The sequence below is a fragment of the Balaenoptera musculus genome, chromosome 3 (genome assembly GCF_009873245.2).
Source record: "Balaenoptera musculus isolate JJ_BM4_2016_0621 chromosome 3, mBalMus1.pri.v3, whole genome shotgun sequence".
Classification (NCBI taxonomy): Eukaryota; Metazoa; Chordata; class Mammalia; order Artiodactyla; family Balaenopteridae; genus Balaenoptera; species Balaenoptera musculus.
In genome coordinates this window covers 64,526,241-64,598,329 of record NC_045787.1, presented here as the reverse complement: position 1 = coordinate 64,598,329, position 72,089 = coordinate 64,526,241, and positions in this window count along the sequence as shown.

Sequence of the window (72,089 nt, the reverse complement as noted above, 5' to 3'; positions counted from 1 at the left end):
AAACATTTTTTAGGCCTACCATTGTTTATATTTTCCAATAGACTTTGGTTTGACTCTGCCCATACTTGTACTGTTATCTCTTATTTCTGCTAGCCTCAGCCTGCTTTCTACATAGAAATCACTCAAAAGATGCTGGGGCAAACCTGAAATGTATTTATATGATGAATACATTGAACATGTCTGTGTCTACACATGCAACATGAAGTGTGGTCCTGACTATTCATTCCCTGTGACAAATCACTGTATTATAATAAGCAACTAATAACTTCATTTTGCTTGATGCTTCATTATATTTGAACTTAAGTGTTACAGTAAAATTATTGCCTGAGAAAATTATCAGAACAATTGTCAAGAAGATAATAGGGTTTAGTAAGTGTCTCTTAAAGTTTATACACTAGATGCTGGAGGCTGGGGTGGAGAGGATAAAGGGTATGATGATTAAATACATTTAGGGAATTTTGTACACATTTTGTATATAGGCAAAAAGCATGAGAAGTCCAGCACCAAATAAACCTATCTGATTTTGTTTGATGTAACCCTTCTTAAATTTATTTGACAAAGGAATCGCACCGCTCCCCGCCTTTTTTTCACACAAAACTCCAAACATTCTGAAGAACTAGCATTTTGCCAAACGTACTTTGAGAAATGCTAATCTGGATAAGCCCTTCATCTTACAGATGATGAACTGAGTTTTTAGAGGTTAAATTGCACACCCAAGGCCCCACAGTTAATTAGTGGCATAGCTAGGCCTAAAATCTAGGGCTCATGATGTTCTAAGCTTCAGTATACTATACCCAACTTGTTCTCTTTATCTATAGTGCTCTAATTTAGCAGATACTTCTGCAACATTTACTTCTCTTTTTTTAAAGCTTTTTAAAATTTGAAGTATAATTGATATTAAGTAAATTTCACCCTTTTAGTGTCCAGTTTCAAAAAACCACCACCACAGTTCCATTTATTTCTTATAAAATTAAATTCAAAAGTTAAGAAAAAGTGTACTAGAATGCACTGAAATAATTTCAATTGGAAATATGTTCAAATGAGTTTAAAATCTGCTTAAGATGAAAATCCTAGTCAGTCTCAATCAATGCATCTGACTGTACAAACATCAAGAATGACAGTACGTACAAGAACTATATTGGGAAAAAGAAATGATAAGCCAAACAGTCAAAGACGAAACTATTGTGAGAGGAACATGCAACCTAGGAAGTTGCCAGCTGACTGCCTATGGGAAACATCGAACAAGGAGGAATCTTGAGACTTCAGAGAACTTCAGAGTTCAGAGAACTCTGAACTCAGAGCATGACCATTTCTCATTAAACATATAGTTCCTTCAATCCACTCCATAACTTTGCCCTTCAGTTTTTCCTTTCTCCACTCTACCCTTGTTCTTTTTGGTTTCCATTCCTGAACTGAACCTGAAAGTCCCCCTCTCTCTTTTTTTTTTTTTTTCTTCTGCCTCCCTGTGGTGTGCATTATTCAGTGGTGAGCTAGAATTGTCATGTTTTAGTTAAATACCAGTCATTGGAAGCCCCTTGGAATCACTCAGTTTTCAGAATGGAACTCCTCACTTCAGTTCCATATTGTAAGTACATTTGTGCTACTTGATTACAGTTTCCAAATGAATTCTGTCTTTAAAACACCATGCCCAGTTTTGTTTCTGAGACAGAATGGGCTGTGATCAAAACCAGCAAATCTCACTTGCATGAACTTTATTCCTTTTGTCCAGATTTGCTTTGCTCTTCTTGACCATTTCAAACAGAGTCATTGGGTGAGAGGGCGTACCGAACGTGGGACTTTCCTTTATAGATGCCACCCACTGAGTGGGAACACAGCCCGTTTGCCCTCACTCTAGCCTAGCCTGTTTGTTTCACAAAACAACCAGCTTTGACTGTGTGGGATGAAAACAGGAAGTAGATGCTCATCAGGAGGGGAGAGCACGCCCGCTGCGGAGGTGCATCTTGCCTAACTTCAACATGAAAAGGACTCGGTAAGAAAGAAAACACGAAGCCCTGGAAAACAACAACGATCGCCATGTGGAGGCAGAATGAAACTGGGTTGTGTATACGGACTCTCCATAGGGATCCCACTGCGGAGAGGAGGCTGCGGGGACTCTTCCGGCCCCTCAGATGGCTGAGTAGAGAAAGCGCAACCCTAGTGCAAACCTGCTGTTCCCCAGGTGCTGCTGAGCACTGACACCCGTCCTCCTGCTCCGGCTGGGGGGCCACATGGAAACCAAATGCAAAATGATGTCTAAGAGTGCAGCCACTGGCTCTTCATCTGCAGGAAAACACTATCCTAGAATGGCAAGTATGACAGAACTCTTTAAATCAGCAGGATGATCCCATCACCCAACAGGACACGCTACTCTAAGAAGCTCTTGCTATATGTCAGGCACTGTCAGCTGGTCTATTTGCTTTACCTCATATAGCAACTCTATGAAATAAAGACCATTTAAAATATCCCCATTTGATGATGTTGGAAACTGAGGTTCAAAGAGCTTATGTCATTTTCTTAAGCTCCAAATTTAATCAGTGGCAAAGATGAGCCTTGAATCTAAGTCTGGTTGACTCCAAATCAAGTGCCCTCAACTTCCTTGCTGTGCTGTAGGCTAATGAGGCGAAAGGAAACAACTTTTGCTCTGCATTTTTTCTTAAGTCATATAAACTCAAAGGGGAGCAGCTCTTTTGGCTACTTAAAAGGACAACTTGTTCTTATCTGTAGGATGGTAACTGTTTTAGTCTCAGCACAAGTCAATTCTCACTATTTTTACAGAATACACTGCTTCTCATATATGCATATATTTTACTCCTTAGATGGTAATGACTAATTTTTTTTTTTTTTTGTGGTTAGGCAGTTCACTAATCCACAAGCAAGAACAAACTTGAAAAGTTTATGTGGAAAATTTACCTCTCACCCCTTTCCCAAGAGTCAGGGAAGGGTGCTTTGAATTGCCCTGTTAGTTTCTTCAATTCATTGAATGAATCCCCCTATAAAAACATAACTTCAGTCAAAACTCATGAAGAAAGCATCAGTGTTGTATCAAATATACCACATTGGACAGGGAGATATCAGTTAGTCCAATGTCATGGAGGAAACCACTAGAGGATTTAGCACCCTTTCAATTTAGTTGACAGAAGTTTTCTGCGTTCTTAATCTTCTCACAGGTATCATGGGCTATTGGCATATTTGTTTTGAACATTTCACGTAGGAAGCAAAATTCTAATTTCTCTGATGACCCGGTGCTATTTTGTAAGGCAGATATTAGCACATCACTGAGTAATAAGTAACACAAAAGTCATGACAACTACAGGAACATCAGGTCTTTTCCTGCCTCACGTGCTTGCCAGGCAGCTGCAAGAATGTCTGTAAAAGATATTCCGAAGGTAATAGAAGACAGAATCTTCGCTCAGATATATTTTTTTGGAATTTACATATGCTATTATTTACCATATCCTATTGGATATGGTGAACTAGACATGACAGTCATATTTGGAATGAACAAAAACCTTTACTTATGTGCCATACATATGGAAATCAGATGAAATTCCAAGAAGTCCTAAGAAGAGGGCGTTGACTCATTTTACTTTTTTTTCTCGCAGTATTATGTGGGAACACCCACACCACATGGAAAGCAAATTCACAATTGCAAGCATTCAAACATATTCATTGATACGGAAGGCTTGTACTGTTGCTGTTTGTGTTAAGTCTTAGCACCCAAATTGACCTGTGGGTCTTGATGCATATGGTGGCTGGGCTAAAAATCTGGGTTTGTTAGTGGCTGCCAGAGTAGTCCTTGATACTATTGTTATAAAAGGAATAGGAAAAATTAGACCAACTTATCTATTATCAATAGATTTTTATGTGAATCAAATGAGATAATTTACATAAAGTGCATTGAAAACTATAGGACATTTTATAAAGAAGAGTCAACGTATATGAATCTTAGAAGTAAAATGTGAAGTGAAAAAAGCAAATGATAGAGGATTTTATGCAGTATCATAACATTTTAATATGGCTCAAAACCAAGCAAAACTAAACAATCTATTGTTCAGCCTACCTATATAGGTGATAAAACTATACAAAAAAAGGAAGGGAATCATGAGCACAGAATTCACTTAGCTGTTACTTCTTCCCAGGGGAATGAGATGAGGTAGGTTAGTAACACATAGGTAGACTTACATTCTAGTTTCTGAATGAGTATTAGCTTTGTGGACATTCATTATATTATGCTTTAAATTTTAAATGCAATTTTTAATTTAAAAAATTTAAATAAATATTACCTATATTTTTTAGCTATCAAAATATATTAAAAAGATAAATTTATTCCAGCTGGTGCTGCATAATAACAAGGGAATTCAGATCCAAATTTTATCCCTGAATCATTAATAATATTTTTAGATTCATATATTTTTAAAATTGCTTCCTCCTCACCTTCCCTTCTTTCTTCCTTTTCTCTTTTCTACTTGTTCTCTCATCCATAGACTTATATTGAATACGTAGAAGCACCAAAAGCAGTAGAGCAGAGATATATAAACTAGCATCATAATTGTGGAGACTTGGAGCCAATTTCTACTACTTGCTGTGGTGACGTTAAGTAAGGTCACTGAGCATCTTTGTGCCTTAGCTTCCTCAGCCTTAAAATGGGGATAAATCCAAAGAAATAGCCTTATTTCCCAGGGCTACTGTGGAGATGAAATGAGTTAATGTCTGTGAAGTGCTACATTGTGTTGTTAAATTAGCTAAACCCTGGAGCTATAACAATGAGAAAGATGTGTTTCCAGTCTGGTCAGCTTACTTGGTCAGTCCTTCAGAAACAGAAATTGGATGCTAAATGCTCCATACCATTACATAAATAACTGAGCTTGAGCAGACAAACAAAAATTCTTCTGTAAACACATTCTGAGAAAGAATAAATGACTTGGGCCTGTTACCATGATTGGATTAGACTCCTGAGGATGAAAGGACTATGCTCCTCCCCCCAGCCCCTAAAACAATCCTATGCATTCACTCTTCTGTGGAGAGACAACTGGAAGACCTCACAGATGGAAATGGTGGTCCCGGGAGATAGAACTGTCAGACTGCTCATTCACTACCTTGATGAACTGTTGACAAAATATTAGACCAATGAAAGTTCATCGACAGAGACAAAGAGGAGCTGAACATATGCAGTGGTTTTCTTGTTATTCCAAGAACTGTTACAAACTGTGACCCTTAAGACTAGATGGTAGACTCTGTAGACTCAAGAAAAACTCAGGAATAAATCTTAAGATTTCAGTCAAAATAATCGCAACCATGGGAGGAGAATTTTGTTTGCAGGAATTAATTATTCACATATTTTTCAGAGTCTCATAAGGAACATTTGTATTTTCTGTTCACTTTGGTAAAAATACTTTTTGGTTTTTTTGTGGGGTTTTTTTGGAGACAACCTATGATTATTTACTGACCCATTAACTCTGGGGATTTTATGAAATACTATGATTTTTGGGGATTAATTTAAAAAATTGTGGTTTAGTATGAGAGTGAGTTTATGTATTTTGTTAAAGACATCCAAATTATGATGAAGCTATTACAAGATGAGAAAACAGCTAGCAAAGAACTATGACAACTGCAATAACCAGAAGTTATAAGAACAAATATGCAAATGTGGTTTGGGGTAAAAACCAAATGAAAAGGTTATTGTGAATGTCAAGCTAGAAGCAGGAGAGAGAAAATTAGGAAAGGGATGAGAACAGAACAAGGAAGATAAAATGGAAGGCAAAAGTACAGATTAACAAAAAGAAACTAAAGAGTTCATGTATCTATTCCATTTCAGTCCCTGTTTAGAAAGGAAATCTGATGAAAGGGCAACAGAGGAGAGTGGGAAAAGATAGTCTTTGCATTGACTTAAGCACAGCTTTAGTCTTTCACATTCTCCCTCCCTGTATAATTGAGGCCATTTTCCTGGCGTGCTCCCGTAAGAAAAGGAAGGAGGGTAGAATCTGATGATTCATTCCAATCCTGAATGATTTTCTGTTACATTTTTGTTCTGCATCATTGCCTGATCAGGAGAGCACTGGGTTAATGTCCCCCATATGTCACACACACACATCTACATTGGGTCTTGCTTCTGAAGACCATGTACAATTTTCCAACATTATAAAAGTGATGTCTACTCCAACCCTGTCACCCTTGGGTAACTCTGCCATCTCATCACTCAGCTGAGCAGAGAGCTAGGTCTTTCTTGTTTTACCAGCCTGAAATTAAGGAGGCAGGGATCCTAGAGATTTTTTGACTAAGCTTTCTTTCAAAGATTCTACCAAGTGTATTGGAATCTTTCTATTGCTTTCTTAACAAGGAACAAATAATAGCCCTCCCGGACGCTGAGGGTTTGTAGTGCTCGGAGGCTAGCCTTCTGTCTCCATTTACCACTACTTGTTACTGCTGCACCCCAAAGATACTGCTGACAGGCTTCAGCTGTGCCGCAGAAGGCATCTTTGTGGAGTCATGCATATGGGACAGCTCTATAGTACATTTCACACCTTGCTTCCTGTGAGAGTGAACATGCTAAGTGTCAACTGTGAATGGTAAAATACGACTATAGTATTAAAAGAAACTTTCTCAGAATTGAAGAGATGTCACAGGTCCTCCTTTCTAGGACAATACTAATGACAAAAAAGAAAGACAGAAAATAAGATTGAAAGGGAGGAAAAAAAAACCCCAAGCTCTGAGTATTTAAAATATCTTTTTCATTTGGAAAGAAACCATTGTAACTAACAAGGAGCGGATTGTTCTGCAGCTCCTTATTGCCTTCAGTATTTGGAGACAGTCATCACTAAATTGTCTGTTTTCTACAGCCTAATTTCAAATGCAGTGTAAAAAGAAAAAGTGAATGTCTCATTTGGGCTCTTTAAAATGTATTACGAGAGAGCATTTGTGTATATGAGGCATCTAATAACGCAGTCACCCTACAAAGCCAAGCTAATACTAAAAAAAGTTTTACATTACAAGTGGAAAAAATGATTTTCAAAAGTCAAGGGAAGGAATACAGCTAATCTTCATTGTGTACACTAAAAATAGAAGCTAGTATAATGATACATGTTTATCCCCTTTTAATAGCAGTTAAAGCTAAACCTTTGTTAAGAGGCCAGTTGGGTAGCACAACACCCACTTAATACCCTAGAGGTTCAAACTTTCAAGTCCCTTGACCGATTACTGTGTTCACCTTGGCTTAAATTATTAATGTATTTAAAGGCAATTTTGAAACAGCTGCAACATTCCATTCTTGCATTATTAACACAGAACATACCACCATTTTTTTTTTTTTAATTTGGCCCTACCGTGTGGTGTGCGGGATCCTAGTTCCCTGACCAGGGATCGAACCTCAGCCCCAGCAGTAGAGCACCAGGTCCTAACCACTGGACCACCAGGTAATTCCCCATACCACCATTTTTATTTTAGAATGATAAACTACTTAAAACATGTTGGCAGCTATGGAAAATAATAAAGCAAAACACAAAGTAGCCACCATCCAGAGTTAGTGAATTTTAACAATTTGCTATATTTGCTTTAGTTTTATTTTTGTTTCAGAGATAAAGTATCACTTATTTATTTGTTTCCTGGAGGTTTCTCCAAGATCCTATATTGATTCCTTCCTTCCCAGCAGTAACTACTGTCCTGAATTTGGAGTTTATCAGACCAACATATATTTCATATATTATTACTATTTAGTTATCTGTTCATAAATATGATACCATTTAATTTTGCTTGTTTTTAAGCTTTATATAAGCTATGTGTAAATTATATTTCACCTATTATTCTGTAACTTGCTTTCTTTCAACTCAAAAGAGTTGAAAGATGCATGAAGCTCTCATTCCTTTCTTTTAAATTTGTTGTGTATCTTTTGTTTACATGGATTCATTTATCTTTTCCTAAATGTTAATGAACATTTAGGTTATTTCCTTTTTTTTCTTTTTTGGCAACAAGTAACAGCAATCTTGTGTGTGTATTCCCATGTATAGGTGAAAAATTTCTCTGGAGTAAGTAGATGCGGAACTGTTGTGTCATGGAGTACCCCTGTCCTCACAATTACGAGATATGTTGTGTCATGGAGTACCCCTGTCCTCACAATTACCAATTGATCCAGTCAATGGATCAATTTATACTCCCAGTGTTCTACACCCCTGCAAAACTGGATATTGTCAGATTTCAATTTCTCAGCTTTCTATTTTTTAAGCTTTTTACTTTAAACTTTTATGCAAAAATGTAAACATATTTAAAAAGTAGAAAGATAATATAATGAACTTTGATGTTCATTTCATACAGCTTCAACAATGGTCAACTGATGGTTAGTCTTGTTTCAGGCACGCACCCACCCCCTATACACCTACCCCATTTCCACCATTGGGTATTTTGGAGCAAATCACTGACAGAATATTATTTCATATGTAACTATTTCAGCCTGTCTCTAAAATAGGAGGATTCTTTAAAAATAACTACAAAATCATTATCATACCTAAAAAATTAATGAAAACTTTTAATATTATATATCCAATTCTTGTTCAAGTTTTCCCAATTGTATTGTATATCTTTAGTTTGTCTATTTGAATCAGGATCCAAATAAGATCTAAATACTACAATTGATTGATGTGTGATCTCTTAATTTATATGTCCCCCTCTCCTATTTATTTATTTACTTTCACAATTTGTTTTTTTTAAGAAACAGTGTTATCTGTCTTATAGAGTTTCCTATAGTTTGGATTTTGCTGAATGTATCCTTGGGTGTCCTTTAACAATTTCTTCTTTGCAGTCTATATCCTTTAAATTGGCAGTCAGGTCTCGAATCTTGATCAGCTTAATTGTTTTTGGTAATAATACTTCGTGTGTGCTGGTTTATACCTTTCAGGTTCGATTTGGAGGCAATAATATTTCATATGTGGCAGTGTGTACTGTATAAACTATCTTTTCCTATTTTCTGTAGTCCTGATGCTCTGTTATTTGTGGCCTTGCTGACTGGGGAGAGCCTGCCCCTCCCAGCATTAGCCAATCCTTAGAGATAGCAAAGGACTTTCATATGTACACCAGCCAGTTCAGAGCCCAGACTCCGAACCACCTCCTCTATCGGGCCCTTACATTCCAGGAGGCAAGATCCCTGTTTACCAGGGCCAGGTACCGGACAACTAAAGATGACCCCTAGAGACCAGAGCCTGCCAACATTATTCAAACTAGCCAATCCTAAACTGTTTCTCTTGCTTTTCTTTGCTTTCCCACCAGAAAACACAATGAAGTCCGTGGGCCATGCTTTCCCCTTGTCCCTTCTGCCTCCTGACCAAATCTGGTGCTCCCCAACATGACCCCAAGTGCATGGCATGCCCCCTCCTCTTGGGACATGTAAGTATCAATAATAAAATTCTTCTTTCAATGCCTTAAGCCTCTCCATGTCCTCACTCAGTCACCTCTATGTGTAAAAATCCCACAGGTACATTTTGAGACATGTACTTCTATTAGAAAGCAAGCCATGTCATTGATTGATTGATTGATTGATTGATTGATTGCTTTCGGTGATGTTAATAATCATTGCCTAGATTAATTATTTCCGCAAGGGTTACAAAGTGGTGTTATTCTAATTCTGTCATTCCTTCTTCATTTATTAGCTGAAAACTTTTTATAAAAATTAATTCTCATCACCTATTTGGATCACTTGAGTTATTGTTTTTATTGGAAAGTCAGGATAAATGCTTGATTCTTTACCTTTATATACTAGTTGGCAAAATGACTTGGTTCTGTAGCATCCCCTAAAAATGATGAGTGAGGTGTGTTATGGTGGTTATTGTTGTGTAGTATCACTGTGATCTCAAGGACATATACATATTTACTTCAATCATTTTTACTGTCATTCTTATTGATACTCAGATTATCTTTGGTCTGTGGCAACCTCTTTAAGTTGGCTCCTAAATCCTTCTGTCATGATTTTAGTAGTTTTGAGAGCTTCCTTGCTGTGGAGATGACAAGATATTTTAGACCATCTTATAAATGTATTACCTCAAACCTAGAATCAGCTATTTCTCTAAGGAGCCCTGGTTCATTTTAGTAGGAAATTATATTTGGAGACCATAACCTAGAAACTAGGGATGCACATGTATCAATTTATGTATTGTTTTTTCATTCTTGTTTCAATACGTTATCATCTTAACTTCTATAGCTTAAAGTCCTGAAATTTTTAGGACAAGTCCTTCTACCTTTTTCTTTTTTGAAAATTTTCTTCAATAGATTTGGCCTTTATAAACTTATATGTAAATTTTAGAATCATCTTATTAAGTTTCACCAAAAAATATTAAATTTGGGGAGGAATTTTATTGACTTTATAAATGAATTTTGGGATAAATGATGTTTTTATATTATTGCATCTTATTTATGAATATGGCATGTTGTTCCTTATAATTAGATATTTTATACCTTTCATAGATACTTTGTCATCTTCTATATGAAGTTCTTGCTTATATTTTCTTATATTTACCTTATAGTATTTGTGTCCATTGTGAATTTTGTTCTATTACATACATATAATATGTGCACTTTTCTGTACAAATAATATACTTTGTTAAATGGGATTTAAAGGAAAGAAAAATCTGGCAATCAACTTGAGAGTGTATGAATATAAGTAAAAATTGGTCAAATAAGTATTTCTCAAAGGGACAAAGCTGAAAAAAAATTGATATTGGACTGCCCAGTCCATGGGAAACAAACTGAGGGGTTGTAGTACAGGGTCAAATAAGATGACACACTGATGATAAATGAATGAAACAGGGTGGTTGTAAAAAGCATGGTCTATCTTTACTCTGCCTACCTTTGATAGAGCTAGGGTATAGAGAAATGTTTCTCCACTAGAAGAGAAAAAGAACAATGCAGAGTGATAAATGTTATGCAAGTCATGGGAGGTGGCAGGGCTGTGGACAGTGGGAGGGCAGGGAGATCCAGCTACCTCTCTGCTGCAGTCAATTATTGCTCTGCAGGAATGTGAGCCTAGTGTAGCCTGATCGTCTGAATTTCCGAAGGAAACCAGAAATTCAGATTTTTGTGAATTCTCCTGAATTGTAAGTTTTGACAACTAATTCAAATGTCTTAAGAACACTGACTGTATAAAGTACAAATACAGGCTCTTAATGGTTGAGAGCCACCCCATTCTGACCCCTGGATTAGAGATTTTCTAAAAAAATATAAGCTTTAAAATTTAATATGTGGATGGTTGGGGTAAGTCAGTTAGTGGAGAAGAGGGAAGTAAAGTCCACTTGTAGGGCACTGAAAGATTACCTTGGGGTGGAGGGATTTCTTCAAACCACAAATTCCCCTTTCCTACCCCACTAGCAATTCTGATACTCTCCAGTAGGCGGCACCTATCCTCCTATTTTAGGATCTCTCCCACTGCTTATGATGGGAATGTGCTGCTCTCCTTAAATTATGTTGGGATATGAAAAAGCTGGAGCAGGTGATCATATAAGCACAGACTTTGAAATCTGGAAGAAATCTTGGAAGGAACTGGTCCTACCCGAGGCTATGTAGGTGAGAAAGTTAAGTCTTAACAGAAATTGAGTGACTTGTTCAAGGGCACAAGGGAGTTAGTGGCATCTGCTGGTTTTTTGTTTTTTTTTTGTTTTTTTTTTTTTGGCCATGCCACACGGCTTGTGGGATCTTAGTTCCTCGACCAGGGATTGAACCCGGGCCCTTGGCAGTGAGAATGCAGAGTCCTAACCACTGGACTACCAGGGAATTCCTGGCATCTGCTGATTTTTTAAGTTTCTTATCAAGTCAGGTTTTGTGCTGCTGCATACAGCCAGCCGAGCTAGTCATGAGACGGCAAGAACATCTCAAGACCCAAGGAAATGCTAGGCTTTTCTCTATGCATAATGAGGGTTAAATTAGATTTAATTATTTATAATTACTCAACTAGAGATTGAACATACTATATTCTCTTCACCATGCTTGAATAAGAATCTGAAAGTTCAGTGAAGTCAGTAATTGAATAAGAATGCAGGGTCTTGAATGTGTAGTAATTACACAGTGGTTTCTTGCCATAGTTTCCAACACTGCTGATGGAGTTTGCATGGAGATAATTCCCTCATCATTGTAACTCTAGGTAAAATTATCATTTTTTAACTATAATCTTACAAAAACTGCTATATGTGTGTCTTGTGTGTGTGTGTGTGTGTATATATATACATATATATACACACACACACACACACATATATATATATAACACAAATGTTGAAGTTTTTAAACAATCAGCATAAGGAATAGTAGAGTGTAAGCTTCTTTATGACCAAAAAATAATTAAATGCCATCTGATTTCTTGCTTTAATTTCAGACAAATACTAACAGTAGTATATGTTATCATTTATTAAGTCCTACTATGTGTCAGAATTGACGCTAAATCCTTTGCAAATTCTCTCACTTGATCTTTTTAACAAGCCTATGAGGCAGCTAGTTTTACAGATGAAGAACCTGAGTCTTAAGTGATTAAGTATGAGCTTAGACTTGACCCAAGCCCTCTGACTTCAGAGCCTGTATTATTAATCTCCTCACTGCACTGCCTACCTAAGCAGATGCTTCAAATGACATTAGCATCATCTAAAATTCTAACAGAGTTCACTCATCATAGTCTTCTCTGGGGTTAAAGAGAGTTTACGAGCACTGTTTGTTCTTCCCATTTCCTTTGCAAGTTCTGAGACTTGATTTCCTCAGAGCAACATCTGACTGGTGGCATTGCTCAAACTTCTGGCTTGTATTTCTCTTAGCACGTACTCCATCAAGTGTAGTTTGAAGCGAGACCCCTAACAAGGAAAGTGAAAACACCCAAGAAAGTAATGTTGTCAAAATGAGTAAATCCTATAACAGACTTGTTGTGAGCATTAGTGAGGAGATTATCTGACAACGGGCCACAAATTTAGATCCCAATTAGACACATGATGTGCAATGGTTGCCTATAAAATGTGAACATGTTGTTGATATTTTAAAATTCTGAATTTAAGCCTGTTGCTTAATGAGAAAGAGCTGTTGTATGATGTCAAGCAGAGTCATATAGCACTTATGAGGAATCATATCTTCACTTGATTTTCTCTATGGAAGTAAAATTAATCTGTGAGCAATTAGGTATTGGGATGAAAACTGTTTCCTGTTTTCTCAGATAATAGAAATTTAAGTAAGGGCAATTGGCAGTGGTTTACTCTCCTAGGCAGTAGAACAGATTGCTAGACGGGGAACCAGGAAACTCCTTGACATGCAAACTCTTCTAAACCTCGGCCGGTCACTAGTATTTGCTCCCTCCACCTTGAAGAGTCCGCATCCACTTTAGTGGCTTATCCACGGAAAGAACAGCGTCATAAGTTTTTGGCCCCATAGTTTTTTGGGAGTTTTGTTTTATTTCTTTTAGAAAGTTCATTTGCATTCTCTAGGTTGTGGTACACACTTTCCAGTTTTCTACATTCCCCATCATTCCCTATTATATTAATCCTAGCTGCTTCACTCATTCACTCTTTCCCTGTCCATTGAGACATTTAAATTTGCAACCCTATTTTATGACCTAATGGAGAGTGACACATATGTAAAGAAATGGAATAATGGGATTGTGTTTCATCATTCTACAATTTATTTAGGGTTGGAGACACACCATTGTATTTTCAGAACACTAGAGTTATTATGAGTTTTCTGACTTCACAGTCAGTCCAATCCCAGAGAGAAACCCAAAAGGATGGATACTTTTACAAAAGAACGATTAGATATCTTTTTGTATGTTTTACATACATATCAATGCTGGGCAAAATGCAGTGGAATGATAGCCACTGAGCAAAGTCTTTAGCACTAAAGGGCGCACATGGCAGGATTCTTGTTAAAAGACCAAAAAGCTGGTATAAAGCGACACAAACACTATTACTAATTCCATGTTCTCCTCATATCCCCAGTGCATTGTGCTGTATAATCCATCTCTCTCACCATAATGCAGAAAACTGGTACTAGCACGGTTATCTGTGACTCTTGGCACTTAGTATTACAATGGATTAGTATCACATTTAATATTTATGGAGTAAAGGTATCATTCTTAAGTGGTTAAATTTGTCCACATGGCATAAAACAATGCTAGATAATGACTAAAAGAGGAATTTTGTAAATTTTTTTTATTCTTTAGTTTCTGCCTGAATAGGAAATTTTTAACTTGATAAAGTTTCAAAATATTATCGGTGCAAAATGTACTGAATAGGCAACGTATTGGGGGAATTCAGAAGAAAGTTCATCCATACACTTGGAATCCAGAATTCTAAGTTATTGTGGCTGTGACTGGCAAGCCTTACAGGTTTTCTCAGCCAATCCCACTGTTTTATAGGTGTGAAGACGGGGTTCTAGAGAGGCTGCACTACTTAGCCTGTGTCAAATAATTCTTAGAGGCAAAAGCTTGATGAGAATGCCAGTGTCCAGTTCTTTCCACAACATTAAATTTTTTTTTCTTTCTAAATTTTATGGACTTGTTGAAGTCAAAGGAATCACTATATTCACATCACCTTTTAATCCCATATCCAGACTATAATCTATGAACACGTTTACTTAAATAAGATCACAGTTTGCTATTAAACTCCAGGTCTCTCTTCTGCACCGCTCTTCCTTGCCAGCAAGTCTGTCATAGATAGGATTTCTCTCAAGGGTTCCCCAAAGAGGTGATTTGGGGAGCCAACTGACAGAGGGCCAGAGCCCTGAGGTCATCAACTCCCATTCATATATAGTTACATATATGTTTTTATTAAAATGACGGTTTGAGGCCCAGCCCAAGTATCGGCTTTTCACTGACCTCATTTAGAGTGAGGAGAAAATGAATTATTGCTAAGATTCAGAAGTTGTCACATTTCATGTCCTGTAATGGTGCTCTGGTGACAACAATTGATTGCCTCATGGGTCTATACCCTAGGAAGCCCTCTTTAAAATGTGCCCCATAGAGATATTCTAGACCAGATGGTAATTGATCAGACTTGATCAGATTGTTTTTGTTTTAGGAATTTGAGAGAGTTATGCTTAACAGGTCTGGAGTTATGCTGTTCTTAATGTATAGAGAAAATGGTTTCTTATAAACTCCTTTATCTTCTTTCCTTGACGTGCTTACAGAGTGCTTCTGCATTAGATTCTTTGCTTTCTCAACCATAACCCAGGAATCATTTGGTGCTGTAAGGGTTGAATCTGCATCCCTCCACAGCTCCCTCAGAGCCCCAAAAGGTTTGTTTCCGGGGATCATTCTGGTGAGGCTTGCACCCAAGCAGCTTGCAAAGGCACCAGGTTGGTCTTGACTACATTTACCTTGTATTCCTCTTTGCCTGCCTCCACTTGACCTTCATAGATTGTATCCACACCAAACAGATTAAGAAGTAGTGCTGGCCCACAGCAGGCATGCAGGACCCAAAATCATGTGCCACAGCACTATTTGTCAGGGGAAACTTCACACTTTACTTTGGAGATTCATGTGCACAAACCCTTCTCAAATGCCCTCTCTGTTGGTAACACGACCATCCTGTATTTGGATGTGTTTACTCTTATCTTGGATCGCCAAGCATTTCTGAGCATAATAATCAGTTCCCCCCTCTCATCTTCTCCTATATTGTACTCGCAGGTAGGTTTTATGCTTGACAGATTGTACAAACATCATCTGGCTGAACAGATACTCATGTTAGCAGCTTGGCACAGATCTGCAGGTTTAGCAGCACTTTGGGGGGTAAAGTGTTACTAGATGGGTTTTGTTTTTGTTTTTGTTTTTTTGAGTAGTGGAGTTTTAAAGTAGCAGGAAATTTTAACCAAAATCTTGCTACAGCAGCTTACAAGTCCCATTGCCTGTACCCCAGTGTCCTGGTGACATTCAGAGACTCTTCTCTTTAATTACAAGCAGATAGAAAGACTGGAATATCATGGTTGATAAAGTAAGTAATGTGGCAAATAATTCAGAGAATTATAGCTCATTTTCTAAGACAGGACAGAGACAGGAAATCACCCTGAGAGAGAGAGAGAAAGAGAGAGAGAGCCCTCTTTTTTTTTTTTTTTTTTTGCCTTGGAATGTTCACCATCGATCTATTTCTTTTTTAGTGTATTGGAGTGACCTTGCCCTAATGCTTTCTCTTTTTGATCACTCTTCAGCAATAAACCAGAAATAGGAAATCACTACTAGGTTCCAGTGGGAGCTGGATGTCAAATCCACAAAGCTGAACTTCAAAGTATTTTAACAGATTAAAAAATAGACCACAGAGACCACATGGGCCACAGAAAGGAAAGAAGCTTGTTTACGAGGACAATGCAATTTATAGTCAAGTGAATGACGTATCTGGGATAGAATTGTGCCGGAAACAGCCAGGGACACTTCTGGCAGTAAGACTAGGACAGGTTGACTGATTAAGCTAAACACAGTTTAAAAAGCCTCACTATCAATAGCTTTCCAAGCCATGCATTATACATATGTATATATGTATATATAAATGATCGTGTGTGGATGAGTATGTACATGGGTGTGGTGTGTGTATGTGACTCTATATGTATATGTGTGCATATGCACATGGGTGAGAGGTAATGAGTGTGTTTGTTTGGGCATGTGATGTACATGTCAGCAAAGCCTGGTAATGAGTGTGTTTGTTTGGGCATGTGATGTACATGTCAGCAAAGCCTATCTCACTACTGGCTGTACATATTGTTGGAGCTCTTTTCTGTTGCTTATCACTGTAATCTTTAAATAAAGTATTTCCTTTTGTTGCTTTCATGTGTGCTCCAAACTTGCATATTCCCAACACACTGATTTCCTCCTCTACCACCTACCCTGTGCCTTCCTCTGCACAAAGAGCATTCACTTGTCATCCTCATAGCCACTATCATTTATGGATTTTTTACCATAGATCGGGTGTTCTCCTGAAAGCTGGACACCATTACTTCATGTAATCATTACAACACTGATTGTAGGTATTATTATCTCAGTTCTTAAAGTTAAGGAAACTGACTCTTACAGAGGTGAAGTAGTTTGGTCAAAGTCACACGGCAAGGACTTGAAACCAAACAAGTCTTATTTGAAAATAAAGTTGTCTATTGTTAACCAAAAAATAAAAATTAGACATTTTTAGAATATTTAACAATTATTCTGACCAAAAATGGTGAAATAAAGAGCCATGAAAAAATCTACCTTCCTTACTATGAAGTAAAATGAATATAATTAATTGGTCATGTACAGATTTTAAATAAAATTTAAGTCTGGTAAAGTTTTAAAATTTTTGAAAGAAACAGCTAAACAAAGGGGCACAACAAATGAAGTTAAACTTCAAAAAGTGACAGACGGGGAAGGAAGCAAAGAATCCTGTCCTGATGTGACCTTCCATGGCCCTGCGTCCTGCCCTGCCTGCCAAAGCACTAATGGACATCATCAGAAAATATGGAAAATACTAATATCCTAAATACACACAGGGGCAAATAGGGCTATCATGTCTCTTTCCTGACTAAGAGGGGGTTGGAAGAGCTGCTGGGGAGAGAGGGGAAACAGGAAAAGTGAACACCTGGGGCTGGCTCTGGAGGAACAGCTGGTCCTGGGGCCCCAGGCTGAGCTAGGGATGTCCCCCAAGGCGGCCGCAGGAATGGGACACACCCCTACTGCCTCTTCCTGGGTGCAGTAAATCCTGGTATGGGACATTTCACAAATAACGACCACTTATGACCCATGTGCTTGACTGGGAACAGGCAGGCAGGGCGCTGAATGTGTGAATAGGAAGAGGTAGAAGGCTTCAAGGCCTACCCCACCTTTTAAAAAAACTGAAGCCAGGAATAAGAGTGCTGGGCAGCCTTCTTTGATTTTACTTTCAGAACTGTCTCTGATATCCATAAAGCTTTTAAGGGATTACTAAGTAAATTTCCCAAAGACCCGTGGAGAAGCGTTACTGAGAGTACTTAGCAGAAAGCTCCAAATCTGCAAGCCAGCCCCAAGAAGCTAGCTACTTGACACCTGCAGAGAAGCAGTCACTTCAAAGGACAAACGGGAGGGTCTCTCCCAAGGATCAGGATGTAATCCTCTGCTTGGGCAGAAAGCTCCAGCGTTTTGTGGGCAGCTTCCAAAATTCCCAGGAGGACAGATCTCACTAAGTCAGCTGGCTCGCCCGTTAATTACTGCAAGAGCCTTTTAAACCTCAGATGAACAGAACGGGTTGCGTGGAGTTTTTCACCCTTGCTAAAGGCTGAAAGCTTAGCACTTTGTCTCCATAACGGCGTCTCCTCGGTGAGGCAGGACGCGCCTAGGTATTCAGGTGCTATATGTTCCCAAACTCACACCTAGTCAGTATAGCAGATTTTAAATAATGATTAGATTTTATACCCATGGTACTAATACTGGAAAAAGCCTAATCATTCTAGAACCTCGCCTAGAAGGCCTGACACAGAAGGAGAAAGGAAGAGGTACAAGTTCCCACCTTCCTCAAAACTGAATGCTGTGGCTTCCATTTACTAACACAGATTCCTAAAAATGGCCAGAGAACACAGGGCAATCTAGTTTCAGGGCCAAAAAGCTAGACTCTGCCTCTGACATTTCTTTTCCATATTTTCAAAACATTCCTTTCTTGGGACTCTGCAGGTTACTGGTAAGCAATACAGTTGCACAAAGCAGAGCTTCTCTGTTTAAATAAACCTGAAGTACCCCGATATCACTCACGTCAATACATCAGGAACGGGGGGAGCCTGAATACATCTTTGTCTTATAATATGCTACTGCCTTTACTTTTTGAAATCTGACTAGCATGTTTCTAATTTTGTCAGCAAATTTCCTCTTTTGCCTTCAGATGGCACTTTTCCCCTCATTCTTCTTCCTGGGAAATCTCAGAACTCAAAGGAAATTTTGTCCTTTTTCAGAAGGCGGGGCCCTCAGAGGTGAAGAAAGACCTGCCCAGGGTCATACAGATGCTAAAGGACAGAAATGAGATCTCCCAGACTCCACCCTTGTTCTACGTCATGATGCTGTCACTCCTCACAGGGCTTGGATGGATACGGCTGGTCTGGACAGACAGTTTCTCGCAGTCTAAGACTTCCTTCCGCCCTCCCTTCCTTTTCCTTCCTTTCTTCCCTCCCTGTCTTCCTCCCTTCCCCCTTCCCTCCTTCTCTCCCTCTCCCCTCCCCCTTCCTTCCTTCCCTCCCTCCCTCTCTTCCTCCCTTTCTTTTATTTCCTATTTGATAAAATTGTCTTGACATGTTTTAAGCATCATTCTTCTTGACAGTGTTTTTCTTCTTCTTTGTCAAAAATGGCATATACACATATGCACATATATATGTAGACTTTATGTGTACTTTTTTTTTTTTTTTACAGTTACTTAGTCAGAATGAGATTCCAACTAGAAGTCGTTGCTAAATGTCATCTTTAGATTTCCACAGAAACTAGAAAATCAAATTTGGTTTGTGTCTTTGCACAGCACATATTCCCTATCGTGGGCCCTAACATACTGTTTGGCTGCCTCGCTGGAAACAGGAGTGATCACATTATGTTCTCTTCTTCATCCCATGAAAATTCCCATTTGATCATATAGGATATTTACAGCAAGGCTGGTAAAGAGAGCATTCAGATCCTACTGTCCAAAGTTTTAGTACAGGAAGTTAAAGGGCTCTCCTAAATGCCAGAGGCAAGGAAACCCCTGTTTCTCTTGAGAGAAAAAAAAAAAATTTCCTCCCCCAAATAATCTCTGATATCAGAAAGTTTCCTCCGATAGTCCCTTCTAGTGTCCAGTCACAGGTGACGTCCTTCTCCCTTCTGCTGGCCAGGGGAAAGGAGGTCATTGTGTTGCTACAGTATTCTCATGTTTCAGAAGTGATAAAGAAATGTCCTATCCTCATGATGGGCCAGCTTCTTTATTGCGAAGTTCCGTAATGTGTGGTTGGGCAGGAAAAGCAAAAATGCTTATAATTTTTATGACGTTATATATAAAACAGCTCCTTAAATACAGAAAAACGGATGATTCCCAAAGGTTTGCTTACATTTGCTTCTGGTCAACATCATTCTTCAAACTTCAGCATTATAGGATTTACAAACCAAACCAAACCAAACATCGCACCTCAGAAGAGAATTCACCTGTGTGTGTGGAACAGGTTTGAGTAGATTTGTTGTAGCGGTGGACTTGTCCCCAAAACGACTTGCTAAGCTCTGTGGAGGAGTGGCAATTCTCACCCCTGGCTCCACATTAAAAATCTCCTGGCCTGGGGCACAGTTCATAAGTACCATTTCTGTGCTCTATCCTCAGAGGGTTTTTATTTCCTCTCTGTACAGGGCCTAGATATTTTTAAAAAATCTCTCTGGGTGATTCATGTGCAGTCAGAAATGAGAACCATTAAGAGACCAGCCTAAGTGGATCCAGTTCTCTGCAAAAATGATTAATTAATCAAGGGCTATAGAATCAGGAGACTTCATTGTACCTGATTCAATCAACTGCCCATCAGGTGTGCATGGCTTTCTCAGGAGCTCACAGAAAAAAGGCTGTGATCAAGGTTTTCTGAAAAAGACTCCAAGTAAATGTACAGATTTCTCAGCACATAAAACATTAATACCAGTGTTCAATCTCACTAACTTGCAATAGAAACTGCTGTTATTGATTTGTGGTACTTACAGGGGCAGAAATAGATTGTAATTTGAATCAAATTGCTCAGAAAATTCCCTTTGTAAGTCCATATACTAGAAAAATCATCTTAGAGAATAAGGAGCATGTTATTCTCCGCAGTGGGCCAGAGCCCACCTGCTCAGGCCCACATAGGAGGCAAGTCAGGGGCCCCACTGACACCTTCCTCTGAGAGAAACCCCCTTTCCAGGCAGGGAAGCGCTCCTCCTCCATCCTGGGGCGGTGCGTGGACACCCTGGTCCACTCAGCCCTGTGGAGCAAGGAGGCAGAGGTGAGAGAGGGGTGAACTGTCAGGCCTGTTAGAGGCCTAGAGGCAGGGGCAGGGGGAATGGGAAAGAAGGGGTCTCTGGAGGAAAGGGCAAAGGGGCTTTTGTACCTATATAAGAAGGGCTTTCAATCCTGGCCTCCCACTGGAATTACTTGCAAAGCTTTAAAAATATTCCAGTGCCCAGGTTCCATCCTGGAACAAATAAGTCAGAATCTTTGTGGTTAGGGCTTGTGTCCTCAGATATTTTCTAAAAACTCAGAGATTCTAATATGCAGAGAGAGCTGGAAACCATTACTGTACTATCAACTTCTGAAAGGCTAGTAGAATAAATTGGCTATTTATGCAGTAGGATTTCTTAGGTGCTGAAAAAATCCTCTTTCCCCTGAGCTTCTCCCCAAACAACACATTAATGCCTAAGATTCAACACTTAGAGATGAATTCCTTTGACTTAATAAGAGGTTTTGTCCTCTGTTATAAAGCACACACTCCAGAAAGGAGTGTATGGAGCCTTTTTCATCATTTAAACCATTATTTATGGGTGTTAACAGAGGAAGAGAAGCCCAGAAAGTCAGAGGAAATCTTAGGGCACCAAGAAGGACAGCACTAGGATGAGAGCAGGAAAGAGGGAATGAAGACTAAGTTAGCCGTCTCTTCAATTTAGCCTAGAGCTGGTTCCAGTGGATGACCACTGCAGACTGCTGACTTCAAGGGACTTGTAGGTTGGCAGTCCCACTTCTGACACTGGGAAGACTCAAGATTCAGTGGTCACAAGATTCAGTGTAGCAACAAGGCCACATGCAACCACTCTTCCGATCCTTCAATCTTTAAGAATCAAAGAACAGATCAAGGCTAATGTCATGAATTGATAGATAAGGAAACTGAGACTAGGAGTGACAGAGTTGGGATGATGAGTCAGGTCCCCTGATCTAATTCACACTCTCTACTCTACCAGAAGTTTCTCTTTCAAAAGAAGACCAACCTCTTCCTTCTTTGGATTTACTTTGTTCTACGGGAGTGAATGAATCTCTTCCTCACTAGAGGCACTTACTGGCAATTATGTCTTTTTGTTCCCTGAATGCAGAGGGTTCCCCAATTATAGACAATTGTGTTTCAAAAGCTTAGCTATAAAAAAAAAAGCTTAGCTATAAGGTGGTTATTTGTAATTCAGAATACACTTTCCTATAGAAACAGTATTATCAATATATATGGCAGTTAGTTTCCCAGATCAATCCATGAACAACTTCAATCATAAATATTGCTGAAATGATGTGATCATCTATAACCATCATGGAAGTAGGAGTTTATCAAGTCAGGAAATCTTAACTTGCAAATTCAGCTCCTCTGTCTCTGCCCCCAGAATTAGATGTTCTTTCCTCAGATGTCTCCCCCCCCCTACCATTGCAATATTTTAGGGCAAGGATATCCATGCATAACTTGGTAAGTCACTAAATTTAAGTTTATTCTCAAGAGTTTGGGGTGGGGAGTGAGAGATCCTTTCCCCCAGGAAGTAATTTGTAATATTTTACAAATGCATATATTTATAAATGAGGGACATAGACAAAATCCACATATTCATTTCCTAGCAGAATTGTTTTCATCTAGAAAAAAAAAATTAGACTCTTATACTTAACATTCAGAGAAGATATCTACTGCGTCAGGTCTAATCGTATTTAATAATATCAACTTATCCAATTTGTATCTTAAAACCATGGTGTAGGGCATGCTATTTTTGAGGATGCTTGGCACTTCAGTAACAAACTCAAGTGACAGAATGACTTTGGCCAAGCTGAAGATGTGTGATAGATATATTAGTGGAAAGAAATGTGTTCCTAAAAATGACTTTGAAAGATGGTATAGGAGTTTTGGCAGGATGCGTCTTCTGCAGCTGAAGACTTATCTTTATGCCTTATAAAGTGACAAAGTTGTGTCAGGCTCCACAAAGGAATGGGGCTGTTGGCCATACAGGGCAAAAGTAAGTAGCCCTACATGACTTAAGACAAAAGAACCATGAATGCAGCCATCCATGAGGCAGAGAACTTGCCTTTCAAGCCACAGAGAGGATTTTGTCAGACAAAATGAAAGAGAAACAACAGCTGAAGCAACAAGAAAAGGAAGAAAAATAAGGGGTGGGAGGTCATCAGAGCAAACCTTTAACACTTGCATCTTCTGACTGCTGGGTTGTGGCTTTCCTTTAAATTCTGAATGAACAAGAAGAAGAGAGCAATTTTTTAGCTTCCATTTTCTACCAAAAAAATGTTTCTTTTCTCCAGCCACCTATGCCAGCTGATGACACAAGAGTTGTTTGAAATGTTAATCAGTACCTAAATTCCTATATAGATCCTCTGTTACCCTTTAACTCCGAGGTTATGTCCATCCATCCACCCATCCACACATGCAATGAATCTGTAATGAGCACTTAGTGCCAGGCAATGATAAAGCAGTGAATAAGAAAAAGTCATTCCCCTTATTTTATAGGAGAAACAGCCATAAGTGAGTAAGCAAAGAATTATATAATATAATTTCAGGAATAAGGGATCATTAGAAAAATAAAGCAGTGTAAGGAAATACAATGAAGTAAGGTTCAGAGCTCTTTTAGATAGGACAGCCCTGTTGAGGAGATGATTTTTGAGTAGAGCCTTGAGTGAAGAGAAGGAGTCAGCTATCGGAAAATATGAGAAAAAGGTGTTCCAGGGGGAGAGGTCTACTAGAGCAAAGGCCCTGGGGCAAGAACAAGCTTGGCATATTAGGAGAAAAGCCAGACAACTAATGAGAGTCAAGTGGAGTAAGAATGGTAATGAGATCATGGAGAATCTTGTGGACCTTGGCAAAGAGTGTTGCAAGGGAAACTATTTGGAGATTTGGAGCTAAGGGGCTGACATAAAGCAATTTTGTTTTAAAAGCCATCCTGTAAAATCTGCTTCTGATGGAGGAATAAGGATTGAATTTACCCTTCTGCCTGAAACAATTAGAAAACCAGACAAAATATAGGAAACAACAACTTTCAAAATATTGGGCATCATGTGGAGAAGGATCTCTCAGAGATGGAAAACAAATCAGTTGACTTCTACAATTGCCTGGAGAAAGTTTCCAGGCCACAGGAAAGGAGGGGGAAGCTAGGCAGGGCTCAGCGAGTTCATGAGTTGAGGAGGCAGCTGTGAGTCTGGGAAGCCAAGGTACCTTGAGATTGCAGAAGACCAGAGAGGAGATAGCTGCCCAGGAGATAGATGTCCAGGGATCTGCAAAGGAGCATTCAGCCGAGTACTGATTGGGGCATGTGTATGAAGAAACTACCTGAACCTGTTGGGGGTGGCGGGGAACCTCCTGAAAGAATGAGAGAAAACAGTACCCAGAACTCACACAGGGCCAGGAATAGTGCCTGTTTCCAACAATTACAGATGAGAACCTCTTAACTGAGGGTATCAGTTAGTACCGAGAAGAGTCTTACTACAATCATGGGGAAAAATTAACCCTACATTAAATGCTGCTGTGGTTCTACTAATAAAGCTTAAAAACAAGACCCAATAGGAACGAATGAGATCTTAGAGCCAGAACAAAGCTCAAGAATGTTTATAGGTATACAAAAATATCCAGCACCCAACTAAGTACAATTCACAGTGTCCGAAATCTAAAGGTATGCAAAAAAAAGGAAAAATAATGAGATAAACCAATCATTTGCAACTGACTTTTAGATGACAAAGATGATGGAATTAGATTAGGACATTTAAATATTTATTATTATAATTGCATTCCATCCACTGAAGAATATAAAAACAACCCAAATTTAACTTAGAGTGATAAAAACTATGTCTGATTAAAAAAATTCACTGTGTGAGATTAACAGAAGATCAAAAATTGCAGTAGAAAAGATTACAAAGCTTGAAGACAGAGAAGTAAAATGAAAAAACACAGAGGAAAATGTGTAAACAACAAAAAAGAACAACGTATCAGTGATCCGTGGGATGGCTTCAAATGACCAGATATATATATATAGATATATATATATATAATTAGACTTCCCAAAGGAGAGGAAAGAAAGGGGCGAGATATAAACCTATTTGAAGCAATAATTGAGCAAAATTGTTAAAACTGATGAAACTATAAGCTCACAGATCCAAGATGCTCAATAAACCTCAAGCACAAGAAACAGGAAAGCTATACCAAGATGCATCATCATCAAACTGATAAGGAGAAAAGTTTTGTAAAAAGTTCTGTAAAAACTACAAAAATGTTTTTATGCTTCTCTTTATAAATCTGATCAAAACTTCAGTGATTCTGGTATTATCAGGAACTATGGTTTTAGAATTTTTTGTCAAAAATAAAAACAAATAAGTTTTGCTTTAGATGCAGAAGATAGCTTCCTTTTTTCCATCAATACAGAACATATGAACAACAAAAATTATAATCGCTAGAAAAATGTCTTTCCAGTACTGTTTAGTATCTCTCATTTTATACTGGGATTTATGTATTAATTAAGGATATCTTTAAACACAACAAAATTCTCAACAAAATTGAGTAGGAGAAAGTGGTGAGTATTATGCAGTTAATGCCCAAGATACTAGACCAGCCAAACCAAGTGACCATAATTTATTCAGTAGATAAAACTCTGCATGAATATTAAAGTGCTAGGTTGTTTCATTTTGATTAGTACTTCTAAGCAGCTCTTCACTAATATATACTGACACTAACACATTTCATCATGAATCTGTATAATGGCTGTAAAATGGTTAACAAACGATTTAGAAAAAAACTACTATGTAAAAATGAATAAGGCACAAGAGTTGAGTAATTGTAATTCTGAAAAGGAATTAAGCCCTGATTTTTAAAATGGTATTTCTGGAGGCTGAGTTCTTTTCTTTCAAATAAAAATTTTAAAAATCCAAGCCCATTCAAACCCGATTCCTGTCAATTAAACAATTGAGTCAGATTTACTGTGTGGTAAGATCAACTGACAGATTGTGCAGAAATCCTTGTTTGAACTGGATGAAAAAAATTATTTGTCAGAAACAAAAGTTGTTTCTGCTTTTGTATGTAAGTAGATCCGTTCTCCTGCTGGCATACCGAAAGGATTTGCCATTTTTTCAAAGGGATAGAATGCAAATAAATGGAACATAAATACTGATGAACCCTACCCCTCCAAGATATTATTTTTTAAAGGACAGTAATCAGATCATTGGTCTGAAGTAAGAAAGCAAATGTCTTCACATATGAAGAAACCTGATGCCTGATGTGTGAGAAAATTGGACATGATTTTTATTTCAAGTAAGGCTAAACACAGAACAGTATGAAAAGTAAGACTGCTATTTCAGCCTTAAAGGCAAAGAAAGCATCTGTTTTACAGATAGTTGGTACAGCTAAGAAGGATTTTTATAACAGTATGATGTTTTAATAAGAACTAGGCATCAAATCTTTCTAGTCTCCTCTGTAAGCAAAAGAGACAATGATGTAGCCTGGATCTGCAGGTTTTTATTTCATTTTTGAAAAATTTACAAATCCTAGTAAGTCATTACATCTTGAGAAGTGGGACCTCATGATTTTTCCATTTATATTCTCAGGGAAGATCTTTTCTAAAGCAACTGAACCATTAAAAGATGAGGGAAGTAGTCATGTAAGGAGTAGCTAGAACAACGGTGACGGGTGTCCCGAGAGAGGGCATGCTTCAGGGAACATGGGAGCCCAGAGGTGAGGTGATGATCTCGCATGCCTCAAAGACTCTAGACTGACTCTAACTTAGCCATTTCCCTCTCTTTTGGTTCTCTCTCACTTCTAGATTTTTTTCTTGATAAACCAAAAAGTTTCAAAAAAATGTGAGGAGTGACCTGCTGCCAGAATGTCATTTAAGAGCATCCTACTTGGAACACTCTCTTTAATGTATAAAAACAAAAATTGAAGCAAAAACAGAAAAAGAAAAAAAAAAACCTTCAAAGAATGAAATCATTTTCATGATGAAAAAGTTCCCAAGGACTGCTTAGACCTATTTATTCTCATTAGTCAATTTATGGGACAGTTTTATAATCAATAAATATTTTTAATAAATGATGCAATGAGTACAAAGAGGGATAAGACATGATACTGGGAGAAAAAAAAAACTTAACTCAAGCATAGCAAACAAATATTTTTAGGCAGAAAGCAAACTTCATGCTCCATGGAGGTCTATGCAAATACAATGCCAAAGTTATGCACAAATACTCTGGGTCTCCTATTTGATTCTCTTCACTTTATATCTTAGGAAAATTCCCTGGGAACTATTGGCTAAATAACTACTGAGGGAACAGAATCCACCTTAAGTCAAAAAAGAATGCAATTTAGTTCAATCTAGCTCCTTTTGTGATCTTTAAAAGTGTTCAGAGGTTAGCTGAAATGGCTCCTAGAACTAGGAATGAAAGCTTTACCTAAATGTCAAAGGAATATTATAGAAAGACATTATAGAGACATATTCTCTTCAGGGATATGGATGATGAGAAATTTCTTAAAAACAAAACAAGAATTTTAGATAGGATGAATAAGCTTGACAAGGGAGTGGTGTTGTTTTCAGAAAGCTAAGTCTGAGTTCGCTAATATATTTTTATGATAAATGGCTTCTTTTTTCTTCTACTTAAATATTAACGTTATTAATAATAACACCAATATTTGTTGTCTTAAGAACAAGTGAATTATTTATTCTGGTTTTGTTACTTTGAAAGGTCTTGAAACACCTTATTAATGCTTCTGTTAAAAAAAAAAATCTCCCAGAGTAAGACATGGTCACTTTAAATTTCCAGTTAGTGTTTTCTGGTGAAAAAAATGCAAAAATTAAAAAAGAGATTTCTTTTCCTTGTACACATGATCGCAGGTCATATACATCTTATCCTTCTTGCTCTTCTCAAAGGATACAGCTGATATGATTATTGTCTGATGCAGAGACATCTCAGCTGCCTGTTTAGAGACACTAAAGCAAAAATGAATCTTCCCAGGTTATTAACCATATACTTCTAAAAAATTAAAACTAAAACCAACCATCAGAAAAAAAAGAGGGAGCTGCAGAATAAATATGCCTCCTGTGGATGGTTCATCCCCTTTCCCTTTGCTCCCCAGGATGTGTCTGGATTTACGGGGAACGGAGGATGCCCTGTTCATCCACATGTGTTTCTCTGCGTCATGGGATGCTCAGCACTTCCTGGAGAAGCCCCAGTGCGATGATCTGACTTTCCACATGAGTGATGATGCTACAAGCCCTGTCTTGCCCAGCAACAACCATTCCTCTCCCCAGTCACATGATCCATAGAAAACATCTGAACATTTATTTTGGCTCACGTTTGTTAAAACACAGAATGTATTGATAGTCTACTTCTCTTGCTCACAAGCAAGCTTTTTAATTTTTTGTGTTCCAGTATGAAACTGTTCCTTCTTATTGGTGCTGGCATATGGCACGTGTTAACAGTTAACACACTCTCCTCCACAAAGGGGAGAATAAGGGCTAAATTGTTAAGCTGTAGAGAGCCAATGTTTCTCAACAGAGAAAAAGGTCTCTTCCCAGTGTTACGACACACAGCTCAGAAGATGCTGCCTTTGGCAATCTGCCTTTATATGGACCAACATAAGGGTAGGATCAGCCAGAAGTATGATCAAATAGCTTTCTCATGATTAGACAGATAGGCAACTGAAGTGAGATGATCAACTTGGTAATGGATATACAGGAGGCCGATGTTCTTGAATTTAGAATTCAAGGTGAGGACCTTGAAAGAGAGCCTTGAAGAGAGCGGTCCCCTTCCCTCCTGGAATGGGGAAGATTTACTTTCATTAATGTGGCCTATTTGAGGGATGACCATGCTATTTTATGTCCCAACTGGGACACTTCTGAAGTGAAAGGAGGTGCTGATGTTAGTTACACTGGGATAACGGAAGTAATCAGGACCGTCCCTGGCCAAACAGGATGTATGCTCCCTCTACTTAGTTACAAGTACCTCAGCTCTTACGGCAATCCATCCATCCATCTGTAGACCATTTTCTACTGTTTACAAAAGTCTTACATCTGTTTTCATTCTTTTGTTCTTCAGTAAACCAAGTCTATTTTTGAGGTTCTTTCCACAGTGCAAAGGAGTTAACTTCATGCTGTACAAATTTAAGGTTTATTTTTTAGATTTTTTGGGGCTGGAGAAAGAGGGACCTGTCCTCCCTAGGATGACATACAGAGCCTAGCGCAGGAGTTGTGGGTGTGCGGTCTTCTAATATCCTTCACTTTGTTCTCTGTTGAGAATTTTAAAAAGAAAAAGAAAAAATTCCTTCCACTTTGAGCCATTTAGCAACTTTGGCCAGATGAGGAATACACACTTGGGTGGTGTGGATGGAGAAGAGTGTGACTCTGATTGTTTCAAAGTGAGTAAAATAGCAAAGCTTATCCCCACCGGACTGGCCAACCAGGCTGACTGTGTTGACACTGCAGGCTGTGTGCTGATGAGATCCACTAGGCAAATATTGCTCTGGGAAAAGTGTTCCCGGACTGAGCATGTGGGGAGTTCCATGTGAGCCTGAATGAGGATATATTCCTAGAAATCTATTTCAGACCTGGAAAAGACTTTAGAAGTCATCAGTCCATACAGAAGATGGCGGAAGAGTAAGACGCGGAGATCACCTTCCTTCCCACAGATACATTAGAAATACATCTACACGTGGAACTGCTCCTACAGAACACCCACTGAACGCTGGCAGAAGACATCAGACCTCCCAAAAGGCAAGAAAATCCCCACATACTGGGTAGGGCAAAAGAAAAAAGAAATAACAGAGACAAAAGAATAGGGACGGGACCTGTACCAGTGGGAGGGAGCTGTGAAGCAGGAAAGGTTTCCACACACTAGGAAGCCCCTTCGCGGGCGGAGACTGCGGGTGGCGGAGGGAGGAAGCTTCAGAGCCACGGAGGAGAGCGCAGCCACAGGGGTGCGGAGGGCAAAGTGGAGAGATCCCCGCACAGAGGATCGGCGCCGAGCAGCACCCACCAGCCCAAGAGGCTTGTCTGCTCACCCGTCAGGGCGGGCGGGGCTGGGAGCTGAAGCTCGGGCTTCAGGTCAGATCGCAGGGAGAGGACTGGGGTTGGCGGCGTGAACACAGCCTGAAGGGGTAAGTGCGCCACAGCTAGCCGGGAGGGAGTCCGGGAAAAAGTCTGCAGCTGCCGAACAGGCAAGAGACGTTTTCTTGCCTCTTTGTTTCCTGGTGCGCGAGGAGAGGGGATTCAGAGCGCCGCCTAAACAAGCTCCAGAGACAGGCGCGAGCCGCGGCTATCAGCGCGGACCCCAGAGACGGGCATGAGACGCGAAGGCTGCTGCTGCCGCCACCAAGAAGCCTGTGTGCGAGCACAGGTCACTATCCACCACCCCTCCCAGGAGCCGGTGCAGCCCGCCACAGCCAGGCTCCCCTGATCCGGGGACAACTTCGCCGGGAGAACGCATGGCGCGCCTCAGGCTGGTGCAACGTCACGCCGGCCTCTGCCGCTGCAGGCTCGCCCCGCCTCCGTACCCCTCCCTCCCCCCGGCCTGAGTGAGCCAGAGCCCCCGAAGCAGCTGCTCCTTTAGCCCCGTCCTGTCTGGGTGGGGAACAGACGCCCTCAGGCGACCTACACGCAGAGGCGGGTCCAAATCCAAAGCTGAACCCCGGAAGCTGTACGAACAAAGAAGAGAAAGGGAAATTTCTCCCAGCAGCCTCAGAAGCAGCGGATTAAAGCTCCACAAACAACTTGATGTGCCTGCATCTGTTGAATACCTGAATAGACAACGAATCATCCCAAATTGAGGAGGTGGACTTTGGGAACAGGATATATTAATTTTTCCCCTTTTCCTTTTTTTGTGAGTGTATATGTGTATGCTTCTGGGTGAGATTTTGTCTGTATAGCTTTGCTTTCACCATTTGTCCTAGGGTTCGGTCCGTCCGTTTTTTTTTGTTTTTTTTTTTACTTAAAAAATTTTTTTTTCCTAATAAATGTTTTCTTAATAATTTTTCCTTGTATTTTATTTTAAAAAATTTAAAACGTTTTTTTCTTAATAATTTTTTTCTTAATTTTTATTTTAAAAAATTAAAAATTATTTCCTAATACATTTTTTCTTAATAATTTTTTTCTTATTTTTTATTATAATAGCTTTACTTTACTTTATTTTACCCTCTTTCTTTCTCTCTTTCTATTTTTTCTCACTTTTATTCTGAGCCGTGTGGATGAAAGGCTCTTGGTGCTCCAGCCAGGCATCAGGGCTGTGCGTCTGAGGTGGGAGAGCCAACGTCAGGACACTGGTCCACAAGAGACCTCCCAGCTCCACGTAATACCAAATGGTGAAAATCTCTTTGAGATCTCCATCTCAACATCAAGACCCAGCTTCACTCAAGGACCAGCAAGCTACAGTGCTGGACACCCTATGCCAAACAACTAGCAAGACAGGAACACAGCCCCATCCATTAGCAGAGAGGCTGCCTAAAATCATAATAAGGCCACAGACACCCCAAAATACACCACCAGACGTGGACCTGCCCACCAGAAAGACAAGATCCAGCCTCATCCACCAGAACACAGGCACTAGTCCCCTCCACCAGGAAGCCTACACAACCCACTGAACCAACCTTAGCCACTGGGGACAGATACCAAAAACAATGGGAACTATGAACCTGCAGCCTGTGAAAAGGAGACCCCACACACAGTAAGATAAGCAAAATGAGAAGACAGAAAAACACACAGCAGATGAAGGAACAAGGTAAAAACACACCAGACCTAACAAATGAAGAGGAAATACGCAGTCTACCTGAAAAAGAATTCAGAATAATGATAGTAAAGATGATCCAAAATCTTGGAAATAGAATAGACAAAATGCAAGAAACATTTAACAAGGACCTAGAAGAACTAAAGAGGAACCAAGCAATAATGAGAAACACAATAAATGAAATTAAAAATACTCTAGACGGGATCAATAGCAGAATAACTGAGGCAGAAGAACGGGTAAGTGACCTGGAAGATAAAATAGTGGAAATAACTACTGCAGAGCAGAATAAAGAAAAAAGAATGAAAAGAACTGAGGACAGTCTCAGAGACCTCTGGGACAACATTAAATGCACCAACATTCGAATTATAGGGGTCCCAGAAGAAGAAGAGAAAAAGAAAGGGACTGAGAAAATATTTGAAGAGATTATAGTTGAAAACTTCCCTAATATGGGAAAGGAAATAGTTAATCAAGTCCTGGAAGCACAGAGAGTCTCATACAGGATAAATCCAAGGAGAAACAGGCCAAGACACATATTAATCAAATTATCAAAAATTAAATATAAAGAAAACATATTAAAAGCAGCAAGGGAAAAATAACAAATAACACACAAGGGAATCCCCATAAGGTTAACAGATGATCTTTCAGCAGAAACTCTGCAAGCCAGAAGGGAGTGGCAGGACATATTTAAAGTGATGAAGGAGAAAAACCTACAACCAAGATTACTCTACCCAGCAAGGATCTCATTCAGATTTGATGGAGAAATTAAAATCTTTACAGACAAGCAAAAGCTGAGAGAGTTCAGCACCACCAAACCAGCTTTACAACAAATTCTAAAGGAACTTCTCTAGGCAAGAAACACAAGAGAAGGAAAACACCTACAATAACAAACCCAAAACATTTCAGAAAATGGGAATAGGAACATACATATTGATAATTACCTTAAATGTAAATGGATTAAATGCTCCCACCAAAAGACACAGACTGGCTGAATGGATACAAAAACAAGACCCGTATATATGCTGTCTACAAGAGACCCACTTCAGACCTAGAGACACATACAGACTGAAAGTGAGGGGATAGAAAAAGATATTTCATGCAAATGGAAATCAAAAGAAAGCTGGAGTAGCAATTCTCATATCAGACAACATAGACTTTAAAATAGAGACTATTACAAGAGACAAAGAAGGACACTATATAATGATCAAGGGATCAATCCAAGAGGAAGGTATAACAATTGTAAATATTTATGTACCCAACATAGGAGCACCTCAATACATAAGGCAAATACTAACAGCCATAAAAGGGGAAATTGACAGTAAAACAATCATAGTAGGGGACTTTAACACCCCACTTTCACCAATGGACAGATCATCCAAAATGAAAATAAATAAGGAAACACAAGCTTTAAATGATACATTAAACAAGATGGACTTAATTGATATTTATAGGACATTCCACCCAAAAACAACAGAATACACATTTTTCTCAAGTGCTCATGGAACATTCTCCAGGATAGATCATATCTTGGGTCACAAATCAAGCCTTGGTAAATTTAAGAAAGTTGACATCGTATCAAGTATCTTTTCCGACCACAACGCTATGAGACTAGATATCAATTACAGGAAAAGATCTGTAAAAAATACAAACACATGGAGGCTACACAATACACTACTTAATAACGAAGTGATCACTGAAGAAATCAAAGGGGAAATCAAAAAATACCTAGAAACAAATGACAATGGAGACACGACGACCCAAAACCTATGGGACGCAGCAAAAGCAGTGCTAAGAGGGAAGTTTATAGCAAGGCAAGCCTACATCAAGAAACAGGAAACATCTCGAATAAACAACCTAACCTTGCACCTGAAGCAATTAGAGAAAGAAGAACAAAAAAACCCCAAAGCTAGCAGAAGGAAAGAAATCATAAAGATCAGATCAGGTATAAATGAAAAAGAAATGAAGGAAACAATAGCAAAAATCAATGAAACTAAAAGCTGGTTCTTTGAGAAGATAAACAAAATTGATAAACCATTAGCCAGACTCATCAAGAGAAAAAGGGAGAAGACTCAAATCAATAGAATTAGAAATGAAAAAGGAGAAGTAACCACTGACACTGCAAAAATACAAACGATCACGAGAGATTACTACAAGCAACTCTATGCCAATAAAATGGACAACCTGGAAGAAATGGGCAAATTCTTAGAAATGCACAAACTGCCGAGACTGAACCAGGAAGAAATAGAAAATATGAACAGACCAATCACAAGCACTGAAATTGAAAGTGTGATTAAAAACCTTCCAACAAACAAAAGCCCAGGACCAGATGGCTTCACAGGTGAATTCTATCAAACATTTAGAGAAGAGCTAACACCTATCCTTCTCAAATTCTTCCAAAATATTGCAGAGGGAGGAACACTCCCCAACTCATTCTATGAGGCCACCATCACCCTGATACCAAAACCAGACAAAGATGTCACAAAGAAAGAAAACTACAGGCCGATATCACTGATGAACATAGATGCAAAAATCCTCAACAAAATACTAGCAAACAGAATCCAACAGCACATTAAAAGGATCATACACCATGATCAAGTGGGGTTTATTCCAGGAATGCAAGGATTCTTCAATATATGCAAATCAATCAACGTGATACATCATATTAACAAACTGAAGGAGAAAAACCATATGATCATCTCAATAGATGCAGAGAAAGCTTTCGACAAAATTCAACACCCATTTATGATAAAAACCCTCCAGAAAGTAAGCATAGAGGGAAATTTCCTCAACATAATAAAGGCCATATATGACAAACTGACAGCCAACATCGTCCTCAATGGTGAAAAACTGAAACCATTTCCTCTAAGATCAGGAACAAGACAAGGTTGCCCACTCTCACCACTATTATTCAACATAGTTTTGGAACTTTTAGCCACAGCAATCAGAGAAGAAAAAGAAATAAAAGGAATCCAAATCGGAAAAGAAGAAATAAAGCTGTCACTGTTTGCAGATGACATGATACTATACATAGAGAATCCTAAAGATGCTACCAGAAAACTACTAGAACTAATCAATGAATTTGGTAAAGTAGCAGGATACAAAATTATGCACAGAAATCTCTTGCATTCCTATACACTAATGATGAAAAATCTGAAGGTGAAATTAAGAAAACACTCCCATTTACCATTGCAACAAAAAGAATAAAATACCTAGGAATAAACCTACCTAAGGAGACAAAAGACCTGTATGCAGAAAATTATAAGACACTGATGAAAGAAATTAAAGATGATACAAATAGATGGAAAGATATATTCTTCCTGGATTGGAAGAATCAACATTGTGAAAATGACTCTACTACCCAAAGCAATCTACAGATTCAATGCAATCCCTATCAAACTACCACTGGCATTTTTCACAGAACTAGAACAAAAAATTTCACAATTTGTATGGAAACACAAAAGACCCCGAATAGCCAAAGCAATCTTGAGAACGAAAAATGGAGCTGGAGGAATCAGGCTCCCTGACTTCAGACTGTATTACAAAGCTACAGTAATCAAGATAGTTTGGTACTGGCACAAAAACAGAAACATAGATCAATGGAACAGGATAGAAAGCCCAGAGATAAACCCACGCACATATGGTCACCTTGTCTTTGATAAAGGGGGCAAGCATATACAGTGGAGAAAAGACAGCCTCTTCAATAAGTGGTGTTGGGAAAACTGGACAGGTACATGTAAAACTATGAAATTAGAACACTCCCTAACACCATACACAAAAATAAACTCAAAATGGATTAAAGACCTAAATGTAAGGCCAGACACTATCAAGCTCTTAGAGGAAAACATAGGCAGAACACTCTATGACATAAATCACAGCAAGATCCTTTTTGACCCACCTCCTAGAGAAATGGAAATAAAAACACAAATAAACAAATGGGACCTAATGAAACTTAAAAGCTTTTGCAAAGCAAAGGAAACCATAAACAAGACCAAAAGACAACCCTCAGAATGGGACAAAATATTTGCAAATGAAGCAACTGACAAAGGATTAATCTCCAAGATTTACAAGCAGCTCATGCAGCTCAATAACAAAAAACCAAACAACCCAATCCAAAAATGGGTAGAAGACCTAAATAGACATTTCCCCAAAGAAGATATACAGATGGCCAACAGACACATGAAAGAATGCTCAACATCATTAATCATTAGAGAAATGCAAATCAAAACTACAATGAGATATCATCTTACACTGGTCAGAATGGCCATCATCAAAAAATCTAGAAACAATAAATGCTGGAGAGGGTGTGGAGAAAAGGGAACACTCTTGCACTGTTGGTGGGAATGTAAATTGATACAGCCACTATGGAGAACAGTATGGAGGTTCCTTAAAAAACTAAAAATAGAACTACCATACAACCCAGCAATCCCACTACTGGGCATATACCCTGAGAAAACCAGAATTCAAGAGTCATGTACCAAAATGTTTATTGCAGCTCTATTTACAATAGCCAGGACATGGAAGCAACCTAAGTGTCCATCATCAGATGAATGGATAAAGAAGATGTGGCATATATATACAATGGAATATTACTCAGCCATAAAAAGAAACGAAATGGAGGTATTTGTAGTGAGGCTGATGGAGTTAGAGTCTGTCATACAGAGTGAAGTAAGTCAGAAAGAGAAAAACAAATACAGTATGCTAACACATATATATGGAATCTAAGGAAAAAAAAAAAAAAGGTCATGAAGAACCTAGTGGCAAGACGGAAATAAAGACACAGACCTACTAGAGAATGGACTTGAGGATATGGGGAGGGGGAGGGGTAAGATGTGACAGGGTGAGAGAGTGGCATGGACATATATACACTACCAAATGTAAAATAGATAGCTAATGGGAAGCAGCCACATAGCACAGGGAGATCAGCTCGGTGCTTTGTGACCACCTACAGGGGTGGGATAGGGAGGGTGGGAGGGAGGGAGACGCAAGATGGAAGAGATATGGGAACATATGTATATGTATAACTGATTCACTTTGTTATAAAGCGGAAGCTGACACGCCATTGTCAAGCAATTATACTCCAATAAAGATGTTAAAAAAAAAAAAAAAAAAAGAAGTCATCAGTCCAACACTTATATTTGGACCAGAAAAGTGAAGAGATTTGCCTACTGTGTCAGGGCCTAAATTTGTTTCTGATTCCTTTTCCAGGGCCTCTGATCCAGTTCCATTGTGTTGCACAGCACCTAGGGCAGGATTCACATAGACTGCAATGGCATGAATTATGCGTGTATAATGTATGAGGGGATGGTCTTTGTTAAATTTTGAGTTGGTTGCTTTATAATACTGACTTGGTCATTAGTTCTAACTCCAGTTCGACTATTAACGACCAGGAAGAACTTGGCGAAACCATTTCACAATGTGGTTTCCTCCCCAGCAACTGTGGTGCTAAGCTAGATGAGGTTCTTTCAAAGGCTCCTTTAGCTTGAATTCCCAATTAATCAACTCCTCTCATTTTACCATACTAATGTGTAAGGTCATTTGAATAATAATTACAGTATAAATCCCCAAACTGTAGGAAATTAGCAGAGGGGCAGATCAAAATGTTCTGTTGTACTTTTTCTTTTCTTCCCTACTTCCCCTTCCTAATCATCCTCCTTTTTTTCTCTTAACTCTTCATCATGTCTTTTATTTCTATTTTTTCTTTCTGTTTATTTCTAAATTTCCTCACTGTAACACTTGCCTTCCAAAACTAAAAATAAAAGAGTATTAATATCAAAGTAACAAAAAAAGAAAGAGAAAAGAAATATTCCTTTTAATGTAGTAAGTCAATTTGCCTTTCCATAAATTGTCAAATATTCACAGAAAAAGCCATAGAGGCATCATCCAACCAGATTTGCATCTCGAGAAGGTGACATACAGTTATCATGACATTACTCAGGTCCTTGTAAATCTCAGGTATATGAGAACAAAAAGTTGTCCATGACCAGCAGAAATGCACCCTCTCCCAGTAAGCTGAGAGTCAAAAGTGGCAAATGACAGGAAGTGTGAGACAGCCTTGAGGTCTTAAAAGTTCTACAAAGACTAAATTCAGATTTGACCTGTAAGAATCTGTCTGCTATGAGAGACAGAGAATAATGCAGATAGTTGTGGACCCTAAACTTCATCTATTTTAGTAATTACTGAATTACCATAGAAAAAAGAAAAGTGAAATACTTCTAACTGCTTGAATACAGATTTGTAAAGAAAAACAATAAATGCTACACACCGTGGATCCATTAGTTCAACATGTGTCACAATCAAATGGAGGGAAAAAAGCAAAAGAAAATTTTAATGGTAGTGATTTGAGAAGAATAACAAATGTTTGTGGGTTTTTTTTGTTGTTGCTCTTTCTCCCTTTTCCTGTAAATGCATATAATTTTTATTGATATTTTGTTACCATATTTTCCACCAGGAAACTACAATCCTACAGTACTACTTTCACTAAAGTGGGGTAACTAAGTCTTGCACAAATGTTGAGCAACAGCTCTCTTAACACAAACAGAGCTTCTTTAATATTTTATCCCCAAGAGTTAGCTTCTCGGCATTCAGGACTTTTAAGACTATACAAAGAAACTCCTGTTTGGTCTCAGTGAAGATCAAAAGATTTGGTTTTTGGAGGAAGGCAGGTTGTGTTAATTGTAGTTACTGAGAGGAACAATATCTTTCGCTTTTCTCTGTTGGGTTTGAATGCATAGATTTCTGATTATATGTTAAAAGCATCAGTTCTCCCTTTTTACTATGCTTGAGAGAGCTAAAATATATAGTAATGAAAAATCCCTTCAGTCTTTCACTGCAAAAAAATGAGTAGCAAAAATTTGGCTGGACAAAAAAATGCAGTTCTCTAAATATACCCCAATCTCTGTATTTTCATCAACCTAATTAACCTTTAAAAGGATAGAGTCATCATCTTGTCCATCAAGCTTAAAAATTTGAAAAACTACTAGAAACTATTGCCAAATGGGAACAGCATTAAATTCAACTACGGATGTAGAAATCTAGTAAGTCTCTACACAATGTACAAATCTCAGTTGACTGACTATGGCTGCAGGCAACAAACATAAAAGTAAATAAATTGAACTATATCAAAGCATCAAAGGATACAATCAACAGAATGAAAAGGCAATTTATAGACTGGGAGAAAACATTTGCAAATTATCTATCTGATAAGGGATTAATATCCAGAATATATAAAGAACTCCTACAACTCAACAATAAAAAATAATAACCTAATTAAAAATGGGGCAAAGGGCTTCAACAGACATTTTTCTAATGATGATATAAAAATGGTCAACAAGTATATGAAAATATGTTCAATATCACTCATCATTAGGGAAGTGAAAATAAAACCTACAGTGAAATATCACCTCATACCCATCAGGATGGCTCATCATATAAACAAAAATAACATGATGATGAGAATATGGAAAAATTGGAACTTTTGTGCATTGTTGGAGAGAATGTACAATGGTATAGCTGGTGTAGGAAACAGTAAGGAGGTTCCTCAAAATTTAAAAATAGAATTATCAGCTGATCCAGCAATTCCACTTATATATCCAAAAGAATTGAAAGGACTCAGACAGATATTTGTACACTTATGTTTATGGAAGCATTATTCACAATAGCCAAAATGTGGAGCAACCCGAGTGTCCACTGACAGATGAATGGGTAAACAAAATGTGGTATATACATAAAATGGAATATTATTCAGCCTTAAAAAGGAAGGAAATTTGGACATATGCTACAGCATGGATGGACCTTGAGGACATTGTATTATGTGAAATGAGCTAGTCACAAAAAGACAAATACTGTAGGATTCCACTCATATGGGATATCTGGAGTAGTCAAATTCATAGAAACAGAGAGTAGAATAGCGGTCGCCAGGGGCTGGAGGGAGGAAGGAATGTGGTTACAGTTTCAGTTTTGCAAGATGAAAAAGTTCTGGAGATTGGTTGCATGTTGTGAAATATACTTAATACTGAACTATATACTTGAAAATGGTTAATATGGTAAATTTTATGTTATATGTATTTACCACAATTTAAAAAATTAGGATGCTTAAAAAAGGAACTGTGATCGAAAACTACAGTTCTACTACTAAGGACTTCCTTTTTTTTCTTTGTATGATATTAAAAAAGATTACAGACATTACCCATTCTAAAAAATACATAGTCTCACATAAGATATTATAGAGTAAAATATGAACAAAGATAAAAGGTCAATGACAAAAATACTAAACAGACTCCTTTTATCAGTGGGATAACAAAGAAATCCAACCAGGTAAATGAAGTAGAAAGGGACTTCCTTAATAGAAATGGTAATAAGCTACTTTCTGAAACATTAACATGTGATCTGAGCAAACAGAGCATAAAATACAATGTGGGCTCCTCTTATTTTCCTTCAAGCCTTTTAACATTAATATGAGCATTTAACAATTTTGTAAAATCCTGGTGAGAAGAAATCCTTTTTATTCAGTATACCTGCCAACTGACATTTTAAATGATAGGAATCCTTCAGGCAACTAGAACCTTTTTGGAAGCTATTATTCATGTCTCCTATAGTTACTTCTTTCTTTTGAAGTCTCACCACAAATGCCAGACGTCTAAATTATATGTGAGGGGTTCTCTAATGACAAGCGGGTGGCATATTCCCTGCTACTATGGTTCAGAGTGGCCCCTGAATCTGAACAACCCCTGGCCCACTGGTGCAGCTTATTGTTGAGACCATGATCCAAGAAGACACAAGGGCTGGTATATGCTCCACCCTTAAGCTAGCTGCCTTCTATTGATAGAGGATTCCTACAGTGAATCCTGGAAACCTGCTCCCCTCTGTTTGAGACCTCCCCCCCCCCCCCGCAAAAAAAAAACCCTCAAGTTTGGTCTAAATTCATCGGTTCTACTTTTTCTCTCCATAGACATTAGGAGTATCTAAACATGTGACTTCCTAAAGCAAGTCAAAGATAAATTTTTAAATTAATATGTTTAATATGCTCAACCAGCAAGATGGAGTCTGACTCTTCCACTGATTTTAGAAATTTAGGAAATTAACCCTAAATGCATGTAATAAACTGATCACAGCTCATTGAACGTGATTTGCCCAATAGTCTTTAAAAAGCTTTTTGTTTGTTCAGAAGTAGTGTTAGAAAAAATGTGACTCTTTCTCTGTCTCTGCCTTGACCCTGGTGGGGAGGACTGTTCTTCTTAGTTTAACCTACACTGATTAGTATTGTTCTCAGGGCTGATAAACAAACAGATAGACCTACTGTGAGCACAGATTCAGGGACATAACACAGTGGGGGCAGAGTCTCTGGTTTTCTATGATAGATTTTTTTTTAAACTAATTAATTAATTAATTTATTTTTGGCTGTGTTGGGTCTTCGTTTCTGTGCGAGGGCTTCCTCTAGTTGCGGCGAGCGGGGGCCACTCTTCATCGCGGTGCGTGGGCCTCTCACTGTCGCGGCCTCTCTTGTTGCGGAGCACAGGCTCCAGACGCGCAGGCTCAGTAGTTGTGGCTCACGGGCCCAGTTGCTCCGCGGCATGTGGGATCTTCCCAGACCAGGGCTCGAACCCGTGTCCCCTGCATTAGCAGGCAGATTCTCAACCACTGCGCCACCAGGGAAGCCCTCTATGATAGATTTTTATTTATTTATTTTTTTATAGCTACTTTATTTATTGATTTATTTATCTTTTGGCTGTGTTGGGTCTTCGTTTTGTGCGAGGGCTTTCTCTAGTTGCGGCAAGCGGGGGCCACTCTTCATCGTGGTGCGCGGGCCTCTCACTATCGCGGCCTCTCTTGTTGCGGAGCACAGGCTCCAGATGCTCAGGCTCAACAGTTGTGGCTCACGGGCCCAATTGCTCCGCGGCATGTGGGATCTTCCCAGACCAGGGCTCGAACCCGTGTCCCCTGCATTAGCAGGCAGATTCTCAACCACTGCGCCACAAGGGAAGCCCACTATGATAGATTTTTAAATGTGGTTATCATTCTTTCCCCATTCTTCATCACTCATTTGTATTTTGCTGTTTAAAACATTTCTATTTTAGAGTCCCATTGAATGTTCCAACTTGGTGCCATGTTTATGTGCTTGTTTACATTCTTATTCAAAATGTTATTTGCATTTCAACCAAGGAAAAATACCATAGGGTTCTATTTCACTTAGAATTTCCTGAGCCTTGAAAAGAACTGAAACTAGGGTTGGCAGTTTAAACAATACATCCTGTATAAAAGTTATAGCACAATGAAGGCATCTATAGAGACGGAGTCTGGACATCACAAAGGCTACAAATTTCTACCAGGAAGGTCAGCATGTCTGTACCCAAAGATCTCCAATGACCTTCCTGAAATATTTAGTTCTTTCCCTTTGAAGAAAATTCTTCACGAGGTAGAGATGTACCAGTGTCTCATGCGATGTGTAGTCTCTGTGGTAAGTGATCCCCTGTTCCCCTTATGGAACAAGCAATGCATTGTAACCCCTAACAGAAAACTCCAGCTGTTCCTTTACACGCCAGCCTTTTGGCAAAGGTTCAGATTTTTTTCCCCCTTGAATAGTCATAATTCATAGAGAGAGCCAGACACACAGATTTCTTTTTTTGACCGACTTTGTGTTTCTTTGGCTATCTTATCCTTAACTGCTCCTTGCAAACCCACCCCTCCAGACTGGGAAACTAGAGGGAACCAGTTTCATGAACCAGTAAATAAGAGATTGAAAAATTCACTTTTTGAGACATATACAACATTTATTGCCAATTTTGATTCAAGTAGAGGAAAATTGTGTAAGTCGGTTATTAGGAACTGCAGGTGTGCTCGGAGAGGGAGAAGTTTTCTTACTCAGGAACTATAGATAATCCCTCTTATAAAACTTCCCTAGTTGTGAAATATTTTTTTTCCTCATCCCTTTGGGAAATGCTGTAAGCAGGAAATCGTATATGTGCATTAAAAGTGAGGTGATAAGCCAATTTTACCAGACTGTACTTTCAGGAAATGACTGTGAATTTCAGAAGTTTGTTATTCTTCAAAAATTTCTGATTTCCCTGAACTCAATTTTAACCAATTCATACGATATATGATTAACTCACTTTGTGTGTATGTCTTTCTACATGCCTGTAGATAAGCTTCCACAGAAATAATGCTGTTTGAATGGGCAGGAAGTCTTTATTTCCTGTCTGAAGTATGCTGTGAGTGAGGAGAACATCTGAACAGGGCTCTCATCCTTTCATTTGTCCTTTTTTTTTTTTTTTGTCTACTAAGCGGTGCATTATGAGTTCTTCTTGAAGCAGGGGCACCCAGGTATAAGGAGAGCTCAGTGATGGCATTCATGAGCATTTTTAAGAAGCAAGGATTTTTTTCTTCTACACAGCTGATCTGAAGTGGGTCAGGGTTTGAGGAGTAAATATATTTTGGAAGAGCACCGTGCACCAGGCCCTGGGCTGGATGTTACACACATAGTTCATGCCTCAAGGAGCTTAATACCTCACAGGCAGAGCAAGATAGATACATTGTCCAGATATACGGCTACACAGAGCAGGGTGCATTCAAGGGCCCAGATGAATGGAGCAGATGGAACTATCTACATGTGCCACAGAAGGAACTGGTAGCCAAGGCTGGGGTGAGTGGTCAGTGAAGGACTGGATGGGAAGGCTTCCAGGGTGGACACGGCTTGGATTGTCAAAGGGTATTCCATACAGAGGAAGAAACATGAGCCCAGGAGAAAGTATTCTAGTGGTTTGGGGGTTGCAAAGGTAGGAGAAAGAGAAAGGTCTACAGTGGGGCTTGGCTGCCAAGTAGGAGAGTTTGTACTTTATTACAGGGGCAAGAGAAAACCTGCTGAAGAGTCACAAGCCGGCTGGTGACACCGATATGGACCTTGTCTGATACAATCTAGACTGGATCTTTCTGGTCTCAATAGCCTTATCTTTGCAGAGGTCTGTTTGGGACTCTGGACTATGCCCCCCCAGATTCCCTTTCAGGACTGAAGGATGTATTCTCACAACTGCTGGGGATGCGGCCCGCAAATAGACCTCAATTGTGGGGCCTGTCTGGGGGCTGCTTCAGCTGATGAGAGTTGCCCCTTCCAGGGGTCGCCCACATCTAAAACTGGTCAATGGGCTGAGCGTGGGTATAAAGGTCTCGTCCCCTTGCTCTGATTCGGGAAGTCTCTGAAGGGTTATCCTGGCTGCCATGTCCCCCGTCGCGCCTGCCCAGGCCTTGCTGGATCTGCTCTGCAGCCCTGCTTCTTTCTCTGCTCACCTTGCTTCCTTCCCTCCCCTTCTACAGTCATTGATCCCACGAGTGCTAACCTTCCAGCATATTCATCTCCATTTTAGAAAATGCCTCCCATACCACCCAACCTGCAATGAGAGAGGTGTATCTGAAATCAGTGAATCTGTCAGGACTGTGATTATCTCAGAAAAAAAATAAAGAGGTAAACCTGGAAAATGTGGAGCTGTATTGTGTAGGGACCTGGGATTTTTTTTTTTGTTTTTTTTGTTTTAAATAATGTTTTCCACTTCATTCCGACCCTTTATTTTTTTTTTTTTAATTAATTTATTTATTTTTGGCTGTGTTGGGTCTTCGTTTCTGTGCGAGGGCTTTCTCTAGTTGCGGCGAGCGGGGGCCACTCTTCATCGCGGTGCACGGGCCTCTCACTATCGCGGCCTCTCTTGTTGCGGAGCACAGGCTCCAAACGCACAGGCTCGGTAGTTATGGTTCACGGGCCCAGTTGCTCAGCGGCATGTAGGATCTTCCCAGACCAGGGCTCGAACCCGTGTCCCCTGCATTGGCAGGCAGATTCTCAACCACTGCGCCACCAGGGAAGCCCCACCTGGGATGTTTTGAGCAGTTAGCATCCTAGAAAGTAATGACTTGCCCAAAAGCCTCCCAGGAAGGTATAATATCCTAAGCTAGTGACTAGCTCACAATGGGTGGGTGGTTTTGTTGTTGTTGTTGTTTTTGTTTAACATTCTCAGGAACTAAAAAAGTAACAAGAAAGCAGAAGGCCACAGACAACGTTGAGAGCTTGGAACAAAAGAAGGTGAGCATATGCAAAAACCCACCCATTAAGAAGAAAATTATTTCTAAAATGTTTCCTTTCAGCTTTATTCTCTCCAGATTGTGAGGAAGGAGAAAACTGCAGCACAGAGAGTTTTGTAATTTGTACAACCATGAAACTCCAGCTACTAAATAGTAAAGCTGTGATTCGAACCCAGGCTGCCTGATTCCACAGCTGACATACTTAACAATATTACCTTTTGCTGGAATTCTTACAAATAATTCTAATGAAAGGAGAGAAGTGGAAATTCAAAAATAGTTTTTTCTTTCCCAAATAGCTAGTCAAGAAGTGAGTTATTCTTTTCTTCTATTCTGAATATGATTGTTCTAAATTTTAGTTTCTGTATACTCATAGATGTTTTTCTTATTCATAACATTAATTTGGCATGATGCCTTATAGCTCTGAGTCTATCTTAACACCCTGACTCTGCCCCTTGGCCAATTTCTCGATGTAGTATATTAACTTCAACTTTCTATGTATATTTCCTAGATTAAACCCTCAAGACGAAATACGTTTGGTCTAGTTCATTTTTTAGGACAGAACAATGTCATAAACCCCTGTCAGGAATCAGATGTGCTTGGGTCACATGTCCACCTCTGATCCAATCAGCTGGGGTTGCTAGCGAGGTTTTTCAGGAAATGTAAAACAGGGCTAACCAGGCATAAAAGACTGTAGGTGTGGAAAATTTCCTTATGAGGTAGGCAGGGCAGGCACTGTAGTCAGGCTGGGTCTAAGAGGATAAAGCCACAAGAGGATACTATTCAATACTAGGTGGCAATTCCTTTTTTCTTTTTTTTTTGAATTTTAGAATTTTATTTATTTTTTTATACAGCAGGTTCTTATTAGTTATCCATTTAATACATATTAGTGTATACATCTCAATCCCAATCTCCCAATTCATCCCACCACCACCCGCCCCCCGCCACTTTCCCCCCTTGGTGTCCATACGTTTGTTCTCTACGTCTGTGTCTCCATGTCTGCCCTGCAAACCGGTTCATCTGTACCATTTTTCCAGGTTCCACATATATGCGTTAATATACGATATTTGTTTTTCTCTTTCTGACTTACTTCACTCTGTATTTTTTTTCTTAAATTCCTTCGAAAGAATTGGGAGGGGAGGACCACAGTGTCATCACTAAAGCTTCTTTTTTTTTTTTTTAACATCTTTATTGGAGTATAATTGCTTTACAATGCTGTGTTAGTTTCTGCTGCATAACAAAGTGAATCAGCTACACCGCATTCCTGCTTTCCCCCACCATCGGCCGCTTGAAAGGAGGTGCCCTAGCTTAGTGCTTTGACTATCATGTACTTGTCTAAATCCAAAGGCAGAAAGATTAAGTAGAAAAACAATTTTTTAACCTTCTTTCTTTAGTAATTGTTTTATCTTGTCAGAGATGAATAATGATTTGAACAGGATTAGGCAAATTCCGCACTTGAGATGGAAATCCAATTAATGAACCTAATTGATATGCAGTCAAACTTTCTCCCAAAACAGCTGCTGCTGACTCTTTACAACCTTATGATCCTATGTAATTTACATTCCTGCATAAACATCTTATTTTTGCCGCCACTGGACCATTTTCAAATTGCTTTTTACTTAACCTAATAATCTGAACCTTAATGTCAGGCATAATTCATACACCATGGCTAAAAACATCTGAAGCAGCATGACCTAAGATAAAGTAAGGAAAGATATTGATCCTAGCAGAAATCACTTTCAAAATACAGTTGCTTTTACTGTATTGAAACTGGTTAAATATTAGATAGTGGGTTGACCATGTATCCACAGGTAAATTGAAAAGTATGTTTTATTAAAACTGTCATATTTTCTGCAGTTTTGATTGTAGTTAAACCAGAGGTTCTCAACTGGTGACAATTTTGCCCCCCAAGAGACATTGACAATGTCTGGAGACATTTTGGGTTGCTGCAATGGAGTTTGGGGGTGAGAGGGCATTACTGGCATCTAGCAGGTAGAGGCTAGGGTTGCTGCTAAACATCCTGCAATGCACAGGACAGCTCCTACAACAGAGACTTATCCAGCCCTAAATAGCAACGGTGCCAAGGTTGAGAAACTCTCAGTAAATCGCAGTAGGAATCTGAAAGTGCACCATAAACTGACATGTAGGTAACAATAAAAGAGAAAAGTGGGCGGGGTGGGACTGTGTCCCTTTAAAGAGTATAGCTCCTTCTAAAGTGTCTGGCTGCACCTCAGCTCCAATTTATTGATTTCTCATGGAAATATATAGACTGAGTTTAAGTATGGCCAGAAATATGGATTTTTATGTGAACGCTACTGATCTTGAAATGTTGACAAGGTATATAAAATATTGATTGAATTCTTGGACTAGTAATCAGTAAGTAAATCAACACACATTCAGTTGTAAGATATCTGGTCATTTTAGGCAGAAGAGAAATCATTCTGGGTATGATTTTCTAAAACTTTCCAAATTTTTTCTCAAGATTTTATTTTAGAGTAATTACCCAAATAATGTATATTGCCAAGGCAATAGGAATGTTTTTATGGAAAACTTGCCTACAGAATAAAATTATCAAATAGTAAAATTACAACTCTTCAGAATACTCTACATAATAGAACAGTAACACCTTCTGAAAATTTTCTAGAAAACAAAGAAAGCCTTTAAAAATAATGGTTGGATCTCAAGTTACTCAAGGTATGCCCCTGTCAACAATATATGAGAATGCTTATTTCTCTATCAGTTATTCAGCATTGTTTACTAGGAATATTCAGAAGTTTTGCTTACGTAATAGTAAAAAAAAAAAAAAAAAAAAAAAAAAAAAAAAGGATGTCCTGTATAGTTTTAATTTCCATTTCTTTTATTATGAGAAGGGTCATGCATATTTTCATATTTTATCAACCATTTGTCAGCTCATATTACATGTTTATTTTTATTTTTGAATTTACAATTGGAAATTGAGCCACCAAGGAGACCCTTCTCACTCTGGGTCTGGTGGAGGTGCACTGACAGACCTTGGACAATGGGCTTTTAGCATGATCAAAGCCTCAAGCTAGTGTGGTGGTACGCAGAACACCCAGAAACTTCTAGCTCACTAAATGCTAATTTGACCCAGAGTATCACTTGGCCTTCAGGTCACCTTGTAAAGGACAATTGCCTAAGTCAAAGAGGGAGCTGCTTGATCAGAAACAAAGGGATTTGAGATATCTAAAGAGGGCTATGGAGAGAGTGCTGAAAATACTTGGCTTTTCATCAAATTTCATGTTTCTCTCTAAATAACTTTCTATCTTCAAAATTTCCAGAAATTGTATCACTTACTTTATGTTACCTATTAGGTAGGTACAGACACAAGAAAAATTTCAAAAAAAAGCAATGATAGCTCATACTAACTGCTAAGGGTCAGGTTCTGTAAAACACATTGTGAGTAAAAAAAATTTAAAAATTGTAAATGTTGAATTAGGGTTTAGATAAAAATTAAGGATGAATATTCCCCATTTCCCAATAAATTCTGGGAAAGTAAGCATTCTGTTTGCAGTATGTTCTCCATTAAAAAGTACTAATGATGGTCCTCCAACTTTTCCCTTTCCCCTCTCTACCAGCTCACCAGAGAGTTACGTGCATAATTTGTAAAGTTTCTTAATTATGTTGCGCATCCTCTCCTCTCCCTACTGGCTCCCCTCACCAACCCCAGCTCCAAATTACTGAATTAAACTCATCCTTAATTATGAAGACAGAAAACTATTTACTCCTGATTTTCCCTCCTCTACCAGCCTATAAAATATTAATAAATAAAAATGAGAGAGAGAAGTAAAGTGCCAGAGGAGATAGGTATTAGGACTATTAAATGATCTTCAGATCCGGGAAAATGTTTATCTGACAAAAACACTAATAAGACCCTAAAGCAGAAATACAGGGTCACATAAGAAGAGGCCTAGGATATTCGTACTAATTAACTCCAAGTTTATAACCCTTACCTTGGAGACAACAGGTATGTGTTCAGAAGGGAAGCCCACATTTCCTTCACACTAGAGGTGCTTTCCTACACGGTGTAGAAAGGCAAGTGAAGCACTACCTTTGGAATTGGATACAGCCTGGGTTCTCATGGAAAACCCAAGGGAAATAATGAGCTGTTTTGGAGTGTTGTAGTCTGTGACAGTGGTGGCTCCCAGTGGCCTAGAAGTTGTGCCCTTTGGTTGCCTTCAAAGAGAACAACATTTTCAAACCAGGTTCCCAGTAGGAAGGCCCCTCAACACCATGATAAGTATGTAGACTAGTAATTCCCTCATTCTTCCCCAACGGGGCCCATGGCAGTGTACTCATATGACTACATTCTGGGAAAGGGAAATACCTGAATATTTTGAAAACAGCTGGACACAGTCCAAATTTTTTTTTGATAATCAGGGGACCTGATGCATCAAGATGGCAAGCTATTTTCCTTGAGCCCCTTCTACTCTGGAAAGGCAGTAAATACCTCTTGAATATGGACTAGCCCTGTGATTTGCTTTAACCAATGAAATACAGCAAAAGCAACATGGTGCCAGCTCCGGACCTAAGTCTTACTAAGGCTTTGCAACTTCTCCTTTTGCTTGCTTGGGAACCCTGTGCCATGTAGGAGGTGGGTTTCTGGGCACAGTAGTAAGTAGGGCCAGTCTTGCTCTGCTCTTAATTCCTGGAACCATGAATTGGTTGCATGGGGACAAAGCACCATGTAATAGTCATCAATTTCGGGTATATTCTGTTCTAAAGGATAATACTTCATTCTAGTAGGTGTCATCTCCAAACTAGATCTCACCTACACCAACTTAAGGACATTCCATTGTTTTATCAGGCTGGCAACTTCTGGGTGCTACAGTATATGGTAGGATCAGTGAATCTCCTAGGCATGTGCCCACTGCCTCCCCTTTTCTATTTTAAATTGGGATCCTTGGTCTGATGGGATGATACTTAGGATGCCATGCCAGTGGATCAAACACTCTGTAAGCCCTTGAATAGGGCCACCTTCCGTCTTGATGCTTTATGTGCCTTGGTGTTGGTGTCAACCTGGACCCTGTTAGAGCAGACCTCAAAACATCTGAGTATTCTCCTTTTCTCACAATACAGTTACATGAGTAAATGGCCTCCTTTGAGAAGGGTCTTGGGGGATTGTTACTCTATGTATTTACTGTTATGTTGCACAGTCCTTCCTCTTGGGGACCTACCTCATCCTATGGTCAGTGAGCTCTAAGCCTAAAAACAGCTCAATTTCTAAAACTGGGAAATGGACCTTAACTTTTTATTGGACAGCTGCCCTCAGGCCATCTAATCCTATCTATCTTTCATTTCTTTTTATTGTATAGATTAATATCCTTGTTGCCTTTCCATTCACTTTGCTGCTAGGGATGCTAACTTCTCTTTATCTCCATAACCCCCTCTAACCTTGCCTTTCATTGCTGTACTTGCACACACCTTGTTTCTGGTAGTTAAGTCTCTACATGACCTCTATTATTTTAGTATCTTCTTACCCACATTGCAATCAGGGAGCCCAGTTGTCTAACAGTATAACCTACTGCGTGTGCTGGGGATAATCACCACTGAACTTTTCAACAATGCTGGTGCCATTCTCATCTCGCAAGCTTTTATCACTTTGATAATGGACTATTGTCTGGAATCTCTTGGCACCATGGTTTCTGGGTCATTGTTTCATCTGAATATCCAGAGTTATCTGAGAAAATCATCAAACATTTAGTGCCATTCTTAATAAGTGTGAGTTAGGAAGTTCTGACTGAGTAGGAATAAACAGTAAGAAAATAAATCAATGGAATGGGCTTTTGTCTTGGATACAATATCGAACCTCTCATTACTATAAAACCACTATCATCACCATGATTAATTTTAAGATAATGCTATATTGTTTATAAACCACATTATTGATGTATATTTTGTAAGAGGCTTAAAGGATATACACCAAAACTTTGATCTTCTTTGGACGCTGGGATTATGAGTGATTTCCTTTATTGCATTTACTGCAATGTAACCCAAAGTTTCTACTGTATTTATTAATTGTATCCTAATTTTTAATTTAAATTTTTGCTTAAAAGTACATCAGGGAGGGAGGAGAGAAGATGGCGGAAGAGTAAGACGCGGAGATCACCTTCCTTCCCACAGATATAGTAGAAATACATCTACACGTGGAACTGCTCCTACAGAACACCCACTGAACGCTGGCAGAAAACGTCAGACCTCCCAAAAGGCAAGAAACTCCCCCCGTACTTGGGTAGGGCAAAAGAAAAAAGAAATAACAGAGACAAAAGAATGGGGACGGCACCTGCACCAGTGGGAGGGAGCCGTGAAGGAGGAAAGGTCTCCACACACTAGGAGCCCCTTCGTGGGCGGAGACTGCGGGTGGCGGAGGGGGGAGCTTCGAGGCCGCGGAGGAGAGCGCAGCCACAGGGGTGTGGAGGGCAAAGCGGAGAGACTCCCGCACAGAGGATCGGTGCCGACCAGCACTCACCAGCCCGAGAGGCTTGTCTGCTCAGCCGCCGGGGCGGGCGGGGGCTGGAGCTGAGGCTCGGGCTTCAGTCGGATCCCAGGGAGAGAACTGGGGTTGGCTGCGTGAACACAGCCTGAAGGGGTTAGTGCGCCACAGCTAGCCGGGAGGGAGTCCGGGAAAAAGTCTGCAGCTGCCGAAGAGGCAAGAGACTTTTTCTTGCCTCTTTGTTTCATGGCGCACAAGGAGAGGGGATTCAGAGCGCCGCCTAAACGAACTCCAGAGACTGGCGCGAGCCGCGGCTATCAGCGCGGACCCCAGAGACGGGCGTGAGACGCTGGGGCTGCTGCTGCCACCTCCAAACAGCCTGTGTGCGAGCACAGGTCACTCTCCTTGCCGCCCCTCCCGGGAGCCCGTGCAGCCCGCCACTGCCAGGGTCCCGTGATCCAGGGACAACATCCCCGGGAGAACGCACTGCGTGCCTCAGGCTGCTGCAACGTCACGCCGGCCTCTGACGCTGCAGGCTCGCCCCGCCTCCTCTGTACCCCTCCCTCCCCGCGGCCTGGGTGAGCCAGAGCCCCCGAAGCAGCTGCTCCTTTAACCCAGTCCTGTCTGGGCAGGGAACAGACGCCCTCAGGCGACCTACACGCAGAGGCGGGTCCAAATCCAAAGCTGATCCCCAGGAGCTGTGTGAACAGAGAAGAGAAGGGGAAATCTCTCTCAGCAGCCTCAGAAGCAGCGGATTAAAACTCCACAAACAACTTGATGTGCCTGCATCTGTTGAATACCTGAATAGACAACGAATCATCCCAAATTCAGGAGGTGGACTTTGGGAGCAGGATATATTAATTTTTCCCCTTTTCCTTTTATTGTGAGTGTATATGTATATGCTTCTGGGTGAGATTTTGTCTGTATAGCTTTTCTTTATAATAGCTTTATTTTACTTCACTATGTTATAGCCTCTTTCTTTCTTTCTTTCTTTCTATTTTTTCTCCCTTTTACTCTGAGCTGTGTGGACGAAAGGCTCTTGGTGCTCCAGCCAGGCATCAGGGCCGTACCTCTGAGGTGGGAGAGCCAACTTCAGGACACTGGTCCACAAGAGACCTCCCAGCTCCACGTAATACCAAACGGCAAAAATCTCTCAGAGATCTCCATCTCAACATCAAGACCCAGCATCACTCAATGACCAGCAAGCTACAGTGCTGAACACCCTATGCCAAACAACTAGCAAGACAGGAACACAGCCCCATCCATTAGCAGAGAGGCTGCCTAAAATCATAATAAGGCCACAGACACCCCAAAATACACCACCAGATGTGGACGTGCCCACCAGAAAGACAAGATCCAGCCTCATCCACCAGAACTCAGGCACTAGTCCCCTCCACCAGGAAGCCTACACAACCCACTGAACCAACCTTAGCCACTGGGGACAGATACCAAAAACAACGGGAACTATGAACCTGCAGCCTGTGAAAAGGAGACCCCACACACAGTAAGATAAGCAAAATGAGAAGACAGAAAAACACACAGCAGATGAAGGAGCAGGGTCAAAACACACCAGACTTAACAAATGAAGAGGAAATAGGTAGTCTACCTGAAAAAGAATTCAGAATAATGATAGTAAGGATGATCCAAAATCTTGGAAACAGAATAGACAAAATGCAAGAAACATTTAACAAGGACGTAGAAGAACTAAAGAGGAACCAAGCAATGATGAAAAACACAATAAATGAAATTAAAAATACTCTAGATGGGATCAATAGCAGAATAACTGAGGCAGAAGAAAGGATAAGTGACCTGGAAGATAAAATGGTGGAAATAACTACTGCAGAGCAGAATAAAGAAAAAAGAATGAAAAGAACTGAGGACAGTCTCAGAGACCTCTGGGACAACATTAAATGCACCAACATTCGAATTATAGGGGTCCCAGAAGAAGAAGAGAAAAAGAAAGGGACTGAGAAAATATTTGAAGAGATTATAGTTGAAAACTTCCCTAATATGGGAAAGGAAATAGTTAATCAAGTCCTGGAAGCACAGAGAGTCCCATACAGGATAAACCCAAGGAGAAACACGCCAAGACACATATTAATCAAACTGTCAAAAATTAAATATAAGGAAAACGTATTAAAGGCAGCAAGGGAAAAACAACAAATAACACACAAGGGAATCCCCATAAGGTTAACAGATGATCTTTCAGCAGAAACTCTGCAAGCCAGAAGGGAGTGGCAGGATATACTTAAAGTGATGAAGGAGAAAAACCTACAACCAAGATTACTCTACCCAGCAAGGATCTCATTCAGATTTGATGGAGAAATTAAAATCTTTACAGACAAGCAAAAGCTGAGAGAGTTCAGCACCACCAAACCAGCTTTACAACAAATTCTAAAGGAACTTCTCTAGGCAAGAAACACAAGAGAAGGAAAACACCTACAATAACAAACCCAAAACATTTAAGAAAATGGGAATAGGAACATACATATCGATAATTACCTTGAATGTAAATGGATTAAATGCTCCCACCAAAAGACACAGACTGGCTGAATGGATACAAAAACAAGACCCATATATATGCTGTCTACAAGAGACCCACTTCAGACCTAGAGACACATACAGACTGAAAGTGAGGGGATGGAAAAACATCTTCCATGCAAATGGAAATCAAAAGAAAGCTGGAGTAGCAATTCTCATATCAGACAAAATAGACTTTAAAATAAAGACTATTACAAGAGACAAAGAAGGACACTATATAATGATCAAGGGATCGATCCAAGAGGAAGGTATAACAATTGTAAATATTTATGCACCCAACATAGGAGCACCTCAATACATAAGGCAAATACTAACAGCCATAAAAGGGGAAATCGACAGCAACACAATCATAGTAGGGGACTTTAACACCCCACTTTCACCAATGGACAGATCATCCAAAATGAAAATAAATAAGGAAACACAAGCTTCAAATGATACATTAAACAAGATGGACTTAATTGATATTTATAGGACATTCCACCCAAAAACAACAGAATACACATTTTTCTCAAGTGCTCACGGAACATTCTCCAGGATAGATCACATCTTGGGTCACAAATCAAGCCTTGGTAAATTTAAGAAAATTGAAATCGTATCAAGTATCTTTTCCGACCACAACGCTATGAGACTAGATATCAATTACAGGAAAAGATCTGTAAAAAATACAAACACATGGAGGCTACACAATACACTACTTAATAACGAAGTGATCACTGAAGAAATCAAAGGGGAAATCAAAAAATACCTAGAAACAAATGACAATGGAGATACGACGACCCAAAACCTATGGGACGCAGCAAAAGCAGTGCTAAGAGGGAAGTTTATAGCAAGGCAAGCCTACATCAAGAAACAGGAAACATCTCGAATAACCAACCTAACCTTGCACCTGAAGCAATTAGAGAAAGAAGAACAAAAAAATCCCAAAGCCAGCAGAAGGAAAGAAATCATAAAGATTAGGTCAGAAATAAATGAAAAAGAAATGAAGGAAACAATAGCAAAAATCAATGAAACTAAAAGCTGGTTCTTTGAGAAGATAAACAAAATTGATAAACCATTAGCCAGACTCATCAAGAGAAAAAGGAAGAAGACTTAAATCAATAGAATTAGAAATGAAAAAGGAGAAGTAACCACTGACACTGCAGAAATACAAAAGATCATGAGAGATTACTACAAGCAACTCTATGCCAATAAAATGGACAACCTGGAAGAAATGGACAGATTCTTAGAAATGCACAAACTGCCGAGACTGAACCAGGAAGAAATAGAAAATATGAACAGACCAATCACAAGCACTGAAATTGAAAGTGTGATTAAAAACCTTCCAACAAACAAAAGCCCAGGACCAGATGGCTTCACAGGTGAATTCTATCAAACATTTAGAGAAGAGCTAACACCTATCCTTCTCAAACTCTTCCAAAATATTGCAGAGGGAGGAACACTCCCAAACTCATTCTACGAGGCCACCATCACCCTGATACCAAAACCAGACAAAGATGTCACAAAGAAAGAAAACTACAGGCCAATATCACTGATGAACATAGATGCAAAAATCCTCAACAAAATACTCGCAAACAGAATCCAACAGCACGTTAAAAGGATCATACACCCTGATCAAGTGGGGTTTATCCCAGGAATGCAAGGATTCTTCAACATACGCAAATCAATCAATGTGATACACCATATTAACAAATTGAAGGAGAAAAACCATATGATCATCTTAATAGATGCAGAGAAAGCTTTCGACAAAATTCAACACCCATTTATGATAAAAGCCCTGCAGAAAGTAGGCATAGAGGGAACTTTCCTCAACATAATAAAGGCCATATATGACAAACCCACAGCCAACATTGTCTTCAATGGTGAAAAACTGAAACTATTTCCACTAAGATCAGGAACAAGACAAGGTTGCCCACTCTCACCACTATTATTCAACATAGTTTTGGAAGTGTTAGCCACAGCAATCAGAGAAGACAAAGAAATAAAAGGAATCCAGATCGGAAAAGAAGAAGTAAAGCTGTCACTATTTGCAGATGACATGATACTATACATAGAGAATCCTAAAGATGCTACCAGAAAACTCCTAGAGCTAATCAATGAATTTGGTAAAGTAGCAGGATACAAAATTAATGCACAGAAATCTCTTGCATTTCTATACACTAATGACGAAAAATCTGAAAGTGAAATTAAGAAAACACTCCCATTTACCATTGCAACAAAAAGAATAAAATATCTAGGAATAAACCTACCTAAGGAGACAAAAGACCTGTATGCAGAAAATTATAAGACACTGATGAAAGAAATTAAAGATGATACAAATAGATGGAGAGATATACCATGTTCCTGGATTGGAAGAATCAACATTGTGAAAATGACTCTACTACCCAAAGCAATCTACAGATTCAATGCAATCCCTATCAAACTACCACTGGCATTTTTCACAGAACTAGAACAAAAAATTTCACAATTTGTATGGAAACACAAAAGACCCCGAATAGCCAAAGCAATCTTGAGAACGAAAAATGGAGCTGGGAGAATCAGGCTCCCTGACTTCAGACTATATTACAAAGCTTCAGTAATCAAGACAGTTTGGTACTGGCACAAAAACAGAAATATAGATCAATGGAACAGGATAGAAAGCCCAGAGATAAACCCACACACATATGGTCACTTTATCTTTGATAAAGGAGGCAAGCATATACAGTGGAGAAAAGACAGCCTCTTCAATAAGTGGTGTTGGGAAAATTGGACAGGTACGTGTAAAAGTATGAAATTAGTACACTCCCTGACACCATGCACAAAAATAAACTCAAAATGGATTAAAGACCTAAGTGTAAGGGCAGACACTATCAAACTCTTAGAGGAAAACATAGGCAGAACACTCTATGACATACATCACAGCAAGATTCTTTTTGACCCAGCTCCCAGAGAAATGGAAATAAGAACACAAATAAACAAATGGGACCTAATGAAACTTAAAAGCTTTTGCGCAGCAAAGGAAACCATAAACAAGACCAAAAGACAACCATCAGAATGTGAGAAAATATTTGCAAATGAAGCAACTGACAAAGGATTAATCTCCAAGATTTACAAGCAGCTCATGCAGCTCAATAACAAAAAAACCAACAACCCAATCCAAAAATGGGCAGAAGACCTAAACAGACATTTCTCCAATGAAGATATACAGATTGCCAAAAGACACATGAAAGAATGCTCAACATCATTAATCATTAGAGAAATGCAAATCAAAACTACAATGAGATATCATCTCACACCGGTCAGAATGGCCATCATCAAAAAATCTAGAAACAATAAATGCTGGAGAGGGTGTGGAGGAAAGGGAACACTCTTGCACTGTTGGTGGGAATGTAAATTGATACAGCCACTATGGAGAACAGTATGGAGGTTCCTTAAAAAACTAAAAATAGAACTACCATACGACCCAGCAATCCCACTACTGGGCATATACCCTGAGAAAACCAGAGTTCAAAAAGAGTCATGTACCAAAATGTTCATTGCAGCTCTATTTACAATAGCCAGGACATGGAAGCAACCTAAATGTCCATCGACAGATGAATGGATAAAGAAGATGTGGCACATATATACGATGGAATATTACTCAGCCATAAAAAGAAATGAAATGGAGTTATTTGTAATGAGGTGGATGGAGTTAGAGTCTGTCATACAGAGTGAAGTAAGTCAGAAAGTGAAAAACAAATACAGTATGCTAACACATATATACGGAATCTAAGAAAAAAAAAAAAAAAGGCCATGAAGAACCTAGTGGCAAGATGGGAATAAAGACACAGACCTACTAGAGAATGGACTTGAGGATATGGGGAGGGGGTGGGGTGAGATGTGACAGGGTAAGAGAGTGTCATGGACATATATACACTACCAAATGTAAAACAGATAACTAGTGGGAAGCAGCCGCATAGCACAGGGAGATCAGCTCGGTGCTTTGTGACCACCTAGAGGGGTGGGATGGGGAGGGTGGGAGGGAGGGAGATGCAAGAGGGAAGAGAAATGGGAACATATTGTATATGTATAACTGATTCACTTTGTTATAAAGCAGAAGCTAACACACCATTGTAAGGCAATTATACTTCAATAAAGATGTTTAAAAAAAAAAAAAAGTACATCAAATGCCTATTTCCCAGTAGAATCAATATTCATTGATTATAGTATTCAAAGTGCAACAATGTTAAATAAGTTTTGAATGTGTTTTTTCACAATTTTGATAATGTAAATGTCCTCATTCATCCATCTCTCAATTGCCTTCAATATAGGCTATTTCTCACAAATCTTCCATTCACATTCCTACTCATTTTTTCATCATCTTTTAAGTTCTTCGTTAATCAAAACAACAAAAAAATAATGGCAGCTAAAAATGTAGGCAGCTTTACCATGAACAAGGCACTCTGTTAGCTTTAGGCTTTTTACATGTTGTTTTTTGTAACCACATTATAATCTAGGTACAACCACCCTTATTTTAACAGATGAGAAAGTCAAGATCTAGACAAGCCACTGTGGCTTGCCCAGCGTGGCACAGATTTAAGTAGCAAAGACACAGTTTATATGATTCCCAAGCCACTACTACCTCATCCCACCACCGTGCTTCCTGACACACGCCCCTCAGTATTGTGAGGCTGAGATCGTTGTTTACTCCAGCTTTTTGGGAATTGGATACTGCTTTCTTTTAAACCAAAACCATTATCTTTCTGCTGATTGGATGGTGTTTAAAAGCAAGCTTAGAGATCATCAGCTTTTGGGGGTGCTTGCATCAGTTTTTCAATGTAATCAGAACTAAAAGATCAGCCAAGCAGAAGGATAGAGTGAAGACACAGTATTCTTTCCATCTTCCACATAGTCCATCCTTTAAAATGGTATGTTCATCATTTTGCTTGATAGGTGGGCTTAACATGGAGACCTTACACTCAAATGTCAGCAAGGATACAACTCCAGTGATATCCAAAAGTAAGTTACTTTTGGATGATGTCCTGTTTAGGAAAAGCCTTTAAGTGTTCATATTAGCCCTTAGTGAATATGCTTGGTGAATATTAGCACTCAGAAAATTGGAGTCACTGAATAATATGCTCATCTAGAAAAGTATATCTGTAAGATACACAAGTCACAAATTGTCATATTCCATGGTGAGATCGGCTCAGTTTATTTATTGTTGTAGCTTCTCATTTTTAAATTATATCATCTTCCTTGCAAAATACTTAATCTATCTGCCACCCTTCTCTTCACCTGTACCTGGAGCAGCTGGAGAAAAATCATACAACCAGGTCGATGGGCACCTTAAACTCACTACAGCATCCTCAAGCATGCCCAGCAGCCCTGCTATGTTTCCCTTGTCTCAGCTTTCCCCATTCTTCACAGTGACCGCTACTAGCAATTTTCCTTCTGTTCAAACATTGAACAATAAACTCTCTACACCTATACCCCTTCAATCACCTCTAAATTCTCTCAAAAGAAAATCCAAAATCTCTACCACAGTCTCCTCCCTCCCAGACTTGGCTGATACCTTCTGATGCCCATCTTTCCCTCTTTGACTCCTGCTGACATTCTTGCTATTCCTCCCCCAAAACACCTCCCCCCAGACCTTCCCACTTAGGACCTTTGCACACGCTAACCCTCTTGCCTGAAAAGCTTTTCCTTTCATCTACGACTTGCTTCTTTACTTCACTCAGATCGCCACTCAAATGTCACATTTTCGGGGAGACCTTTTTTGACTACACTACTTAAAATAGCATCACCCCCCTACCACCATTCCCTATTCCCTTTATCCTGTTTTAGTTTTCTTCATAGCACTAATCACCAACTCATATAGTTTATCTATTTATCAGCTGTTTTGCAGGGGAGTCTGTTTCCTTGATTAGAATGTAAGCTCTATGACAAAAGAGATTTTGTTTCCTTCACTTCTGTATCACCTGTGTTTACAATTTGGCATGGACTGTTCCAAAATAAACACTTGTTTAATGAGTGAATGAACGAACGAATAAATGACAGATTGAATTTCTTGATGGCTCTTTATTCCCAGTCTCGCCCTTTTCCCACATATTCTGCAGAGCGTCAGAGCGAACGTGATAAAACAGGACCGCTCCAAGTGCGGTCCCTGGACCAGCAATCTCAAGCTCCATTCAGGACCACTATTCATACTCTCTGTAAGCAGGGACTCAGAAACTATATTTTAAAAAGTTCTCTAGATGATTTTTATGCACTCCCAAGTTTGACAAGCATCTCTTAAAAAGAAAATACGACAAAGTTATTGCCTTACTTTAACTCTTCCCTTTTCCCTGGGACAAAGTCTAAACTCTTCCACTTGTTCCTAAACCCCTTGAGGTCCAGCCCACATCCATCTGTCCAGCTTCATCCGGTCACTAACCCCCTCTTAGATTGAGCTCCAGTTTGCTCAGCTTTTTAAGCACTTTGAGTGAACTGTGTTCTCTCCTGTTTCATCTTCCACACATTTTCCCTCTTCCTGTGACCTGTCTCCTCCTCTTTGTCACCTTCACCTGCTTGTTCCTGTTCATCTTCTGGGCTGTTACGTGCCCCCGCCTTGTGTTCAGCAGCATCCCGTACTTTCCCTTATCACACTTGTGTTTGCGTGTTAATGTGTTTAATTGACTAGACTGAATGCTCCGTGAGCAGCTCATGGTATTCACTTACCATTTAACCTGGCCCTTAGAAAGCATTCATGAGTATTTCTTATATAACTAACTAACTAACTAAGTAAATAAATATAGAACTGGGAATACATTTTTTTCCCTGATATTAACAATGCTGTAAATGATGACTAGAGATAGGTTGGATGGTGCTTCATTCAGTTCCGCAGCTCAGAGAGATTATTTGTTAACTGGGCTTTTTGGACTCATCTGGATACATAAACATTTTGGAAATTCATTTCAATTCCCAATACCTGATTTCTACATTGTCTTTAAGAAGATTCCCAACTGGTAAATTTAGTACTGCCATTAACAAGGGGAAGCAATGCAAAATAAGGAAAAGGAAGCAGTTCCTAATGAAAAGACCCATGAAAGATTTAGCAAACCACAAGCATGAGGTTTTGAAGGAAAGTGTTAGAAGGTCACTTAGAAGGCTAAAAAACCCGGACTGGTTAGCACCAAAAGCTTATTGTAGAGACTTCTAGGAATGCACGATTTGGGAGAGTTATTCTCTGACTCTGATCTATGAAAAGAGAGGAAGTTATTATGCCTTGAATTGCCCAAACTGCTAGTTTATCAAATGACCCAAGGCCCTACATTAAGTTAGAAGAGAGGTAATTGCAAATGAATGTTCATATGTGTTATTGCTTAACCTCCTCTTTTATGTTTCTAGTCCAATATAAGGAGCTGTGGTATTTTCTTTTATATCTCATTTTCCCCGGGCACACAGTGCACTGCAGGCTGCCATAGACTACATATTGGAATGATTAGTTGATCAGTTAGCTCTTCAATGCAAGGACTTTTCATACCTTATGCATTCATCTTCGAGTGCTTAGGATCACCAGGGATTCTATGGTTATAGCTGCCAGGAAGAAACAATAAATTTGGATCATACAGGGACATTCCCACTTCCCATCTTTCCTTGGTTTTATGTTTTTGGTTTACCATTCTTCATTTAGGCAATACCAATTCAACTGGAATAATAAGGAGGCAGCTTAGTGTTTTAAAAAGAGCCTGGATTTTGCAGCCTACCAAAATTCAAGTTCTAGCTCTGCTGACTACTAGCTCTGTGACCTCAGGCTAGTTATTAATTTGAGTCTCCATTTCTCTCATTAGTAAAATAATGCTAAGAATAGCATTTGTCATGAAGCAGAAGTCACTTAATGTGTGTAAACTGCATAACTTATAGTAGACTGTTAAAAAGATTAATTCTGCTTCCTCTACCCCACATCACCCTTTAAGGAAGGAAATAATTATTGACTATTTGTTAATTTGACTAATGTAACATTAGATTTAAGACTGGAATTATCAGGTCTAGGTGTTTCTATGTTTATTAAACACTCTGGCTAATTAACAATTCTTTTTATACCTGTATACAACTTAAAAATCAATCCCACATGTTGCAGAAATCTTTCTAAATAGAAGTGCCAAACGTGGGAAGCAGCACAAATTGTGTGCCTCAAGCGAATCACATTTTAGAAAAGCTTTTACAGAATAGAGATTAGAAACATCTGAGAGACAGAGACGTGGAGGTATAGTATTGTGATTGCACTTATTTTTTTTCTAGAATCTCTGTTCTACATGGGATGTATTGTGCATCTTACTCTCTCCCTATTATTCAGCTCATCATCTTCAGAAAGCATATACTCCTCTTCGCCTGGATTATTCCCTAAAAGGGTCATAACTTGGTTCCAACCCATTTTGGTAAGCAAATGTTGCAAAATCTGGCCAGGCATCTCACAAGTTAATTTATTATTCAGACATTTAAGTTGGCAAGATCATTACTAGGGAACTGCAAAAATGTATATGCCATACCGAAGGTGGGTCAGCAGTATCACCGTATACTTGGTGACCATACTCTCTCAACCAAAAATTGGACTGCATTGTCTAGAAATGGAAAAAAATATTTTAAATCTTTATGGTTTTTATATAACTTAGTTAATACCCAAACTTTAGGAAAATGCACCTAGTATTCCAATGAGCAATTGAGAGCTGACCTCACGGACCACGCATGTGCACATGTGTGGATATGTGGTCTAATGTCTCCAGGAGGGTAGGTAATGGGCTGGCATAGCCAGGACTAAACAATGTGCAATGTGTTCTTCATGAGTCAGATGACTTTTTTAAGGGCTGAGTTGGATCCACCCAAGAAAATATTTTTACCAAACCAGAGTTTGACTCAGCAAATATTCCCACACAGAATGGAGTTTGATGTTCAAGAGGGAGGTTGATGTGTTACTTTAGAAATTTCTTTGCTCCTGTGTGGTGTCTGGAATTGTCAATGGTCTACATCTACATGATAAATAACGTGGCAGACAAAAGGCTTGGCCTTACCCAATTTTCCAAGGTGTTAAGGATAAGTGCTTTATGATAGGGTGTTTATAAGAAGACAGGATGTGAAAGGCTATCCTTGCTCTGGGCCTGGAGGATACTCCTCAACACCCAATCAGGCTAAATCACATTTCAGGGCTGGGGGAAAATTTAAGGTAATATGGGATAAACCTAGAAATACACTCAAAGTGAAATTTTACAAATATATGAAAATATAAAACTATTATTTAAAATATAGGACTTTAACCATCTCTTAGATTTCTTAAACATTTTACCTCCTGGAAATGAGTTGAAGACCATCCTTTTGGCTTCCCTATCCAGAGAGTGTCAAAAATAACCAGAGTTTTAAAACCCATACCTCATTAGAAGTTACACATTGATCCAGAAGCTTCAAATCTTAAAAAACCACAACTGAACAAACACTCCTGGCTTGAATGTAAATTCTCTCTCTCCTCCAATACTTTGAGCCTCTCCTGTAACTCCTACCACACTTTACTGAGTATTCCGGTTCTCAGGGGGGCTTCTCTTTTTCTCCTATAGATCATAAGCTCCAAGAAACCATGAAATTTATTTTATTCATCTAAAAAACAATTTCTTACTGAGGCTAGCTTAATGTGATTATATAGTAGGAAAGTAAAAAAGTAAATATTATTAAATGTGTATATTTCAATGAGGTAAAACCATTTTGGCCTATGCAGCAGAGCCTGAGTCTACAGAAATCCTATTTTAATTATGTTCCATCAAGGTCTGGGAGTCTGGTCACTGAGGGGATGGATAACAAAGGATTACTATGTTCGTGCATCGCAACTTATGGGGAAGATCATAAATTATCTTGATGACTCATTTCCTCTAGTCACTCTGGCACTCCCAATATGGGGAAAACTTTTCTGTCGCTTTCCTTTAGATTTGTGAGATATAAATGGGGGCAAAGAAGCTAAACTTGAGGTTGTTCAAGAATTATTTAATGTATATGTAAAGCTTAAAAAACCATTAATGGCTCTCTTAGAACCATTGTAATAACCATCAGAGCGCAAAGGCCATACTTAAGGTGACAGCATTCTAAGTGTCATTTTGTAGAGGAGTGGCTGGTGACCCCAGAGGTTGTTTGTTTCATCCTACATCACCCAGGATGCTCCCCATCTACGTGCTGAGTATATGAGGCGATTTAACAAAGGCTCCCTGTTCTTCACACGCAGATTGAAAAGAAAGTACAAGGATAGAATCTCTTTCATTTCTGGATGATTTCTACTATCAGGGTCTCTGAAATGCAATTCAGAACCTTGAACGTTTATATCATTTCTAGATCCCTCCATGTCTACGCCAAATTCACCCACACAATTTTTTCATTCGTGTGCATATTCATTACTGGAAACAAATGGCCTTATTTTGTTCTTTAGTTTCTTACCTATTTGTACATATTTTTAGATAGGTTTTTCTTTTTTTCAGTACTTAGGACAGTCTTAAACAAATAAATGCTGAATAAATATTTCTGAATTACCCACCATAAAGGTCTCCTGGAAATTTGCCTGTGGATTACTGCTCTATGGCTGCTAATTGTCTCATTTCCTTGTCTTTGTTCTCATTCCAGGATCCTTTGGCACCTGCTTTACTTCATTGTTCTCTCATTTTTCATTTTTTCACATAGGCTGAGCTAATTAACTGCAGCATTGGAAGTAGCAAGGATATTAATTCTGTACAATGCTTTGAAATATACTTCATAGGATTATATATTTATGGATAAAATTTTCATTCTGTGCATTTTCTCCTTATTCTTCCCTTTGAAGAGAGGAAAGAGATCATCCTAAGGAACCTGAACTCACTCACTTCACTAATATTTCCATGAATTTTGCATCTCTCACCGCTGAAACTTTGGACGTTATAGATATGTTTTTCATTAAAAAGCCTACTTTTTATTGTTGGTGTGTATTTCCTGTTTTTCCTTTTCTCAGTTCCCACACCTTGTTTCAGAAGTCGCCTCTAATGATGGATTTACAGAGGGACCTGTTAACAGGGCAATAATCACGACCTCCCTCTCAGCTACTGCCTGTCAGCGCTCCCACCCAAGTGGCATCAAGTCCCTGTGTGGTTCCTTTTCTCTCTTCCTTTCTTTTCTCTTTATCACCCAGAGCCTTTTTTGTGCATGGGGACATTTCACATGGGGACATCCTCAGTTCTCAAATGGACTTCAGGGGACCCTGAAATTTGCCTCTTACCACTAAGATTTAGCAAAAATGAAAGCAAACAGAATTCCTCCGTACTAGTCTCCCTGAGTTTGGAAGCCAAAGACATATTTTCTGCTCTTGCAGAAATGGACTGAAGAGAATCCTACCTGGAACAACCGGATGCTGTGTAAAGAGCGTGAAGGAGCGTTGGATAAAAATCACCTTTGGGGAGATAAGTCCAAAGATTCCAGACTGCCCTCTAGATCATTGTCTTTGTCAGAGGCAGATGTAAAACTTAACAGAGAAGGGGGCTTCCCTGGTGGCGCAGTGGTTGAGAATCTGCCTGCCAATGCAGGGGACACGGGTTCGAGCCCTGGTCTGGGAAGATCCCACATGCCACGGAGCAACTGGGCCCGTGAGCCACAATTACTGAGCCTGCGCGTCTGGAGCCTGTGCTCCGCAACAAGAGAGGCCGCGATGGTGAGAGGCCCGCGCACCACGATGAAGAGTGGTCCCCACTTGCCGCAACTAGAGAAAGCCCTCGCACAGAAACGAAGACTCAACACAGTCATAAATAAATAAATAAAAGAACGTGAATTTCTTTAAAAAAAAAAAAAAGCAAACTGGGCTATTCATTTAAAAAAAAAAAAACTTAACAGAGAAGGGCTGATATGTGAGGTTTTGTAAACAAGCTTGGCATTAATACTTAGGGTTATTAGTGCTGCTTCAAATTTGGAATCCTTTAGCTCCTGTCTCTTGCCCATTCTTCCTTCTTTATGTGACTTGATATTAGACTGTCTGAATCAACCAATCTCTCTCTCTCTCAACAGACCTTAAATAATTAAGAACAAGTGTAACATGAAAACCTATTATCTTCGATAGTTTTTCTTCACCATTTCATGGTAAGTCTTTAGTGGAGTAAAGAGTAAAGAGTAGTTAGGGCCAACTTAAAACAGTAAATTATTACTTTCATCGGTCATATTCCAAAATATTCCTAAAGACAAAAATCAACTCATTCCCAGATTACAGCTGTGGCTCACTTGCATCATGAAATTGACTAGAGAGATGACCTCTGAGGAGAATGCTGTAGTAATTCAAGGTCACTACATCAGATAAATTTGCTAACAATGTTTAAAGATCAGGCCAGGGTCTCAAAGGACAAAACACAAGAATAGGTGAAGAAGTCTTTAAAAAGCTTGATTATCTATCAAACATTATAATGACCTCTGAGAATTACAATCTTTACCTATCATGGTGTTTTAAATACTTGATAGACATCTTTGTTCATTACTGTATTGATAAGATTTCTCACAAGTTCATTTTTCTGAGGGAAAGAAATAATTTCTTTAAATTCTCTGAAAAAGTCATAATAGGCTTTCAAAATCTATAATGGCTTGTCAGGAGAAATAGATTACTAATAATCTAGGATTTAAGAGTGCAATACAGAAGGCAGAGTTAGAAAAGACTTTAAAAATGGAAGCTGCCCAACAATGTAATGAGCTCCTTATAACTAAACATATTACAGCCAAAGATAAATGACAATTGGGCATGGTTAGGAGGCTGTATTAGAAGATGTCTACTCAGTTTATTTAACACAATCTGATAAAGTTTCCAAATTCCTTGCCATTTGCACCTTCGGGACAAGCCGGGTCACTCTAAAAATGCAATGTCCAAAGTTTTGTATAATACTGCAGATATTCTCTGGCTAGGGCAGAATACAATGTGACTAATGTACAAATGACCTTTTATTAATGTAGTCCAAAATTATGTTAGATTTTTTTTCATAGCCAAACCATATGGCCAATTCTTAGTGAATTTTACTCTGATAAAAGTAAAATCCCCAGAGTTTTACTCATATGAATTCTAAGAAACCCAGCCTCCTTTATCCTGTTCTTGCATAATTGATTTTTAAATCCTCAATGTAAGTGTTCATATTTATTGCTGATAAAGTCTGTTTTATTGATTCTAATGTCAAGATAATTTTTCACCCCAAATTAGCTTATTGCATTAAGTATTTCAAAGTATTTGTGTCATTTCCAATTGCCAAAAAAAAAAAAAAAAGAAAATTGCTATAGCTTCCTAATTTCTGATAGAGGTTGAATAGAACTGAATCTAGTGACACGCTGATGGAGTTTTCCCAGAGGAAAGTTATGACTCCTCTCCATAAAGCAAATTCTCTAAAGAACCTACAATTTTTAAAAGAAAGTGTCTTTCCTTTAATCCCTGAAAATAACTCGTTACCATCTTTGAAAAAGAGCACAAAAAATAGTAATATATGATTAATGTCAGGATTTCCTACTGAGTGGTTTTTAAGTTATCTTAGGCTGAAAAATATAAGAACTCAGATAGGGACCTCCTACCCATTCTGGGTTAATCAATAACCTTTGGTTTTGCAAAAACATCTGTGACTGTTAAGAGTGAATTGAAATACATTAGAAATGGCATTACCAGGTGATGGCAAGGCTGCAAACCAGAGGTTACCATCTCCAGCTTCCCCGGGCAATAGGCTCGCCTTTTGGTCCCTTTGAAAGCCCTTCACATCTGGCTGGTGCTGAATGAATCTACTGTCAAACCACGACTGCTGTGGTACCTGGTTTCTTAAGAATTAATTACACGTTCAGAACAGAGGACTTAGGGGTGTCTGGGGACTCGTGGCAGAGTTCACACAGCCTCTGTTAAACAAAGGAGGCTCTGTCTCTCCTTATGCTCCTGTCTTAACGAGGAAGTGAGTTTGATCACGGGCCACATTAGGGATCCCTTATTTAACAGAGCCAGAGGTGATTGGATCAACGTTTTTCTAAATAGCATCTTGTGTTTTAGCCATAAGGGAGGTTAACTTTGTACTATTTGGCTTTCAAATATGGTTCTTATCACTGACTAGCCTCAGAGAAAGGAAAACAGCACGACTGTGTTTCCAGGGAGGTATGTGTGTATGTGTGTGTGTGTGTGATTAATCACAAGAAGTGGGAGAAAGGCAGAGGTTCTCATAGGACAGGAGGAGTGGAAGCAAACTAACCAGTATCAGAAGATAAGGACTGTATTTGTTTGCTGTTTTTACCTCTGGCCAGGAATTTCTATGTGAAACATTGGAGGGGGTTTGTGCAGTCTGAAGGGACAACTCTAGTTGATAGTGGAAAGTTCTGTAATTACAGCACATCTCAGAGGTTGCAACCTAGAAGCCAAGTCCCAGAAACCTAGGATTTTCAAAATGGTTCACATCACGTATTAAGAAGTTCTTGAGTAACAGTGGTTCTTTGGCCAAGTCCCTTTCTAAAATCAATCTAAAGTAGCAAAACCACAAAAGATAGTCAACATGACTGGATTTTGGAGATGCAGCTGGGACTTGGAATTTAGATAGTGTTGCTTTTCCATTACCGTCAGCCTAGACTGTGCTGTCTAATCATCTCTATCCATGTGTGTGCTGTGCAGGATGTTAACAAGCACAAAGGAGAAGGAGACACTAAAAGGCTAAAAGGATGGCCAAGCAAGTACAATGAATAAGAAGGAATAAATACAGCAGCTATAACAAGCTGGCTAAGTGAGGCCATTGCGTCCCAAAGGCACTCAGGACTCACCAGTAGCTCTTCAATTCCCAAGACTGGATGAGAGAACTTTCCCTCTTCCCTACTCCTCAGCTGTCAGAAACTCTCCTCAGAGAAGAAAAACATCCAGAGGCAAAGAATTAATGGGATGGAAGAGATGAGGGGTGTGAAACGCTGGAGGCAATCCTTGCATATTAAAGCTGCTTTCTTTGGTCAACTGAATTGTGCTGGCTGAGTTCTTTCTAGAAGTAAACTTGTATACATTTTATTCAGGTACTATGAATCAAGAAGAAGGAAATTTACCCAGATTCTGCTGCTTTCTCTATACTCTTCTTTCACGCTGAAATTGATGACCAAACAAAAACCTCTGACTTCTCAAAGATTTTCTTATGAATTCTCGCGGCCAAGTGTTAGTGAGAAAATCAACAAGTAATACTAAAAAGGAAGCTCATGGGTGGGTTTGTTTTCTGGTCGGCTTTGTATGTGATGCTGTGTTAGTTGTACAGCTAAGCTGTCTGAGTCGACACATGAGGAGGCATCCAAGGGATGGAGGTGATGAATTAAAAGGCTTTTCTGTTACCAGAGTCTAGAATTCTAAATGGACTTGGAAGTGGACCAAATCTAAGTATCTTAGAAAAACAAAGAAAAGCAATCTAAAACAAATGGGAGGAGTGGTTCTTATGTGTAATTATTACTTTTAAATTTGGCATTGTTTCCTAAGTAACTAAACCAGTTCGCTTCAGCAGCTAAGCACCACTGCTTAGTGCCCAATTCTCTTGGGGTCCTGTTATTTCAGTCACATAATTTACCGAGATTTCCCTTCGCCAAAAGAACCAGCGGGATCCTTGAAAGCAATTTTGGATCACACCCAAAAATCTAGAGGATCTGGTATTTTCTTTTCAATTGCAAAGCAAACTGAATTACAAGGAATCGGGAAGGGTGATAGGTAAGGGAGGAGGGAGTGGTGCAATTTGTAAAATGGAATACATTCTGTCTCCCTTTAAGGACAAATTGGAGTTTATATATTGAAGTAGGAATTCAGAGTAAAACAAAAAGAAAAATGTTTCCGATATTTTTAAGATTGGTCAAATTATAAGCTGATTATTCAGAAAAATAAAGATGCAAGATATGTTACATTATATTAGCAAAGCAGAAAGTGAGTGTTAGTTTCTGGTTGTCTCAGTCCCACATGCGACTGGAAATGTACGTTGGATTTTAGCCCGAGTTACTCTCCTCTTTTGGCTCCATAGGGAGGAAAACTATTTGGCATCTGTTCCAATTCGGTGTTGGAAACTGCACTTTCAAACACCATTTGTATGTATGTGTTCATGCACTTGCTACTGTGAAAAACAACTAGAAGACACGGTCCTTTATTTTATGAATTTTACTGTGGCTTATGATAACAATATTGTTGGGATTTTAGGGGATCAGTATCTAGCACTCTTCTCTTTGCTACCTGAACTCCGAAGCAGAATTGAGAGACAGAACCAAGAGTCAGACAGATGGAGATCAAAGTATTACTTTTGTTACTGATAAACTGGACGATGTGACTTTTGATTTGCAGCCAAGATGGCTTGCGATTTTATATTTCAGCATTTACACCTCCAAAAGTTTCCAACAGAGCCAAGCAGCTGCGGGTCTCCCGTGAAGTGAAGGCTCCAGAGAACACGGCGGAGCATGGACCAGGTGATCTGATGAGCCAACCCAGAAGCTCTGAGGCCCTGTGCAGTCTCTCCTCCTCCCCTGGGCAGGAGTAAGGGAGGGGCAGAGAGAGGCCAGTGGTGTTAATCCTAAATTCCTCCACGTGGAGTTATGATGCCTTAGAGAAAAGTAGATCCCACAACAGGAATAATAATTCTACTTCTGTAGTGATTTCATATTCCCATTTATCATCACAGTTTGCAGAGGGAAGAGGGTCTTTGCAGCTGAAAAAGACTCACTTTTGAAAGGGAAAGAGAAATGCCACTTTGTGGATGTAAAGTAGATTTACCTCTTTTCATGGCCTAAACATACTACATTTTCATCTCGTTAATTTGTGTTTCTAAGAAAACATAGGTCCCGACTACAATCCCTTTCTTGCTCTAATTACCTAAAAATTAATAACAATGATTTTTAATTTTATTCTCAGAAGTTGATATTGCAATGTTCAGTGATAATATATTTGATAACATTTTCAGTCTTCTTACCTAGATTGCAAAAGAAGTAGATTTATTTTGTCTAATTCATAAAGAAGGCAGTTTGTCATATTCACGATCTTTCTTCTTAAATTCAGAAGTCTCATTTTTTTTCCTTTTTCTTCCCATCCAAAGCATAAAGAACGTAGGATATGAAAAGATTCTTTTTTCTAAAACTGGGATTCAAATGCTTGGTTGTCAATACAAAAGACAAATAAGGACTGGGGAGAGATTGGGGCTCAAGGTGCCAGTAGATGTCATCTGCCCCCATAGGGAGCACTACAGCAGGAGGGGGACAATCCAACCATCATGGCAAAAAGCAGCAGAGCCAAGGGATGGATAGAGAGAGGGCCCCAGCAACACCATCTACATTTCTAGTTCTAGCAATGAATTAAGTCAGCTCCCTCCTTGACTTCCTAGTTTTGGGAGCCAATTCATGACCTCTAGGTGAATAAGAGTTGTTTTCTGTCACTTGCAACCCTGGAAGTCCTGGAAAATGCAAGGCTTGTCCCCCCTGCATATCTAAACTTAGTCTGTAAAGTATAATAAGACTTTAGTAAAGGTTCCAAGTTAATGGGAGAAAATCACAACACAGAGGCACAAAATTGACTCTCTACCAATAAGACTGATCCTGATCAAAACAGGAGAAAGCAACAGTGTACTGGTCCAGAATGATACTTTCTCTACTTGGAAAGTAAGTCTCTAAAGAAAACAGAGGCTATAGAAATGCAGCTTTACCAACAGAACATTTCAGTTGTCTCTCTACCCAGCTCTTCATTCAAAGAGCTGAGAAAATTCTCTTTACTATTTCCTGGGTCCTACCCTAGACCTGGTAATAAGAACTTTTGGAATGGGACTTGGAGATCTGAAAATTTATAAAGTTTACCATATGATTCTGATACCGTATTTTGGGACCTTTTTTCTACCAGCCGTTTTGGTAAAAAGGAAGCTTCTCCCACACATGGCCTAGGAGTGAGAGCTCTGAGAGCAGAAGGTCTATTTTTCTTTTAATATCTTGTTCCATCATTGCCTTTCTCCTATGCAGTTGGACTGAGATATTCGCCAAATCTTTCCCAATGTACACTTATGCTCTCTCTGCTGGAATAAGCTGTCATTTTTGTCTTACATTTTTAATAATAACTATATATTATGTAAAAATGAAAAAAAGAGCATGAGGTCTAAACAAGACTTGGTAAGGTTGACTAGATGTCACCTTACCTGAGCTAGCCTAGTAGGACTAAGAAAAGTATTGGTCACAGAACACAGGGTGGGAAAGAGTTTATGTATGTTTTTAAGTGACCTCAGCTGAAATGTATAGTGTGGGCAATAGAGGATGAGAAGACAGGAAGTCAAAAAGACCATTAATTCAATACAAAAGAAAATCCCTTTGACATTCATAAACACAACCACACTTGGTATGGGTTCAATAATACTTCTGCTAACATCCAAAGGGAACACCTAAGAATTTCTATGATTTTAGCTTCCTGCATCTTCAAAACCACTTATGCATGTCCTATGTTAGTGATCCAAAAACAAAGATACATTTGGCTAAAAGTAGTATTA